Source organism: Pseudonaja textilis, chromosome 2 (assembly GCF_049901715.1).
Source record: "Pseudonaja textilis isolate UNSWEBS1 chromosome 2, rPseTex1.2, whole genome shotgun sequence".
NCBI classification, from domain to species: domain Eukaryota; kingdom Metazoa; phylum Chordata; class Lepidosauria; order Squamata; family Elapidae; genus Pseudonaja; species Pseudonaja textilis.
Window position 1 is genome coordinate 170,474,897 of NC_141991.1, and position 72,089 is coordinate 170,546,985.

Below are 72,089 nucleotides of genomic sequence, written 5' to 3' on the forward strand. Positions count from 1 at the left end.
TATAGGCAGACGATATAGCATCTGGTACACGGGGAACCAGACTGCTAGCTAAGTCCGATATTTTCTTATAGGCAGACGATATAGCATCTGGTACACGGGAACCAGACTGCCAGCGAAGTCAGATATTTTCTTATAGGCAGACGATATAGCATCTGGTACACGGGAACCAGACTGCCAGCGAAGTCAGATATTTTCTTATAGGCAGACGATATAGCATCTGGTACACGGGGAACCAGACTGCCAGCGAAGTCAGATATTTTCTTATAGGCAGACGATATAGCATCTGGTACACGGGGAACCAGACTGCCAGCGAAGTCAGATATTTTCTTATAGGCAGATGATATAGCATCTGGTATACGGGGAACCAGACTGCTTGCGAAGTCAGATATTTTGTTATAGATAGACGATATAATACCTGGTGCAGGGGGAGCCATGGGCGCTGGGGGAATGATGGGCGCTGGGGGAATGATGGGCGCTGGGGGAATGATGGGCGCTGGAGGAATGATGGGCGCTGGGGGAATGATGGGCACTGGGGGAATGATGGGTGCTGGGGGAATGATGGGAGCGGGGGGAACTATGAACACTGGGGGAACTATGGGTGCTGGGGGAACCATGGGCATAGTGGGAATGATGGGCACCAGGCCTCTTGAAGGAGCAATATGGGCTGATTTGACATTTGCTAAAGCCCTTATTAAAGAGCCAATTATATCCTTTTGATAGTAAGAAGGATTCACAGAGTCAAAATGTAAAGCTGGGTTTGGGGATGGATAATATCTGGATCCCCTTTGTTCACTGCTTCCACTTTCACTACTGCTGGTCTGAAAGAGAAGGAGAAGAATGAGAAAAACATAAAATGGGTAAATGTATTTAATGTACTTATAATTATTTTAAAATATTTCTCTCTTTTTTGATAAATGTTTTTGACCAAATCAGCAGTGCTATGTATGGAACTGATTCCTCAAGCCAAATGCAAGTAGCCATCAGCAAGCATTGGTGTCCATCACAAGAGTAATCAACCAAGCATTTTGGTTTGCTTGCAGCCAAATATCTAGAAGACCAAACAAAAAAACTAATTCTCAGTTTTCAGTTGCTTTAATAGGTCATGGGATGGTAGAAACTAATCTCCCTTAGGGTTAGGCTGTCACTTTATATAGCTTCAAATAACATCATCCCCAGATCCATTTTTTAACAGAAAATACTTACTTTGAAACCTCTACAATATGCCAGTGGCAAATTTAAGATTTGTGAACTTCAGCTCCCAGAATTCCCCAGCCAGCTATGCCATACATCTTAAAGTAGCCAAGGTTCAGGAAAAAACGACTCCAGGATAATGAGCCGGAGGATCTATTTCAAGTTTTTCTAACTGATGAACTTCCTGCATGGACTTAATTTTCCTTCTTTCTCCCTGTTAGGGCAGCCATCCTGCTACACTATGCATTGCCTGCTGTCAACCTGTCATAAGCAATGGGGGTGGGGGGTGGGGGAAGATAAGGATAAGGAGAGGGCTAGCCTGGGAAAAATGGAACCATGAAACATGCCGCCCCATGAGAGCCATGAGAAGACAGGGACAGTTTCTCTAACAATTTGTTAACACCTAATTGGACACTCTATGAGAGTGATGGTGAACCTATGGTACGCAGAGCCATCTCTCTGAGCACATGCAGCCATCTCCATTCCTCCTCTGGGTCCTTGCGCTCAGGCCAACTGGACTTCACTTGCTCATGCCCACCAGAACCAGAAAAGCAGCCACCTAGTGCGCATGTGTGTGCCAAGAGGATGGTTTTGTTTCCAGTTCGTGCCTGTGTGCTGTCCTCCATGCAGCCACCCCTCCCACCACTTTTGCCAAAGAGATGTGGTGTCCCCAGCATTCTTCCTACCCGGCTCAGCTCCTGTGCCTCCCCAGAAGAGAAGCCACAGCAGAGGGAAGGGCAGGAGTGACTGGCCCAGCCCCTGCAGCCTCTCCCATGCTACTGAGCTGGGCCCTTGGTGGCATCTCCATGCGAGCAGCTCACCTCCCCGCTGGCAGCTCCTCCTACAGCATCCCACCCAGAAGCATCCGCACAACAGCCACCGCCACTGGGGTTGAGGGTACAGCAGAGGCGTGGACGGGCAGGCCAGTCCTCCCTCTCCCTCCCAAGTACGCTTCTTGCATGGCCCCAGCCGTCCAGCCCATGGCACCGATCCCTGGTCCAGAGTGCCTGGCTGGATCAGGCGCACGGGGCAGTGTTTGCTGATTGGGTGGAATGCTGCCCCATGCTCGAGCTGGCCAGTGTACCAGAACCCAGAAGAGCAAGGGGGCAGAGTTGCTGGTCAGGATGGCCAAGGCTGTACAAGAAGGGAAGTCCCAGCCCTCCTGTCCTCACCCCCGCTATAGAGGGAAATTGCAATACTTAAGTCTTATGGAAAGATTTCCCTCCTTCGGACGTTGAATGGTCACTTCATCTCACCCACCAATTTTACAATAAATAACCTAACAAGCCTAAATAAGTCTGTTGTCTAACCTTAACTCTCTTTTTCTATTTCTTTTATGGCTAGCTCTTTTTCATGAGGGGCAGCATGTCAGAACTGCCATTGTGCTACATTATTCATTGCCTGCTGACAGCTTGTCATAAACAATGGGTGGAGGAGATGGTGCAATAAGATAAAAGGAAGGCTAATCTGGGGGAAACAAAACCATGAAATGTGCCATCGTGTGAGAGTCAATGGCTGTTCCAAGGTCGCATGAAGGAATGTGGAACTATCAAGCCTGCTAAGACAAGAACTGTAAACCAATTCTTTAACACCTAATTGGACACTCAGGTGGTCATGGTGGTGGTGGATGGGAACAAGGAAACACTAACCATATGCTTTGGGCATGAAAACTCCAGATCCACCTTTGCTTCTTCTGTAACAACTTGGCTTTAGTAAAGTGTACTTTTGGCTAACCATGGACCCAGGAGTTTTTCTTTTCTAACTGACCAAATTGGGACAGTTAACACACCCTGTTTCTATCTCTCTGATTCATCAGTCCCAGCTTCCTTTTGCAGTGTGGAATAATAATGCTGATTTCCTTCACTGAAACATCAAAAAAAAAAAAGAATGCTATGCCCAACCCATTTCATAAGCAACACATGAGCCCCCTGACTCAAAAATTTCACTGTTATGTTTTTTCTAACCATTAAATAAATCCTAGATATTTCCACCATGCAATCACAATCCTTAATGTGTACCTTAGAGGGAACAATGATGGCCAAAAGACAGACAAGAACAATTACAATCTTCATTTTGTTGGATAAATCTGTAACAACAAATAGTTATGAGTTATTAACAATCAGTTAACTGAATGCCAAGTTAATTCATGCCACTTCACAAAATGTTTTGGGTCTTAGTCACAAACTCTATTAGAACTTGCTCCTACCATTAGATGTGATTACACCCTTCCAAAGTTTTTGGGCAGAATCCTCTAAGTGGCTGCGTTCAGGGTATGGACCTTCTTTCTTCACAAGAAAACAACTGAATTTCTAATGGACAGAGAACAGCATAGATAACTCAGTGACTGATTTTCTGATTCCTTAATACCTGAGGTTTATCTGGCTGCAAGCATTGGAAATAAGCTATTAATAGAAAAAAAGGAATTACTATTTTATATAAGTACTTTCATTTTCCCCTTTATTCATTATGGTAAAAATTATTAAAATATCATTTTAAACATAAATATAAAGAAACATGACAGCTTTATAACCCTAAGGAAATGGATCTGAAAGGATTTATCCTTCCCATACGTTTAAGGTTTGCTTAAAAAGAAGATGAATTTGATCTTGATTTGCTGTTGCAAAGCAGGGGAAGGAAAAAGGGAAATAAAATAGGGAAGGGCAACCCTGCTCTCCTAAAAGGATTGCTGACTATATGGTCTCTTTAAAACAAATAACACCCTTCTTATAAGAGTTGACCATAATATTTGAAGAAACAGTGAAGGTAAAGAACTGGGGTCAAAGTAGCTATGAGTCCACTGATTCCAGTGATATAATTGAAGATATGTTGCTCCTTCTATAACTTCTACTAAACTTGAAGTATCTGAAAATGATCAAAATTCACCAGCTGATATTTATGCGGTGCTTCGTACTGATAATTCCTTTTTCCAAATAATTGCTGAGAAAGTGTCAAAATAAAAATATACTGACTTACCTTTTTCTTCGCAATGCAGCATTTCCTTTGCTGTTTCTGAATGATGTTCTGAGACGTAGTAGCAGTGGTTATGTACTCTCTGAAATTTCCTAGGATTAGGTAGATCATCTAACCACACATCTTCTGGGATTACAAGAGCTTTGCCCTAAACTCTTCCAAATATGCTTGCAATCTTCAAAAATCCTGTTCTGAAATGTTTTGCAGTTTTAAGAGAATTGTTTTGGGGTAATATTCAGCAGATCCCTTTGAAAGAGATGATGGTGCTGCTACCAATTTCTTTTTTGTAAAAGTAAAGTTATTCTCAAGTGAAACAGGACTCATCTTTTATAAACTGCCTCCTTTGGTCTCCTCTAATCCTCCTTCCTCCATTGATAGAGAATCTGGAACCAGATGTTCAAGATTCTGTGGACTGGATGGACCATCAGGCAGGCTGGGTTGAGTAATTAGGCAGGAAATTGTCCATCCCATAACTATTCTATAATAGATGCTTTGTAAAAAAAATTAGTAACAAGCCAGAGTACTAAATTGCATTTTTTTTTAAATTGGAGATCTGAACAAAGAACCCTTGCGATACAGAATTCACCTCTCAGTCTATGGATTGAAGTGGACTGTCTTTGTGAAGATAGATATTTTTTTCAATCAAAGTTTTTTTTATTTTTCAGTAGAAACATATATATTTTGTGGACAGTGTATTGACTTGGTCAAGTCTTTTTTAAACAACAGTAACAGTAATACAAATAATGTATGTACGTATGGACGTATGTAATGTATGTAATTCTGATCTTCCAACTACAACAATGCTAGTCTCTTTTCATTATCTATTTATCATTTTCCCATTAATTCATTTAAACATAAATGGCATTTAGGGCCTGTTAGGAATATAAGTCACCTAACAGCTATTTGGGTTAGAAATATATAAACCAGGATAAATATTTTCGTACTATGTCTTTAAGAGATTGCAAAAACTGCAATTGGGTGTGGTTTTTCAAAGGGCCATAAGATGGAGCCAGAAACCTGGATTGTTTTAGTCTTAGTCTCTGAAGTGAGTGTGTCTGAGTGAGTATCTCTGTTTCCTTCTGTTGGAAAGTATTGCCGTTGCTCCATTTTTCCTAATTGACTGATATTACTGGATTTAATGTAAGTCTGTTACTGAACTGTTTTTTGACACTGGACTTTGATATTTGGATTATCCCTGGATTGAAAACTGACTGATTTTATCTGTGAATGACTTTGGACTGCTTATTTTGGATTTTACTTAAACCTTTCTGGAAGTAAAAACCTACATTTACTGTACAGTGTATCTGTGTACTATGTGTGTATTATTCAAACACTTCTCTCAAATACGACTCCCTGTATGCACTCATTCTCCTATCGGGGAATTACCTCAACACTGGTTATTGGCCCAGGCCATACCAGGCTCAGATAACTGAGAATGTGAATACACAGTACTGTATACAGACAGCTGTTTACTGTTTAATTGTGGGTTACTATCTGATAACCCGGTTGGATGGAACAAACTATGTTTCCTGGTCTATGAAATGCAGTCTACTTCTGTGTAGAGAAGGTTTATGGAATGTAATTCAAGACCCACTGGATGTAAATGCTTGGGATCCAGCTTATGAGGATGATGCCAAGAAGCTTGCTGACTTTAACCAGAACAACGAACAAGCTCTTTGTATAATTGGACTAACACTGAGTGACCAGCAGCTAGTCCATATTTGTGGAGAAGAGTCTGCTGCTAGGTGTTGGGAGAGTTTGAAGAGGTTTTATGTTCGTGACAGTGTAGGTGCACACATACATCTTAACACGTAAACTGTTTAGAGCACGTCTTCTGAAAGGTGGAGATATGTTAGCTCATTGAAACTTCATGAAAAGAACTTTTCAAGAGCTACATGAAAAAGAACTAATATTTTCAGAGCTGCATCAAGTTTACATCATTCTTTCCTCATTGGATGAAAGTTATGATGATTATCTATCTTCACTGGAAGTCCTGCCCAGAGATAAACTGACATTAACTGACATAACTGGAAGGTTGTTAGAAGAAGCAAGAAGACGGCTGGATAGGGACCAACTGAGGAAGGAACAACCACAAGAAGAGGATTTATCTTCAACTGCCTATACTGTTAGGAAATGTTTTTCTTGTGGGGCTAGAGGATATATAGTTAAATTCTGTAGGAAGGGAAAACAACAGAATACTGGCAAACACCAGAAGGCCAAGAAAAATGTTAGTTTAGCTATGTCTAGCAATTCATCTGTAAACCATGATTTGTGGGTTGTTGATAGTGGAGCATCGCAATGCATAAAGATAGAAAAAGGTTTGTAAAGATGTCCATAAGTAAACAACATGTATCATTGGCAAATGGATGGAAGATTAAAGCATCAGGTGAAAGTACTGCATATTGTTCTTGTATAAACGAACATTTAATTATGTTATATGTATCTAAACTGAAATTTAATTTGTTATCAGTAAGGGCTTTAGTTAATATTGGTTATGTAGTAACCTTTAGGGGAGATAACTGTATAATAGAGAAAGAGAGTAAAAGGGTTACTGCTACTTTAAAGAATGATTTATATGTGATACATGATGACCAGTTGAAGATGGCTAACTCAGTTTATAACAATGTTAAGCCACGTGATGAATGTATATATTTACTACATAGACGTCTAGGGCACATTAATTTCAAAATGCTGAAACAAACTGTTGAATTGTCAGAGGGAGTAAAATTGAAACCCTGTAGCAAGTATTTACACTGTAATGCTTGTAGTCAAGAAAAGAGTAAGGTTACTCCAGCAAACAGACTAAATGGATTTAAGACCAAAGAACCTTTAGAGGTTGTGTTTGCTGACATAATTGGTCCTAAGAAACCAAGTTTAGGAGGTGCCTGTTATATTTTGAGTATTATGGACCATAACTCACGATATGGTTTCTGCTATCTTATGAAAAACAAAACAGAAACATTCCAACATTTCTTTAACTGGCTAAGGTTTGCTGAGAGAAAAATGAAAAGTAAAATAATTACTTTAGTTACTGATAATGGGACTGAGTTTGTTAACAAAAGATTCCAAACTATGTTAAAATTGGCTGGTGTTGAGCATAAATGTTCTGCACCTTACAGACCACAACATAACTCGTTTATAGAATGAAGAGGGAAAACATTACAAGCCATGGCTCACAGTATGTTATCTGATTCAGGTTTACCTGAAACACTGTGGGGTGAAGCCATAATGTGTAGTAACCATGTTTTAAACAATGTAGTTAATACAACAACTGGAGAATTGCCATTCACTCATTGGCATGGCAGAAAACCACATTTAAGTTATCTACACACATTTGGAGCTCCAGCACGGGTGCATATTCCCTCACAAGTAAGACTGAAAGGGCAACATAGACCTAAGAAGTTATTTTTGTGGGTTATGAGGCCAACCATAGATCATTTAGATTCTGAGATCAAGGCACAGCTCATGTTTATTGTAGTGCTAATGCAAAAAATTTTGAGCACGTTGGATGGGATAAACTGGAACAGGAATCCAGCAATAATATTATTATTGACACCCAAACAGTCCCTAAAGGTAAAATCAGTAAACCCCAAATAGCCTTTAAAGAGGAAGCACAGGAGGAAGTAGGAGAACAGGCACAGGAAGAAATAGAAGAACAGGAGCAGGTGGCACAGGAAAGTCCACCAGTAAGCCCTGTATTACCAAGACGTTCAACCCGAGTAACACGACCACCTGATAGATATCAGGCTGGTGTTGTATGCCAAGTGAATACAGTTCCAAGTAACTATAGTGAACTAAAGCTATATCCTGCTAAGGATCAGGCTGCTTGGCAGAAAGCAATGGATAAGGAACTAGAATCTTTAAAAAGACTGGAGGTATACGAAAATGTTAAGTTACCACCAGGTAAACATGTCATAGGATGTAAATGGATATATAAACTGAAGACAGGTGTGGATGGGACTGTTACCCATAAAGCCAGGTTAGTAGCACAAGGGTTCAATCAGACAGCAAATGACTATGATGAGGTGTTTGCTCCTAGTCTGAAGGCTACTACATTAAGGGCAGCATTAGCGTGGGCAGCTAAGGAGAAATACATTGTAAATCATTTGGATGTAGAGACAGCATATCTGCACGCACCGTTGCAACACACTATATATTTAAAGAAACCTTTAGGTCTCAAAAATGATAATACTGATAATAACAATTGCTGGAAATTGAAAAAGAGTCTTTATGGTTTGAAGCAATCAGGATATGAGTGGAACCAATGTATAGTCAAAGAATTAACTAAAATAGGGTTTGTAGCTGGCATGGCTGATCCGTGGTTGTTTAAAAGAGAAAGTAATGGTATGATTTCATTGTTGTTATTATTTACCGATGACATAGCATTAATCACCAAAACTGAACAAGAAGCTACTGAGATAATTTCACTATTGGAAAATAAATTTAAGATAAAACAGTTAGGAGAAATCAAACAATATCTTGGTTTAAAGATAGATAGAACTAGGGAAGGATACAAGATCTCACAAGCTGATAAAATTAACCAATTACTAAAAAGTTTTAAAATGGAACTTTGTAAGCTGGCTAAGAGACCAATGAACCAGGAGTTTAGCCTTAGTGATGTTCAAAGTCCTATTTTTGATAAGAACATTTATCAGTCCTTGATTGGTAGTTTATCTTATCTCAGTAATTGGTCAAGGCCAGATATCGCATACTGTGTTAATCAATTAGCGAGATTTTAATGCTGAGCTCACTGAAAGGCACTGGCAAGCTGCTAAACGTGTGTTAAGGTATCTGAAACAAACAATGCATTATGCATTGTATTTGGAGCCTAAAGATGAACTGAATTTGACTGCATATGCTGATGCAAGTTTTGCTACAGACATAAATACACGAAAATCTACATCGGGTACTGCTGTATTATTGGGAAAAGCATTGATTGGATGGAGATCTATTAGACAGAAACATCTAAGTTTGTCAACAATGGAGGCTGAATTCTCATGTTTGTCTTTATTATGTACAGATTTAGTTTTGTATAAACAATTACTAATTGATATGGGAATTAATATAAAAGATCCTATTGTTGCTTATGAAGATAACCAATCAGCAATACAGATGGCTTCAAAAATTGCTGTTAAAACTAGAATGAAACACACAGATTTAAGATATTTAAATGTAATAAGATGATTAATCTAGAATACTGGATGTCAGAAAACAATATAGCAGATCATTTTAAAAAGGCCCAAGGCTCTACAAAGCATAAGGCGTGCTGTGAAGATTATGGACTTAAATGTAAGGTTGTATATATTATCTTACCCAAAAGGGGAGAATGTTAGGAATATAAGTCACCTAACAGCTATTTGGGTTAGAAATATATAAACTAGGATAAACATTTTCGTACTATGTCTTTAAGAGATTGCAAAAACTGCAATTGGGTGTGGTTTTTCAAAGGGCCATAAGATGGAGCCAGAAACCTGGATTGTTTTAGTCTTAGTCTCAGAAGAGAGTGTGTCTGAGTGAGTATCTGTTTCCTTCTGTTGGAAAGTATTGCCATTGCTCCATTTTTCCTAATTGACTGATATTACTGGATTTAATGTAAGTCTGTTACTGAACTGTTTTTTGACACTGGACTTTGATATTTGGATTATTCCTGGATGAAAACTGACTGATTTTATCTGTGAATGATTTGGACTGCTTATTTTGGATTTTGCTTAAACCTTTCTGGAAGTAAAAACCTACATTTACTGTACAGTGTATCTGTGTACTGTGTGTGTATTATTCAAACACTTCTCTCAAATACGTCTCCCTGTATGCGCTCATTCTCCTAACGGGGAATTACCTCACCAGGGCCTACGCACATTTCTTTGTGTGTTATCCCTAAATACTATTGTTTGATATTTTTAAAGAATTACTCATTATTTCACCATAACTTCAATATTCCAGATGTGTAAGATTACTTATAATGCCAAATAATAGCAATGTTTAATCAATCCCGGGAGTGTATCTCAAAATCCACACAATTTCTAGTCCTTAATATTTTAAATTCACAATATACTTTAACACACTATTAATATTAATTATACAGTTTAATTACACAATCCTAAATTCCAATCTACTAATCTTGATTTGTTTGGATTATGGAAAATTATAATATCTATTAATGTATATAGTACTATTTTCCCCATATGTATTTTCCCATTTTATTAATATATTTTCTCATTATCCATCATCTCATAATCTTTTTAAAATTCCATTGATTATTAACGTTTTAGTCAGCCTTTTATCTCTCTCTCTCTTGGAATCTTGTATGTCTTTTTGATTTTTTGTGCCTACTGAACTTTTCCTTCTGAGTACCTTTTGTCTCTTTCTGCTGTATTATTTGAACACCCATGAACAAGACTTCCTTTTGGGTTTCTTTTAAGAGATTTTTTTTTCTTTTCTCTCTGTTCCGTTATAAGCTTTGGGGGGAGGGTTATAGAATTGTCTTCTACTTATTAATTCTTTCTCCTCTTTGTTTTTGACTTCTTGAATCTCATTTTGATTTTTTCCTTCCACTGCTTTTTCTGATTTCTCATTTATTTCTTGAGTATCGTGTTCTTCTTTTTCCCTCAATTGTTGAGTAACTTCTACATTCATTTCTGTATCTTTAAACAATCACCTTGTCACCTTATAGTCTTTTATAGATTCGTGCATATCTTTTAAAACAAACAATATTTCTTCATATAACTTTATTGCCCTTTGTAAATTCATTTTATAGTTGTTTAAAAAAAAATTTTAAAGTATATTTCTATAGTTCCAATGTCTCAGTATTTAAAAACTTCTGCTTAATAAAATTTCATCAATCCCATAATTATACCTCCAAAACCCCTCACTTTATGGTCTTTAAAATTCTTAATAATTTACAGCCTTTTAGTTTCCCAATTATATAACACCCAATTGTCCAAATTTTAAAGTCATATTTAGCTATCCTTTTCTCTTTTCTTCTGACACTTTTCTTCTTTTCCCTCGTAGAACATTCAAATTAATCCACTGAATTCCTCCAATTTTTCAGATCCATAATCCAATAGCCAATTTTAATAACGTTTCATTATTTGCAAATTAGTTCCTTTTATAAATCTTCAAAAGGGAAAAGAAAAACTCAATAAATATTCTCAGATTATCCAAGTTGACTTCTAACAATAGAGTCAAGGTCAGACTATCCTCTGGATATTATTGCTTCTATTCTGTGTATTAGACTTTGAGTGTATTAGAATAACTTTCATGAATAAGCTGTGGCTATAGTGCTGTAGTACTTCCCTTCCTCCAGTAGATGGCTCTCTTATTCCCAAATCCAACTTTAAGCAGTCGGTCAAAAACAGCTGATTATCCCATAAATCCAGGGGTTTAGAAATACAAATAAGGAGAATAATTTCTCCCGAAAACCACTTTTCAAATTAGTTAAGCTGTTTTCAAGCTTTCTGTATTTTATAGCTTCTCTTGGGCTATTTTGCCTCTTAGTTCTCTGGGGTGTTTTTCTCCATGTGTTAATTTGCCTCTATCTTAAACTTATGAGTTATCTTTTAATATTCTTGTAATTGCATCAGGTCTTTAGGGTAAAAGTTGGTAATTATCTGATCCAGTTTCAAAGCTCTGTCCATAAACTGCTCCAGCATAAATCTTGTGGTCCCGGTTATCCCAGCTTTGTGACTGTCAAAAAATAAACGTCGTCCCTGCTGCCATTCAGTAGAGATTGCTTTGGACCTAACAGGGAAATTGCGGCTTCCTCTTGGTCAGCAAAGCACCTCGCCTTCCTTCACTGCCCCTACAAGTCAGCTATGACCCCTTAGGGTCTTCCGATAGTGATTACTGGCTGGATTTTGCAGGGTTCAGTAGAGCCCGCTATTTTCCAGCCATTTTTGCCACGACATCAATGGAAATCCTGTGATTATTTGGTACCTTTAGCATTGGCTACGTAATCTTTGGTAAGCAATGACCAGATAGAAATCATCACTTCTTTGAAATAAGCCAGTATGGCTGCATGGACCATCTAGACAAGAAAGGTCAGCAGTGTTCTGTCTGATGACATGATACTATTAGGCAAGCTACACTAGGCCTACATAGCTTTTCTGTGGTGATAGCAGAAGTTTGCCAAAAGAAACATTAAAAAACATTAATTTAGAATAAAATTAAGATACTATGTAAATGAGATGTATTGATGTATTGTTGTGATGTATTGTTCAGCCACTGCAATTTTAAAATTTCAGAAGTGTATACAGAGGGTATTTCCACTGCCACTAAGTCGCTTTTGAGGTTGAAGTAATCAGTCATTCTGAATGATACCTATTTGAGTTAAACATGGAAGAAGATATAAATATAGTTCAAAACACAGGCATCCAGTACAAACTGAAAAGATATGAAAATAGTAAAAGGTGTGCCCTGACATCAGGATACACAAATCTGTTCTTTTATTATTGTGTGTCTCACAGAACGTATAATTTTTCACTTGTTCTGTGCATGATTAGGGTTCAAATTTCCTTTTTTTAAACTAAATTTGCCCTCAGAGAAATGCAGATAATGCTGTGTTAAAGGAGAAACAGGATCCAATGTGTGATACATTTAAAAATAATAATAATAATTCCATAGTGATTAAGCTTTAGGGGAACAGATGATACACAAACTCTTGGGCATCACGTGAAAGAAAATTTAAAAAATGTCAGTGCAAATATTTTTGGAAGAAGCATATTTAGAAATGTTCCTCTTACTCTAAGAAACTTTATTTCTAAACACCAAGGAAGCAGCAGAGAAAATTATAAATTTGACAGTCTGTATCATTTAACAATTTGTATGACTTAATTTATATAACCTGATATTAAAATACTAATTTGCCTTGCTGATTGAGATGTTAAAGAATTTAAGCATAGCTGGTAACCATATCAGAATGCAAGTAGTCTACTATAAAATATTCCTGAAGATGCTAAATATTATTTCAAAAGAGTCATTTACATGCTAAGGGGGCTTATAGTGGATACAGTGGTGTTATCTTTTCAATGATCATTACATACATGAGTACAGAAATATCTTGATTGTCCCAGTCTCCACGGTTATGTTGTTGATAAGGAATACCATTTTTGTTGCTGAAAGTAAAGAGATTCATATGAACTCAAGACAGTGAAAATGGACAATGAAAAATCTGGTTTAAGGTTATAAATTAGCCACCCCTGAGATGGATGGCTATATAAAATGAATGAATGGATGAATAAATGAAAGAATGAATGAATTAATGAATGAATGATTTAAAAACACAAAAGTAACTGTGAACACAGCTGATGGGTGGAAAAAAGAAAGTGACGGATTTTACTTTCTTGTCAGGATTTAACCCTTATAATTAGGATATGTAAGTAAAGGAAGGAAGAGATTAAACTAGAGGGGAAAGCAGTGACTGCCAAGAGTGCAGATATTTCTATGACAACAAAGATCAAAATAGTTAAATTGATGTTTTTTTCAGTGATCATGTATATGTCAGCTGGTCTTGAAGAAAAAGAAAGGGAAAGAAGATTGGGAATCAGTAAGTGTACCACAGTCCCTTGTGGGTCAAATAAAGAAAAATTGCTCTATTGGAGATAATTATCTATGAGCAGAAACTCACACCTTGAGATGATGATCCTAGATGACGGACTAGAAAAATAAAACAAAATGGGGGGGGGAGAGGGGGACAATTCTACTCAGCCTATCCATAGAGTTTCATATGTACTGCATGTCTAATTTATGTTTATCTGAATTTAAACTGTCTTACACAGTCAACACTGGAACTGGGTAATATCTATGCCCCTCTTTTGTAGACAACAACTGCAACTATGCTAGGCCTATACTCTATTATCTTCTCATGAATACATATACCCAACCAAAACTATTTTAAATGTTACTCATTTTTTATTTACCTATTAGCTAATATATATATTGTATATCCTTAATTCTTTGAATGACAGTCTTAACCTCCCAAACTGTAATTGCCCAAATGCTAAAGTGCTGAATCAATGCACAATAAAATGTTGTGGTTTTTACATTCAATTCTGCCAACTTTAATAGGCTTAGCTTTCACCACAAAGGTCGAGAAAATATTGCTTAAGACAAAGCCAAAGAGCTGCAAACTTTAATTAATCAGGAACTACTCAGATTTAAAGAAAGATGGGTGTTTCATCTTTTTTTTTCTTTCTCTTCCTCAGGATACAGGGTTGTTGTTGTTTTTTAAATGAAGTAATCCATTAGGGAAAAATATAGGGGATCCCATCTAAATAGTGGGTAAGAAATATTTTATGGAATATTATTACCTATAGTGAGGATGCGATGGCCTAGTGGTTAAGACACTCAGCTGGTTGACCAGAAGGTTGGCACTTCAAGACCCAAATATTGCATAATGGAGTGAGCTCACATTCCTGGCCCAGCTCCTGACAACCTAGCAGTTTGAAAGCAGGCAAATGCAGATAGATAAATAGGTAGTAGGAACTAGGAACTGGGCATAGGACTGGGGGCTAGTCTGGTGAAGAGAAGGACCAGGGGAGACAGGATAGCAGTGTACTGATGTTTGAGGGGCTGCCACAGAGAGGAAGAGGTCAAGATATTTTCCAAGGCACCTGAAGGCTGGACAAGGAAAAATGGATGGAAACTATCAAGGAGAGATTCAATCTGGAAATAAGGAGAAATTTTCTGACAGCGAGAACAATCAACTAATGGAACAGCTTGCCTTCGGAAGTTGTGGAAGCTTCATCACTGGAGGCTTTCAGCAAGAGATTGGACTGCCATTTGACAGAAATGGTGTAGGACTGTGATGGCGAACCTATGGCACGGGTGCCACAGGTGGCACGCAGAGCCATTTGTGTGGGCACGTGAGCCCCAGCCAAACTTACCTGCACTGCACATGCGTGCGCCTCCCAGCTAATTTTCAGCCCATTTGGGGCGGTGGTCACCCTCCCAGAGAATCGAGGAAAGCCCCTGCAGCGGCAGGAGGCTGAAAAACGGGCCTTCCAGAAATACCAGAAGTGCCAAAACAGACCCGTTTTCAGCCTCCCAAGGTTGCAGAGGCTTCCCTTGAGCCTCCAGGAGGACAAAAAACAGCCTCAAATGGGCCAAAAATCAGCTGGGAGGCACGTGCATACACAGTGCAGATAATGGGGTGGGGAGGGTGTTGCACATGCATGTGCAGGGGGATGAGGCGTATTGCATTGTGGGTGCTGGCACACGCGCATGCTTTCGGCACACCACAACAAAAAGATTCAGCATCACTGGTGTAGGGTCTCCTGTTTGGGCGCAGGGTTGGACTAGGTGACCTACAAGGTCACTTCTAATTCTATTAATCTAATCTAATCTACCACTTCAGTGGGAAGTTAACAGTGCTCCGTGCACCTTTGGCCGATAGCCATGCTGACAAATGGCTATGGAAAATATCCTCAAGCAAGAAAGGGAGATGAGCACTGCCTCTTAGAGTTTGCACGACTGGACAGGGGAAACCTTTACTTTTATTATTTATAGAATAGGTTTCCATATTACTTCCCATATAAATGAATCTCAAGATACAATAATAAACAATGAAAATATAGTAATTAAAAACAAAAACATCCATCAAAATCCTTAAAGGAAAAGACTGGGAGATGAGGTAGGCCAACCTGAACCTACCAGAGCGATGGTATTGCAGAAATTGCCTCAGTGGTTTCTTTCTACAAATAATTGCACTTCTGAAATAATTCTTCTTTCTACCAATTATTTGAGTAGTTTTCATAACATCTTTAGAACCTAACTGATTTATAAAGTGAATAGTTTTATTTCAATATTTCTTAAGCAGCTCTTTTTCAAAAAGTTGAAATGCATCCGTTCCCTCTCATAGTCAAAAAGTAGATTTATAATAAATCAGTTAATGCTTCCAGGCCAGTGAAAATTCATAAAAATCTGAACGTTTCAGCAAACTTTTTGTCCTTATGTTTTACCATCAAAGATACTCCACGCTTCCTTACTTTAAATTTGCCTTCGGCAATCCTCTTTCTTATTTTAAAGAAGGCTCAAAAGTGGCACAGATCTTATTTTTAAAAATAGCAGGTTGAAGCTAAAAAAGTCTTTTTAGTTAATACTAAACTAGTATTACTAAATATTAAACTAGTATTAACTTTTTTAGTTAATACAGATAACAATCTGTATGAAAGGCACAACTTATGGTCAGGGAAAAATAAATTCCCAAACAGCTGCTTTTCAACAAGGAAGGGGTTGCATCTATGCTTTCTCCTGGCTGGACAGCTCACCAGTTACTCCAAAGAACATTTCCTCAAGCTACTTGCAGATCACTGCTGAACAGAGGATCTTGTGGGGTGGTACTAGGACTCTCTCTTACCCAGTAAACCCAGTAAAGTCATAAAAAAGGGGAATACAGTTCCCTTGTGAGTAGTTGAAGCAGCTTTGGACCAGAGGAAAATCCCATAGATTGGTCAGTCACAGGGGTGGGATCCAACAGGGTTAATTACCAGTTCGGTCATTTACGAGTTTCGGTGATTTACGATGTGCTTCCCTGCACGCTGCTGGCACGCGCCTGTAAATCGTCCTCAGCATGCTGCGTGCAGAGAAGCAGCCTTTCAAAAAGCCCCCTTTTCCTGCTTTTTAAACTGAAACTATGCCTCGTACGGCAGCTGAAGTTGAAAAAAATCAGGAAATCAAGATCAGGTAAGAGCCCAGGTGGGCAAAAACATCAGGAGACATAGAACCGGTTCTATGTCTGCTGCTCTTCAGAGCTACCGGTTCTACAGAGGTGGGCAGAACCGGTAGAAACCCACCCCTGGTCAGTCAGCCATGTTCATTGGAAGCCTCAAAGTGAGAATGCATCAGATATTCCATATATATAAAAGCGAAATACCACTCATGCATCACGAACAGTAAAGCACATCCAGAACCGTAAAGCCTACAAACTTGAAATTTGGCAGGTATGTTCCTTTTGCCTTCTAGGTGCTTGCTAAGAAAGAATTTTTCAAAATGACCATCAGATCATTAGTATTTCTTATACAGCAATTAATTAACACGCTCGGGTGCTAAGTAGTTCTATTCCCCCTCCCCACCTGAAAAGAACTCTGTTCCAACTGCCAGTTGCCTCAAATTCCGTTACCTCAGTTCAAATTGACAGACATTCCACTCCTTCACTCAGGAGAGGTCTGGGGCTCCTTAAGGTGCTACCTCACCAAGATGGCTATGCCTTCCATCTATGAAACTGCTTCTGAACAGAAAATAGGACACAATAGAAAATAGAACTGCATAAAATAGAAAATAGAATAGGGAATAGAACAGAACATAAAAGGGAATAGAATAAAAAAGAGAATAGAACAAAATACAATAGAAGCATAGAGCTGGAACGGACCTCAGAGGTCATCCAGTCTAATCCCCTGCCCGTATTACCAACCACATCTGCTGGATTTAGGAGCAACCTCAGAAGATGCTAAGATCCTCCTAACCTAGGATAAATTCCTAGCCGATATCCTCAGAAATTTGCCAGGACTTCTCTCCAAGGAATCTCAGCAGAGTTAACAAACCAGGTTTCCACAATTTACTCTTTGCTCACTTAAAGAGGAAAAGATCCTTGTGATTTGCAAAGAGGAGGAAAAACCTGGAATAAATCCAGTGTTCTGAGGAATCTTGAATGGAGATTTGGGGTAAAGCAGAAGGAGGAATTGATGGGGGGGGGTGCTTTTTGAACCCAGCTTTCAGTTTGAATGAAGCTGGGTAAAAGGAGAAATAAAAGGGCTAGAAAAACAGGTTATATTCGGCCCACCCTCCTACGCAGCCGAAAGCTAATAGAGAAAGAGGTTGGGGGGCAGTGGTGGGATTCCAATATTTTTACTACCGGTTCGGGGGGGGGGGCTTGGTGGGTGTGTCTTTATTTATTTATTTAGAAAATTTACAATAAATGTAATGGGTTTGAATCATCCTGAAACCATCCTTCCTCCCCCAGTCCATGGAAAAATTGTCTTCTATGCAGCTGGTCCCTGGTGTCAAAAAGGTTGAGGGCCACTTGGTCATTTAGGAAAGAGTAAAAGAAAAAAAGAAAAGAAAAATGTAACCAATGCTCAATACCTGCTGCAAAATGTATATATGTATATATATATTTGATTATATGTTTGTTTCTTTTTAAGTGTTTTAAATATATGAAACTTAAATAAACTTTATTTTAAAACTTAAAAAAAGGAAAGAAATACCCTCGACTCCATGATTGAAGTGAAAGGTTAACTTTTACTAAGTTCAACAAATTACAGCATAAGCAAAGCTGTATTCCCGCGCAGTTTGCATTTTTCCCTCTTCCCTGGCCTTCTACCAGTCTGTCAGTGTCCAATATATTTCATTTTAGAAGTTTGGGGAACGGCTTTGAGGTATGGTGCATCTTGATGGAGTCTCACTTTCCATTCTCACAGCTCCGTCCTTGGTCAGCCAGTTCATTCTGAATTGATACCTCTGTTTCCCATCACCCTGTCATCCCCTTTCCTTCCTTCCCATTGGTACTCCCTACTTCCTCGACTCCCTTCCACCTTTTATAGCAGACTGCTAGCAAAATCAGATACTTTCTTAAAGATTGATGGTATAATACCTGGCTTTGGCATTAGTGCAGGGGGAACCATGGGTGCTGGGGGAACCATGGGCGCAAGGGGAATCATGGGCGCAGGGGGAAGCAGACTGCTAGGAAAGTCAGATACTTTCTTAAAGATAGATGATATAATACCTGGTACAGGAGCAACCACACTGCTAGCGAAGTCAGATATTTTCTTATAGGCAGATGATATAGCATCTGGTACACGGGGAACCAGACTGCTCACGAAGTCAGATATTTTCTTATAGGCAGATGATATAGCATCTGGTACACGGGGAACCAGACTGCTCGCAAAGTCAGATATTTTCTTATAGGCAGATGATATAGCATCTGGTACACGGGGAACCAGACTGCTCACGAAGTCAGATATTTTCTTATAGGCAGATGATATAGCATCTGGTACACGGGGAACCAGACTGCTAGCTAAGTCCGATATTTTCTTAAGGCTAGATGATATAATACCTGGTACAGGAGCAACCACACTGCTAGCGAAGTCAGATATTTTCTTATAAATAGACGATAAAATACCTGGTGCAGGGGGAGCCATGGGCGCTGGAGGAACAATGGGAGCAGGGGGAACTATGAACACTGGGGGAACTATGGGTGCTGGGGGAACCATGGGCGCAGGGGGAATGATGGGCACCAGGCCTCTTGAAGGAGCAATATGGGCTGATTTGACATTTGCTAAAGCCCTTATTAAAGAGCCAATTATATCCTTTTGATAGTAAGAAGGATTTACAGAGCCAAAATGTAAAGCTGGGTTTGGGGATGGATAATATCTGGATCCCCTTTGTTCACTGCTTCCACTTTCACTACTGCTGGTCTGAAAGAGAAGGAGAAGAATGAGGAAAACATAAAATGGGCAAATATATTTAATATTATTTTAAAATATTTCAATTTTTTAAATAAATGTTTTTGACTAAATAAGTTAATCAGCAGTGCTATGTAACTGATTCCCCAAGCCAAATGAAAGTCAAGATTGGTGTCCATCACAAGAGTAATCAACCAAGCATTTTGGTTTTTTTGCAGCCAAATATCTAGAAAACCATACAAAAAAACACTAATTCTCAGTTTTCAGTTGCCTTAATAGGTCATGGGATGGTAGAAACTGATCTCCCTTAGGGTTAGGCTGTCACTTTATAAAATTTCAAATAACATCATCCCCAGATCCATCTTTGGAAATTTTTTAACAGAAAATATTTACTTTGAAACCTCTACAGTATGCCAGTAGCAACTTTAAGATTTGTGAACTTCAGCTCCCAGAATTCCCCAGGTAGCTATGACATACATCTTAAAGTGGCCAAGGTTCAGGGAAAACTACTCCATGATAATGAGTAAGAGGATCTATTTCAAGTTTTTCTAACTGATGAACTTCCTGCATGGACTCAATATTATTTCTCTCTCCCTGTAAGGGCTGCCATTCTGCTATACTATGCATTGCCTATTGTCAGCCTGTCATAAGCAATGGGGGTGGGGGATGGGGGAAGATAAGGATAAGGGGAAGTCTAGCCTGGGAAAAACGAAACCATGAAATTGATTAATTAATTAATTAATGAAATTAATTAAAGTACGTGCATAAGTGCAGAATCGTGCCTACCATCCCTCTCCTATTGTTCCCATTTATTCGTACCTATTTCCTGTATTCTTACTCATGTTCATACTTATGCCTCTTATCTTGTAAGCGATTGACAAATCAAACAAATAAACAAAATAAATGCCACCCCATGAGACCCATGAGAAGACAGGGACTGTTACTCTAACAATTTTTTAATACCTAATTGGACCCTCTATGATAACCAGGGGGTGGATAGGAATAAGGGAAAATTAACTTTATTAAAGTATACTTTGGGCTAACCATCGGCCCAGGAGCCTTGGCATGGCTCACTGGCATGGGAGTGGCTGTGGTGGCCGGCTGATCACTCCTGCCCTTCCCCCCACCCCCTGCAGCTGTTGCTGCTGCTCTTCTGGGGAGGCGGAGCTGCACAGAAGCTGAGCCAGGTGGGAGGAATGCCAGGGACAGCATGTTGGCCGGGAAGCGGTAAGAGGCGTGCCGGCCGGGAAGTTGTTGCTCTCCCTTGGAAGAAGTGGCAAGAGAGCGGAGTAGCTTCACTGGCTTGTTCCGAGACTGGGAAGGGGCTCCAGCTTTCCAGCGGAAGGAGGCCACAGTGTGTATGATCTGGTTTTCGACATGCGCATGCACACACCCAATTTGGCGCTCAGGATTGAAAAGATTTGCACGTGCTCCTGTTTTGGCACTTGGTGCTGAAAAGGTTTACCAACATTGCTCTATGATAACTAGAGGATGGGTAGGAACAAGGGAAAATTAACAATATGCTTTGGGCACAAAAACTCCAGATCCAGCTTTGCTCCTTCTGTAACCAATTGGCTTTATTAAAGTATACTTTGGGCTAACCACGGGCCCAGGAGTCTTTCTTTTATAACTGACAAAGTGGGGACGGTTAATATTAAACTAGATCTGAAACAGCAATCTACTGGGACAGCTCACCCACTGTAGAGATTATGCAAACATGTCCATCCCTGGGAAAGAGCAGTGGGAGAGGAAAGAGAACAGACCAAAATGAGATCCCAAAACCTTGGGAGCCCAGCAAGAAACCCAGACAGTGGGTCACAAAAGAACCAAGAGCAAGAGAGGGTATTGCAGCCCTGTGCCTACACCTCCCAAAGACTCTCCAATTGAAGATCCTATGGAAATTATTCCCTTAGTCAGGTGGGCACTATATTTCAACCGCTTTAATTCCTCTATTTCTAATTCCTACCTAATGCTCTGCCCAGGATGCCCCAGTACAATAGCACCCAGGAAGAAGTCATAAATTCCATCATTCCATCCAGTCAGATAGCATCCCTGCCCTTACAACAATGCAGAAAAAAGCTAAGGGAGAAGTGGTGGATGAATTAACCCAGCTATCAAAAGTGCTTTAAAGGATGATGAGTGGTTTAAGCTGCATAAGGGAGAACCCTCATTGAGAGATGACTTAGCATGGATGGGGGGGGAATCTTAAACGCATCCACCCAGTTTTAAAGATTGCGACTACTTCATCTGTGTATCCCACAATGAAACCACCTCTCCCATATTAATTGAAGAATAATAACATTTTGAAGTCAAGGAGACCTTTGACCCCTGCCTTTATAGAAGCAAATTGCAATATTTAAGTCTTATGGAATGATTTCCCTCCTTCAGACATTGAATGCTCACTTCATCTCACACACCAATTTCACAATAAATACCCCGAGAAGCCTAAATAAGTCTGTTGTCTAACCTTAACTCTCTTTTTCTATTTCTTTTTTGGCTAGCTCTTTTCCATGAGGGGCAGCAGTCAGGACTGCCATCCTGCTACACTATTCATTGCCTGCTGACAGGTGGTCATAAACAATGAGTTGGGGAGATCGTGCGGTGAGATAAAAAGGAGGCTAGTCTGAGGAAAACAAAGCCATGAAATGTGCCATGCTGTGAGAGTCAATCGCTGTTCCAAGGTCACATGAAGGAATGTGGAACTATCAAGCCTGCTAAGACAAGGACTGTAACTCCATTTTTAACACCTAATTGGACACTCAGTGATAACCAGGTGGTCATGGTGGTGGTGGATGGGAACAAGGGAAAGTTAACCATATGCTTTGGGTATGAAAACTCCAGATCCAGCTTTGCTTCTTCTGTAACAACTTGGCTTTAGTAAAGTGTACTTTTGGCTAACTATGGACCCAGGAGTCTTTCTTTTTTAACTGACCAAATTAATACTCCCTGTTTCTATCTCTCTGATTCATCAGTCCCAGCTTCCTTTTGCAGTGTGGAATAAAAATGCTGATTTCCTTCACTGAAACATCAAAGGAGAATCTTGAGAAAAATGAATGCTCTGCCCCACCCCATTTCATAAGCAACACATGACTCAAAAATTTAACTGTTGTTTTTTCTAACCATTACATAAATCCTAGATATTTCCACCATGCAATCACAATCCTTAATGTGTACCTTAGAGGGAACAATGATGGCCAAAAGACAGACAAGAACAATTACAATCTTCATTTTGTTGGATAAATCTGTAACAACAAATAGTTATGAGTTATTAATGATTAGTTAACTGAATGCGAAGTTAATTCATGCTACTTCAGAAAATGTTTTTTGGGTCTTAGTTACAAACTCTATTAGAACTTGTTCCTACCATTAGATGGATATCTAGTATTTTGTTTCCCAGGTCTCATGGCTTTAATTATACCTGTAAATGGTATACAATTGTGTTTAAGAAAGTGATATAATCATCTGTTGATTTCTAACAAATATCAATGATAAAAAAAATCTTCCAGCATTCTCTTGAATATTTCCTCATTCGTTTAAAAACAAATCTAAACCTTTGTCCCTCCCATTGGCTGTATTGTATTGTCTGAACTGAATCTTCTGATTTATATTTTAAAGAGACATTATTGATCTTGAGCAATGTGGGTCAATTACACTTTTGAGATTACACCCTTCCAAACCTTTTGGGCAGAATCCTTTGAGTGGCTGCATTCAGGGTATGGACCTTCTTTCTTCACAAGAGAACAACTGAATTTAATGGACAGAGAACAGCATAGATAGCTCAGTGACTGATTTTCTGATTCCTTAATACCTGAGCTTTATCTGACTACAAGCATTGGTAATAAGCTATTAATAGAAAAAAAGGAATTACTATTTTATATAAATACTTTCATTTTCCCCTTTATTCATCATAGAAAAAAATTGTTAAAATATCATTTTAAACATAAATATAAAGAAACATGACAGCCTTATAACCCTAAGGAAATGGATCTGAAAGGATTTATCCTTCCCATACGTTCAAGATTTGCTTTAGTAGAAGGTGAATTTGATCTTGATTTGCTCTTGCAGAGCAGGGGAAAAAAAAGGGAAATAAACTAGGGAAAAGCAACCCTGCTCTCCTAAAAGCATTGTTGACAATATGATCTGTTAAAACAAATAACGACCTTCTTATAGTTGACCATAATATTAGAAGAAACAGTGAATGTAAAGAACTGGGGTCAAAGTAGCTATGAGTCCATTGATTTCAGTGATATAATTGAAGATATGTTGCTTCTTTTATATCCTCTACTAAACTTGAAGTATCTCAAAGTGATCAAAATTCACCAGCTGATATTTATGTGGTGCTTCATACTGATAATTCTTTTTTCCAAATAATTGCTGAAGAAATGTCAAAATAAAAATATACTGACTTACCTTTTTTATCTCAATGCAGCATTTGCTTTGCTTTCTCTGAATGATGTTCTGCGACATAGTAGCAGTGGTTATGTACTCTCTGAAATTTCCTGAGATTAGGTAGATCATCTAACCACACATCTTCTGGGATTGCAAGAGATTTGCTCTAAACTCTTACAAATATGCTTGCAATCTTCAAAAACCCTGTTCTGAAATGTTTTGGAGTTTTAAGGGAATTGTTTTGGAGCATTATTCAGCAGATCCCTTTAAAAGAAGTGATGCTGATGCTACCAACTTCTTTTTAGTAAACATAAAATTATCTTCAAGTGAAACAAGATTCATAATGAGACACATTAGATACACATTCTTTGCTGGTATTGTGATAGAACATAGAAGGGCTTTGCTATTTATTTGTTCTGGAATATTTTTTTTTGACAATATCCTAATTTAGTCCACAACCTTGGAATAACAGAATAGTATCTGTGGGGCCCTTTTCCATGTCAAAGTAGTACTTGTCTGTCTGTGTATAATTAAACTTTTCTTTTTGTTAATCTAAAATGGAAATAAAGACATTGGGAAGGAAAGGAAATAGACAGAATAAAGTTGGGGCTGGGAGAAACAAAAAGCAGAGACTTCCACCTTTTTGGTGCATAAAGATAACAAAATAACAGAGTTGGAAGAGACCTCAGAGGTCTTCTAGTCCAACCCCATCCTCAGACACGAACCCTATACCATTTCAGACAAATGGTTGTCCAATCTCTTCTTAAAAACCTCCAGTGTTGGACATCCACAATTTCTGTAGGCAAGTCATTCCACTGATTAACTTTAAGGAAATTTCCCCTTAGTTCTTGGTTGCTTCTCTCCTTGATTAGTTCCCACCCATTGCTTCTTGTCCTGCCCTCAGGTGCTTTGGAGAATGGCTTGACTCCCTCTTCTTTGTGGCAGGCCCTGACATATTGGAACACTGCTATCATGTCACCCCTAGTCCTTTTTTTCATTAAACTAGAAATACCCAATTTCCAGCAACTGTTCTTTTTAGGTTTTAGGAAATAAAATAGGGAAAGGCAACCCTGCTCTCCTAAAAGCATTGCTGACTATATGATCTGTTAAAACGAATAACGCCCTTCTTATAGTTGACCATAATATTAGAAGAAATAGTGAATGTAAAGAACTGGGGTCAAAGTAGCTATGAGTCCATTGATTTCAGTGATATAATTGAAGATATGTTGCTCCTTCTATATCTTCTACTAAATTAGAAGTATCTCAAAGTGATCAAAATTCACCAGCTGATATTTATGCGGTGCTTCATACTGATAATTCTTTTTTCCAAATAATTGCTGAGGAAGTGTCAAAATAAAAATATACTGACTTACCTTTTTCTTTGCAATGCAGCATTTGCTCTGCTGTGTCTGAATGATGTTCTGCAGCATAGTGACAGTGGTTATGTACTCTCTGAAATTTCCTGGGATTAGGTAGATCATCTAACCACATATCTTCTGGGGTTGCAAGAGCTTTGTCCTAAACTCTTCCAAATATGCTTGCAATCTTCAAAAATCCTGTTCTGAAATGTTTTGGAGTTTTAAGAGAATTGTTTTGGAGCATTATTCAGCAGATCCCTTTAAAAGCAGTGATGGTGCTGCTACCACTTTCTTTTTAGTAAAAGTAAAATTATTGTCAAGTGAAACAGGATTAATAATGAGATACATTAGATACACATTCTTTGCTTTGGTATTGAGATAGGACATAGAAGGCAAGTCATTCCACTGATTAACTGTAAGGAAATTTCCCCTTAGTTCTTGGTTGCTTCTCTCCTTGATTAGTTCCCACCCATTGCTTCTTGTCCTGCCCTCAGGTGCTTTGGAGAATAGCTTGACTCCCTCTTCTTTGTGGCAGCCCCTAAGATATTGGAACACTGCTATCATGTCTCCCCTAGTCCTTCTTTTCATTAAACTAGACATACCCAATTTTCCAGCAACCGTCCTTTTTAGGTTTTAGCCTCCAGTCCCCTAATAATCTTTGTTGTTCTTCTCTGTACTCTTTCTAGAGTCTCAACATTTTTTTTAATGTGGCGACCAAAATTGGATGCAGTATTGACCAAGGCATTATGAAGGTTTGACCAAGGCATTATGAGGCAGTATTAAGACTTCATATGATCTTGATTCTATCCCTCTTTTAATGTAGCCTAGAACTGTGTTGGCTTTTTTGGCAGCTGTAGCCCACCGCTGGGTCACATTGAAGTGATTGTCCACTAGGACTCCAAGATCTTTCTTGCAGTTAGTACTATTGAGTCAGGTACCACATATTGTAATACATAGTAAATTTATAATATCAACTTTTTAGTTATGCTAAGTAATAGCCACTAGCCATTTCACTTAACACACTTATTTGCCAAATCCAAAGTTTCATTTTTTCCCTCTTTCATGCAGAAAGCCAAGAAGTGATTTTCAAATACTATTTTCAAATACTACAATACTTTCCATTTGCCATTTCTACCAGTTCCGTCATCTTTTGAATCCATACCTCCATTGTTGGGATTAAACAATTTCTGAGCATGTAGAATACTTGCAGCCATCAGCATGTAGCAACAGAGTTCCAATTCCCACCCACCCCCAATTCTTTATCTAACAGTTCTAAAAGAAAACTTTCTGGTTTCCATTGTAACTCCATTTAAAATTTTCTGAATTAAACCATGGATCTATACCCAGTGGTGGGATTCAACCAGTGTAACAACCAGTTCGCTGACTGAGTGCTGCACATACACACAATATGTTTGAAAACAGCTCTAAAACTTAACTTCTATTGCAGTCTCAGTGAGTAAAACAGCTGATGCACGGCAATCTACTCTGCCGCCCCTATAAGCTGGGCTTCAAACAAAGGAAATATAGGACAGACTATCACAGGGGCAGGTGGGCGATCTGATCGCCAGAACTAATCATTGGCCTGAACCAATCTGTGCAGGCTGAATCCCACCCCTGTCTGTACCCTTTTTTGCCTTGTCACATATCCACAACAAAGTACCTTCCTTTACACTTGCATTTCCAACAAATATTTGAAACACCCTTATATGTCTTTGATAGTTTATCTGACGTCAAATAACCATCAGTCCATCATTTTAGAGAACATCTCTTTAAAATTATAACTCAAAGTGAATTTCAATCCTTTAGTCAACATGTTTTCCCATTGCTCTAACATTATATTATAATCAAAATTTCTTGCCCATTGAATCATATGTTTAACATACTCACTCTCTAACTTTAACTATTGCAGCATTTTATGTTCTGATATCATTTCAAATTCATTTTAGAAGCTTCAAAACCACATTTTGCTTTAGCTGAACCTTTCTTTCAACTATAAATAAGTAAACCAATAACATGTATGACCTCCTAACTCCACATCTTTTTTTTATTTAAAAGAAGGTTCACCTTTAATGAAAGATACTATTTCAAGTATTTTAGAAAAAAACTTTTTTTATTTATTTATTCCAAACTCTATAAATAGCACGCTTCACAAAATGATTGTGGAAATCTGCATTCATTTTAACTTTATAATTCTAATTTATCATATGTAGAGAGGTATGCCATCCAAACCTCAGTTCATGACCTTCCAATTCCAATAACTTTTTATTCTTTAGGGTTACCCTTTCCTTTATCCAGATCAGAGGTTGGCAACCTGCAGCTCTGGAGCCACATGTGGCTCTTTCATCCTTCTGCTGCAGTTTCCTGTAGCTGCTCAGTGCCACAATTTTGAGAGGAGTTTCTGGTCAGGGAGAGAAAAGCACAGTGCACCAGGAAGAAACTCTATGGCAAGGGGTAGGTTTTCCGGTCAGCTCCACAATTGATAGGGCTTTCAGTTAGGACAGGTAGAGGAAAAAGGACGCTCCGCTAGGAGGATTCTGACTTCCAGGACGATATGGGAGAGGAATTGGACTTCCAGTTGGCTCCAGAATTGAATGAGGGGCTTCAAGTTAGGACCTTTGTGGCTCTTTGAGTGTTTAAGATTGCTGATCCCTGAACCAGACCAAACAATATCCCTCAAAATACTGTATAATTTTAAATCTGGAAGACCAACTCTTCCTTTGGCATTTGCAACAATTTATACATAATTCTTGTTTTTTTTTCTCTTGCCAAAGAAATTTAGAAATATCTCTTCGCTATTGCTTAAATGAAGCCTTGGTCATCAATATTGGCAGGGTCTGAAGTAGGAATAACATCTTTGATAAGACATTTATCTTAATCACAGAGAGTCTGCCCTATCTCTATAGTTGCAGCTTACCCCTACTGAATAAATAATATCATTCCAGAAAGACTCATAATTATTTTGAAACAATTTAGAATTTGTGTTGATATCACTCCAAGATATTTAAGATATTCTTTTCCATCTTAAAACCTGATTTTTTTTGTTAAAATTTCATGTTCATATGCAGCCATATTCTTGACTAACATCTTTGTTTTCCATTTATTTTATAACCGTCCAAAGCTCCAAAGTCATTCAACTTCTTCATCAAATGTTCCAAACTGTTTTAGGAATCTTGCAAAAATACAACTAAGTCATTTGTGAAGGGTTTTTTGTTGGTTGGTTGGTTTGGTCATCTTATCTGATATCTAAAGAACTACTTGTTTTGCAAAAAATATTAAAATTTATTTTTGTTGTTGTGTCCTGTTTCCATTATTTGGCCTATAACTATTCAGCATATAATAGGGTATATGTGTTGGTCAAGGGTTACCTAAAATGTTTGTGTCAATGGGCATATGTGTGTGTGTGGTTTTCTCTTTCTCTTGGAGAAACCAAAACTGAGGATATGTTGTGTGGGAAAAGATTTACCATACTGTATCATTTTTTTGTGTCTTCAGCCAACTTTGACCAGAAACAAATCAATGCTTGAGATATTTAGCAGAAGTTTAGGGAGAAGGTTAGGGAGAAGTACTGGAATTGACCACTATTTTTAGGGGCTCAGAATCTGTTCCTCTTGTCTAGGAGCTGCAATATACACATTTTTCCTCTCCTAGCTTCCACTGAAGTCTCTGGTCAATTTTATTATCCAAACATCAGGGGTGGGATGCAACCGGTTCAGCCCAGTTCCATAGAACTGGTACCTCTGAAGAGCAGCTGCCACCAAACCAGTTCACTTCAACAAAATTCTGGCCTGCTGTTTGGCCCACCTGCCCATCTGGGCTCCCATACTCACCTTTATCCTCTGTTTTGGAAGCACAGCTGCTTTGTGCGGCACAGTAGAGTGCTGCACGGCAGCTGCTGAAACTACCGGGAGAGTGCAGGCTTGCAGAAGGTGAGGTGGAATGCCTCTGCACCTGCACAAATACCTCTGCACCTGCAGCACCTCTGCATCTGCACAAAATGTGTGCACATGTACAAGGTGCGCCCACCAAGCACGCCCACCGAACCGGTGGCAAAATGGTTTGAATCCCACCACTGCCAAACATTCATGTGAATTGGTTAGGTTAAGAAAAAAAAAGTCACTCACTGTCTTCATTAATGAGAAGAAATTTTGATGTGAGTCTTCTCAGCCCAAGCCCAACTTTCTCTTCACTATCCTTCACTCGCAGAAATATCTAAATATTACTTCTGTCTACCACTGTCGGAGTACTTTTCTTCCATAATTAGCTGGAATAATTAGCTGATATTAGTAAGAGGTTTCATTTGAATAAATCTAGAGCAATGTCCTTCTGCACTATTAAGATCCTTTTTATATAGCCCTTTAAGCTGAGGTCACCTTCAGCAAAAACAAAATATTATTTCTTGTTGATCCAAGCTTGGAATTATTGATGAAGAGTATTAATGTCCCATTAATTAGCTTTTCCTGAATTGCTTGAATATATATTTCGGTTTTAGTGGAGAATGTAATTACTGTTTTCTTCTCATTGTTCTTTTGCATTCACAGTTAGCTATTTGATTAAAAATAGTGAAGGGAAAGACTTAAATATACACTTGCAGGAACCAAAACAGAACTTAGGACAAATTAGAGGATCACTTTATGGGCAATTAATAGGCAACCTGTCATTTTTCTCCCTATTGTAAAGGGAGGAAGGTGCTAAAAAGGCTTATTTAATTTAAAAGCAGATAAACCTTCAAAGCTTAAACAGATGTCTATTCACAATGGACAAGCTGGTAATGAAACCTCGCTTTATTATTTCCAAATAATGGAATAGTTGACTGTCTGTTAGATGGGTGGGGGAATAGACATTCTGGAACAATAGAGCAGGCAGGTATTATAAGGGCATTATAGAGAGGGCAGCAGTGGCTGTGGTTTTTTGTGTCTGGTTGTACATTTAATTTTTTAAAGGGCCTAATAAGGGAACTATCATTTTTAGCTGGTTCGGAAAGCAAGTCCAACAAGGCAGAGAGGCATAATGTTGACATTGTACAGCATTGTACAGCTATATTTTATTTTTCAGAATAAAGCTGGGATCAAGACAGCATCTTTCTTTGCCTAAGAACTTTGGTACAGATATGAAGGAAAACAAGTAGATGCTTAATTTGGATGACAGGGAAATGCTCCTGCTAAAAGTAAATTACTGCTTTGAGGGCCAGTTTGGAATAAAAAGCAAGACAGAAAACTAAGATATACATCCCTTCTTTCTTCAGTATGGAAGGAATGACATTACATTGGGTCCACAAACAGCACAGCAATAGCAATACCATTTAGACTTCTATACCTCTTCACAGTGCTTTAGAGCCCTCTCTAAGCAGTTTACAGGGTCAGCATATTGTCCCCAACAATCTGGATCCTCATTTTACCCACCTCGGAAGGATGGAAGGCTAAGTCAGCCTTGAGCCTGGTGAGATTCGATCTGCCAAATTGCAGGCAGCCGGAAGTCAGCAGAAGTAGCCTGCAGTACTGCTTTCTAACCACTGTGCCAATGTGGATCAGTAACATAATAAATAAAATAAAATACATAATATAAGAACATATGATTATGAACTTCATAAAATAACCCTCAATAAACCCAAGAAAGGGTCTATCACATTTCCAGGTGCAAAGGCCAATTTTTTAGGTCCTTACAAAAGGCTAACAGGGTCAAACTATTTTGATCTCAGGTGGAATGAAGTTCCATATATGGGTACTACAACAGAAGAAGTCCTTTCCTGGGCCCCACTTGCTGACACTCTTTAGCCAAAGGTACCAAGACCATGCCACTTCTTTTGGACCAGGTGGGATGTGGAGAAACAATTGGGGGAAAACTGTCCCATATATTCCTTGCTTAGAAGCCATGAAGGGCTTTTAAGGTAACCTTGACTTTCATCTGGAAGAGACTAGAAGCCAATGGGCAATACTGATGTCACATAAGCCAAAGTCCTGACATCATTAGCTGCCCATGACACCATACTTTGCATCAGCTGAAGCAGGTATTGTTACAGTCAAAACTGATTCTTCACAATACTTGATGTATTGCAAACCAAGGTCTGCTGTAAGAAAGAGCAAATGGAAAAAGAGCATAGAAAAAGCATAGAAAGCTTGGAGACCTTCTTCAAGCTATGTATCCATACAACACACATTTCTATTCCTTAAATTTTAATAATTTTCAGTATGCTTCCTTTAAAACACATTACAGATGACTGGAGAACAATACTGGAATACTTTACAAGGTTGTCATTGAACACATTACTTCCCTTCCCAACTGGGCATGTTTGCTTTTGGGACTGCTGTAATTCACAGTCGTTCAGCCATTGTTTCCCTCTTGAAATTGTTATATATGAATAATAAACTTATTTACATTGATTTGCATAATGGAAATATTAGAGCTTCCTGGCCCAGCCATTGTTCAATCACAACTCTGTATTTCTGAATTATTTTTGCTTCCCCTTTTAAAGCAGAGAGATGTTTATATCAAATAACCATCCTCAAAATCCAAAAGGCTGCTGCAACAATGCTCTTCCCATGGAAGTTTTGGAGGGCCAATAAACAAAAAAGTACCATATGATCTGAGTATGTTTTTGTAGACAAGAGGCCATTGAAACTATAGCTCAAGTGCTTTACTGCACTTAAGGACTCACAGATTCAATATGTAAAACCTTACTTCATAAAATATTTGGGATATACTGATCTTTTTTATGTGCAACTACTGTTATCAGATCATTATGAAGCAGTTTCTCTGAATGTGGTCAAATTCTGCTATGGTGTATGTAAAATTAAGCAAACTTTAACTGCCCATTGATTGTCCACACCAATTACAACATGTTCTTCTGTCTGTCTTTATTTTTATTTTTTAGTACTATTATTGCTTTTAATGCTTTTATTTGTAATCTGGTCCATGACTGTAATAAACGATTGATTGACTTATTTTTCAAAAAAGCAGCGATCACTTTGCAATTTCTTTCCCTAGATAATGTGTTTGTCAATCCTTGCTGGAACTCTTCATTGTGCCAGAGTGGGGTAATGTATTCATTTTGATGAAGCAATTAGGTGGTGAAGGTGACTTGATTTGCATCCCTTAAGCAAAATAGCCGTTCAGTTCCTCTTGGCCTTCTTTCCCAACTGAAAGTCTCTTAAACTGGGTGCTGTGTGCATGTTCATTGCTCAGCAAAAGCTACTCAAAATTCTGTAGTGCTTGTTGAAGCCCTTCACTCTAGATGGCATTAGGGAGAAATTAGCTCTGAAGGGTAGTCTTCGTGCTGAGCGAAAGCTAATGGCTTCAGGAGTATTTATGTAAGCAGTCCAGTCTAGAAGACTGGCCATGTCAAGGGGGTTCTGAGAATGGCACCTGCAAAGAGCTAGAAGTGATTGAATAATTGAATAACCTTTGCAGCTTTTTCTATTTATCAGCTCACTTCTACAAGACAAATGCAGTGCTCGAAGGGGAATTAAACGAAGAGCTTTAGAAAATATTGTTTTGAATTTTAGTCGGTATGAGGGATAACAAACATCTCAAGTGTTGTCCCAGTGGGTCAGGTAATATAATAGGATGGGGCAACAGGTCATGAATCATCTTTCATAAGATGCCTCCTTTGGTCTCCTCTAATCCTCCTCCCTCCATTGATAGAGAATCCGGAACCAGATGTTCAAAATTCTATGGACTGGATGAACCACCCAGCAGACTGGGTTGAGTAATTATGATCTATGAGCAGAAACTCACGCCTTGAGATGATGGTCCTAGATGGACTGGTAAAAAAATCAAAATAGGGGTGGAGATGGGGACAGTTCTACTCAGCCTATCCATAGATTTTCATAAGTACTGCATGTCTAGGATTTTATCTGAATTTAAATTGTCTTACACAGTCAACACAGAAATCAGGTAACATCTATGCCCCTCTTTTGTAAACAACTACAACTATGCTAGGCCTGTATAGTATTATTTTTTCATGAATACATATAACCAACCAAAACTATTTTAAATGTTACTCATTTTGGGTTTACATGTTAGCTAATATATATGTGTATATATGTATGTATGTATGGCATTCAGCTTTGTTCGGGTATTTTCCCACGTCATTGTAGTTGTGCTTTTAAAGTTGTAGCAACGTTTCAGCAGAATCTCATCTGCCATCATCAGGCTTCTGTATTGTGTTCGTCTGTGAGTCCGACTTTTACAGTGGTTTCAGATTTAAATTTGGGGCAGCCTATTGCTGTGCCAGAATGGTTTTTTCTTCACCCTGATTGGTTGGGAGTCTTGGTCTGTGTTATTGGTCTTGGAGTTTGCTGTGTTCTGCTTGATTGGTGTTTCTAATATCTTCTGTCTGTTTTTTGGCTCTTTTTGTATCTTGATTGGCTGGCAACATTGTGTTACTTTATTGGAGGCCTTTAGTGCAGCTTGGCTCCAGGTAAATGGACGGCTATCATTAGTTAGGAAGCTAGGTTTCATCTGGGTGCCTGGTTGGGGTGTGTTTGAGCTGGAGGTATCAGGGGGGATCTGTCTGTGCCCAGGTGTTTGCCTGGCTTGTGGTGTGGAGATTTTTTTGTTTGTGAGTGCAGGCTTCCAAATGATTGACAGTCTGGTGGAATCATCTCTTCTATTCATGCTTTCTGGTCTTTTTTCAATCTCTATGGCTTCTCTGATGATTCTGTGGCTGGGGTTTTCTATAGTGGCCAGGGTTTTGGTGCCATTGAAGTTGATGCTATGACCTGTGGCTTCCATGTGTTGGACTAGTGAGGATGGCAGTAGTGATGGCAGATGAGATTCTGCCGAAACGTTGCTACAACTTTACAAGCACAACTATAATGACGTGGGAAAATACCCAAACAAAGCTGAATGCCATACATGTAAGTACCCGCGAAAACTTAAGATAGATAGATAGATAGATAGATAGATAGATAGATAGATATATCTCCTTAATTCTGACAGTCTTAACTTCCAAAACTGAAATTGACCAAATGCTGAAGTGCTGAATCAATGCACAATAGAATGTTGTGGTTTTTGCATTCTATTCTGCCAACTTTAATAGGTTTAGCTCAAACCACAAGGGTTGAGAATATATTGCTTAAGACAAAGCCAAATAGCCAAAAACTTTAATTGATCAGGAACAACTCAGGTTTACAGAAAGATGAGGGTTTCTTCTTTTTTTTTTTTCCTTTTCCTTTTCCTTTTCCTTTTCTTTCTCTCTCTTCCTCGGGATACAATTTTTTTTTTAAAGGAGGTAATTTATTTGGGAAAAAATACAGGGGATTTCTTCTAAATAGTGGATAGGAAATATTTTATGGACTATCATTACCTATAGTGTGGGGATGTGATAGCCTAGCAGTTACCAGAAGGTCGGCAGTTCAAGACCCAAATATTGCATAATGGGCTAAGCTCCCATTCCTGACACAGCTCCTGACAACCGAGCAGTTCGAAAGCATGCAAGTGCAAATAGATAAATAGGTACCACTTCAGTGGGAAGTTAACAGTGCTCCGTGCACCTTTGGCATATAGCCATGCTGACAAATGACTATGGAAAATGTCCTCAAGCAAGAAACGGAGATGAGCACTGCCTCTTAGAGTTTACATGACTGGACAGGGAAAACCTTTACTTTTATTACTTATAGAATAGGTTTCTATATCCCATATAAATGAATCTCAAGATGCAATAATAAACAATGAAAATATAGTAATTAAAAACAAAAACATCCATTAAAATCCTTAAAGGAAAATACTGGGAGATGAGGTAGGCCAACATATACCTACTACAGCCATGGTGGCGCAGTGGCTAGAATCAGTAGTGCGGGCTACTTCTGCTGTCTGCCAGCTACCAGCAGTTCAACTCTCACCAGCTCAAGGTTGACTGAGCCTTCCATCCTTCCAAGATTGGTAAAATGAGAACCCCAATTGTTGGGGGCAATATGCTGGCTCTAAATCACTTACAGAGGGCTGTAAAATACTGTGAAGTGCTATATAAGACTAAGTGCTATTGCTATTGCTACAAGAAGTGACCATTTGCTAGTGATACTGTGTATTGCTATTGACCTATGCAATAAGATCCCCTCTTATGTAGCTTATGATTGACTGGGATACTAAAAACACAGTCCTGATCCAAAGTTATTTAGAGTCTTATGGGTCAAAAACAAATTTTGGAACCTGGCTTGGTATGTACTGGTTACCAAAGCAAATGCTTTAGCAACAATGTGTCCCAGTCTATGTCTATCTGACAACTGCAATCCAAGCACAAAAGGCTATCCCCTCGCAAAGAGCATATTATGGCAGCCATAGTGTGGAATAACCATTACATGAACAATTACATCCTAAGGGATTAGCTGCTAAATTGAACAAATTTGGCATTAGGCACTTCTAGCCATACAATTCACTTGGACCTCCAATAACCATAATCATTCTTGCAGTACCCACAAAATCTGTACTTCTTTGTAGACCAGAGAAACTCTGCAGTTTCCATAGTCAAGAACCACCCATCACAGGGTCTTCATCTTGTCAGGATTCAGCTTCAGTTTATTGGCTCTCATGAACACCCCTCCTGTTTTCAGAATATGCACAGCCTCTCCCGATTCAGAGGTTGAAGAGAACTTTAACTGAGTTTTGTCAGCATATTGTATCAACATACAATATGGGTATGGGTCTCCAAAATGTCTCCAGCAGCTTCCTAGATATGATAAAAAGCATTTAGAGTATCTAGTGGGGCACTATGGCTTTCATGCTTCAGAGGCAGAGTCATCAAATGTGTCATTCTGATCTTGTCCCTGCACAAAAAAGAAAAAACTACAATGCAGCATTGTTTGGACTCATCTGGGTGATTTAGTCATTTGCTATTTTTATAGCCCCTGTTTTCTCAAGGAAACTCATCTGATGGTGACCTTATCTCTTCAATTCATGGATTGCTTAGGACCTGCAAAGTGTCCTGCTGAAGGGAATAAAGATGACTTAATTTTTCAAGGTCATCCAAATTTATGGTTCTTTGTATTCTTAAGATGGCTGTGCATAGACAGAAGGATTCTATGTTGGGTGAAGTTGACAGATTGAAGTGAATTTATGATAATATAAGAAATAATGTGACTTGGCTCATAGCTTATAAATTACAATCATGGTATTGAAACTCATGCAGATTCTAGTCTAACTGCTCTACTTTTTCAGAAATAAGGGGACTTGGTTCAGAATAGAAGCCTTGTGTTGGAAAATAGATGGGTTAACTATATAATGTGTCTGTGTGTGTATGTACAATTTACAGATAGTGCTCAACTTACAACCACAATTGGGATTGGAATACCATCAAACAGCAACATCTACCTACCCTAGATCCTTGGGAACCACTCAATAGTTAGATAAAAATGCTAGATCCAATCTAAACATCTGGCTGACTGTGCAATCAACAATGATGATAATAATACATTTACATTTTTTCCTACTCATACAACAGCCCTCCAGTTAAAATCCACAGTATAAGAACCCATAAAATATATGAACCATAAAACTCAAGGCCCAAAGCAAAAGGCCTGAAAAGCATAATGCTGCACCCAAATACCTCATCCCCACACCAGTATCTAAACAGTGCTCTAAATATGGCCCTTTTGCAGCAGCTCCCAAAAGGACCAGAAGGGTGAAGGCCAGTTGCACTTAGCGGGGAAACTATTCCAGTGTTGAGTTTCACACTGAGGAAATCCGTCCCTGGGCTCCCATTCCTCTTCTCATGGGGAGAGGGAGCGCTAAGCATCTCTTCCAGGATGGCTGCACAGAATGGACAAATTCTACCAGAAGTGCAGACTGTCCCAACAGTAATACGGAAGATTATGTTGGACCCAGTGGTGGGATTCAATTTTTTTTATTACCGGTTCTGTGGGTGTGGCTTCATGGGTGTGGCAGGGGAAGGAAATACTGCAAAATCCCCCTTTCCTCCCCACCCCAGTAACCTGCTTTCCAGCTCCATTCTCCTGTGCGGGGCAACCAAAGAAGACCCAGCCGATCAGCTGGGACTCAATGGGAGGCAAAGAATATATGGGGATGGGGCCAGTCAGAGGCGGGATGGGCCGGTTCTCTGAACTACTCCAAATTTCCGCTACTGGTTCTCCAGAACTGGTCCAAACCGACTGAATACCATCTCTGGTTGGACCCTCAAGAAAGAGCTGAGACCAATTCTGTACTTTGTTTGCTTATTATTTGTTCTTTTTTTCCCTCCTGCTTTTCCTCCCAAAAGTTGCCATCTGAAGGGAAGAAGAAGGGAGTTATGCCAAGATGTAATCTGCTGACAATATTCTGACATCTTGGCTTCTGGAATCTATTTCGTTTTGGAAGGAGCAGTGAAGTTGGGAAGCTACAAGAAAGAAGAACAATTTTCTAGAGGTTCACCTTCTTACTGTTGATGGGTTTCCTTCCTCCATTAGTCAGATTAAAAGTAGCTTCTCCCTGATAGGTTAAAATGTTCTCTGAGTGCTAAGTGATTACTCACCCAACTTGTGAAACCACCTGTTATTCAGATCAGTTCACAGCCTTAGTGGGAAGTGACAGGTCAAGTTGGAAGTAGTTCTACTTGAAAGAGATTAACTGGTTAAAGTATTACAGAAGACCTCTTTCTCTCTTTTTTTCTTTTTGTATTTAACTTTCTCTCGTGGTGTGGCTTTTGTTAGGTCTGGTGTAAACCACTGGAATGGGCTGACACGTTCTTAGATGTCCCTATTTCTACTTTGTATATAAGATGCCAACAGTTTTTTCATTGTGTTATCACAGAAATATGCTAAATAAACATTTATTTATTATTTATTAAATATTTATGCTGCCCATCTTACTCTACAGAAGTGGGGGGCTGCTACAGGTTCACTCGGGTTCGGGTTACGTTAGGCTAATGTTATGGCTGGTTCAGTGAACCACCAAATCCCACCCCTGGCCCACACCACCTCACCTGCAATACTGCATTCTAATCATTGCACCACCAGGTCTCTTGATGCAATACAATGTTGCAACTATCATTTTGCCTGTGTTGACTTCTCCACACTACAGATCCCAGTGAATATTACCTTAATTACATAAATCTGAACATCTATGCCAAGGGTCCCCAACCACCACCACCCCAGGCTGAGGCCTATTATGGGGCTGTGACCTGTTTGTAACCAGGTCACATGAGCGGCTGGCCAGTGCATGTGCACACACATGCACAGCTTGACTTGTGCAAGTGGTGGGCTGATGCGCACATGCGCAACTTGACTTGCACTAGTGGCGGGCTGGTTCACCTCTTCCTCTCTTCCCCCCACCGGCCAGGCCACTGAGCCATAAAGATTGGGAACAGCTGTTCTGTGCGGCATTCACAACATGTCCCAAGGTGCTTCTCCAAGAGGCAACTGGACTTTCTGATTTTCTTTGAAGACATTTCGCTTCTCATCCAAGAAGCTTCTTCAACTCCACAACATACTTATTCTGCTTGTGTTCTGCAAGGATTGCTAAATGGCGCAGCCCTACCATTTGACAGAAATGGGCAGGGGACTCAGATGACAAATGTTGATGATGGCAGGTATCGGGGGGCACAACATTCCCACCCCCCAATTTAAAATCAGCTAATAGCACTTTCAGCTTTGTTCTTGTTTCTTTCAGTGACTGGATATTTTGGGGGCTGTTGTTTGGGCAGACATTAAATTGCATAACTCTGGAACACACCTTTAACCTAAAAGCTTAGTCTTATTGACTTCCTTATCTATCTGGATATAATATGCGATATTGCACCTTTGCAAGCACTTTTTCTCCTCAGAATAGGTCAATGACTCACTAGAAGGACTACAGTTCAGGTGCTACTTTTACCACCTATATGCCTGACGGACAGCAAATTAAAGGTTGGAAAATGAATCATCCCAACATTAAGCAAAATCGTCTTGACCACATAAGAGTTTGCAGAAATATTTTGGTTTGGTTTTGTTTTTCAGTGTTTTGACTGGTTAGTCAGAAATAAATGTTCAAAATTTCAACATAACTTACTCCTGAGCAAGCATGTGAATTTTATTTAGGGATGACCTCAGAGGGACCTTGGACTCTCCTTTAAATATTTCCTATTTCCTTTTTGTTTCCTTCATTTATCTGGTTGGGATTTACTGCAGAGTATCAGGCAATAGGCCTTATAGCGTAAATTAACCATATTTTGCTGGTCTTAGCAGTATTTTTTTAACAAATATAAACCAAGATTTTCAAAGAGTTTGGTTTGATATCCCACACTGACATTCATATTGTCTTATATATGGGTAGCTGGTACAAAATTACTTTTCATTGATAGCAAAAGAAATAAATGCATGCAGTTAATGACTTTGATGGGAAACAGCCCCATTAAAGGGACTTAATAGGATTGCTCTGAGATTCAGGTAGTTTGGTGTTTTCGCACTTGGCAACTTTAAAATATATGAAATTCAACTAAAGAATTCTCCAGCCCGCAGGAACTCCTTGAAGTCCACTTAACATTTTTGTATTTGAATAACACTGAAGTAGATTGTTACAATTTAAAATACTATCTTTTTCCTGTATTCTTTTCCTCACTAAAAAAATCAGCTTTTTAATGGATGAGCTCTCCAATGCGGTATAAGTGAAGGAATAGAGTAGAATAGAGTAGGGTAGGGTAGAATAGAATAGAATAGAATAGAATAGAATAGAATAGAATAGAATAGAATACAATACAATACAATACAATACAATACAATACAATACAATACAATACAATACAATACACAATACAACACAATATACAATACAATACAATAGGTCTCCGGTGCAGAAGCATATATATGAGTAATAATAACTATATCATCATATAGTATAAATATAACAGAGTAATAATAACTGTAATAATTATTCCAATACGAGGGGGTAGTAGATGAGAAGGATTATAATAGTACATTATACTATTAATAATAGTAATATTATTATCCTGAGAAGGATAATAATAATGCTACAGCCATACAACTTGGGTAAATATACATAGATATAAAACAATATTGTGAGGATTAGGTGTTCAGAAGACTGGTGGCATGAGGGGAAAAATCTGTCCCTGTGTCTAGTTGTTTTGATTGTGGACTATAGCTGAAATGGTTGTTTGACTATAAACCACAAACCATATCCACCAAAATAATTCACAATTCACTCACCCCTTGGCAGAATCCATTCAAAGGTATAAAAACCCAAGGAAGAAATACTTTCTGAATATAAGCAAAACTTGTTTCCTTTCCAGCAAAATCCATCCCAAGAAGAGTTATACACAGAAATTCTAAGTAAGCAATTTTACTGCTGGGCTTTGTGGGGGGGAAGTTGGGAAACAAAGCACACATTCTCCTTATCTCTACTTCCTTTTCAAGGAAGAATGTTTAATAACTTTGAAAGTTTGCAACAAGTACACAATATTGAACTGATCTAATGAAAGTATTGTAACAGTGGATAGTTTTTACTTTCGTGTTTCATATTGTATTTTCATATTTCTTTTTGTGGAGGCTTGTAAAAGCTCTTTAAACTTTGAAGAAGTAAGGCAAAGGGAGGGAAATGGGTGAGAGAAAAAGGTTTTGTGGGCTGCTTTTATGTCTGTTTCCCTCTTGCCCTCGTTGTTGTCAGCCATTCGATTGTGGCTGACAATTGTGGCCACTCTATGGATCAGCCCTCTCCAGGCCTGTCTGTCTCACACAACTTCTTCCAAGCTGTCATGGTCAGATGTTCATTATTAAGAAGTTAAATCAGGAGGAGGGGGAGGAGGAGGAAGAGGAGGAGGAGGAAGCATAGTGTACATTACACTGAGTTCCTGGAGGAATATGACTGGAAATGTAATTCATCAGTTGTCTTACTGTATGGCAAAGTGAAATTGGACTGTTTTATAACTACAATATTGCAGAAATATTCAGTGCTATGTTAGAAATGCTTGCTCAAAAATAATCTAAAAGCATTTGGAGGAAAGAAAATCTTTTCTCAGAGAAAATACTTTGAAAAGCATACTGCGCCCCGATTTTAACATAAAATAAAATAATGGCCAGTAGATGGCAGAATAGTGAAAGCTCATGACCACTGCTAGTCTGGCTGTATTATTCCTTAGGACGGAAGGCACATCATGTACAAACAGCGGCGTCAAAAATCTACTCCTGTCAAAGGACACGGTGTAAATACTGAAGGAGATCATGGCAACCTCAAAGACAGAATCACCTCTTGAATTGGAACTGCAGTGCCATGGCAAAGTTATCCTAATTGCTATGCAGCTTGCCACGCCACATTCTGCAAGTTTTACACTCGAGATAATGAGAGATAATGTCAAGTGTTTCAGGTTGGAGTGTTCCTAGCCGGCCAGCCGGCCCTGACCTTTATCAAGTTATTCTAAGCAATTTATCCTCCTTTTACCATTTCTAAAAAGTAATTTTGAAAAGTCCCAAAGGTGTTTTTTTTTTTTTTCCAAGAAGCAACTGGACTTTCTGTTTTTTCTTTAAAGACATTTTGCTTCTCATCCAAGAAGCTTTTTCCTCTCTGACTGGATGGTAGGGGAATGGAAAGATTTATACTCCTTGTAGACAACTGGTCATTTGCATTCTTTTAGTGAATAGTTAAGGTCACTTGGAGGTTTATCTGTGTCATTCCATACATTTAAGGCATATCGGAAGAGGTCAGGAAGATCTTCAGCCAACATAACGTATGTGTACACTTCAAACCTAAGAATGCACTAAGGCAGAAGAAGCTTGTGCACCCCAAGGATTAAAACACCCAGACAGAAACTGAGCAATGTGATATGTGTAGTACAATGTAATGAGCCATCTGCAGATCTATAATAGAATAACAGAGTTGGAGGGGACCTTGGAGATCTTCTAGTCCAACCCCCTGCTTAGGCAGAAACCCTACACCACTTCTGACAAATGCTCCAACACTGGAAGTTATCCAATCTTTTCTTAAAAACTTCCAGTGTTGGAGCATTTACAACTTCTGGAGGCAAGTTGTTTCACTGATTAATTGTTCTGTCAGGAAATTTCTTCTTAGTTCAAAGTTGCTTCTCTCCTTGATTAATTTCCATCCATTGCTTCTTGTCCTACACCCAGGTGCTTTGGAGAATAGCTTGACTCCTTCTTCCTTGTGGCAGCCCCTGAAATATTGGAACACTGCTTTCATGTCACCCATAGTCCTTCTTTTCATCAAACTAGACATACCCAGTATTTGTACACTGGGGAAATGAAACAACCACTTCATAAATGCATGGCACAACGTAGGAGATCAAACCCATCAGGATTAGATTCAATAGTCCATCTGCATTTAAAAGACACAGGCCACTCCTTTGAAGACAATAAAGTACATTTTTTGACAAATCACTGGTTTGAAAGAGGGATTAAAGAAGCCATCTATGTCAAAACTGAACAGCCCTCTCTCAACAGAGGGGAAATAATACAACATCATCTATCTCCAGTCTACAACACAGTCCTTTCAGCAGTTCCAAGAAGGCTCCACACCCATTTGCACCACTCAGGTGACCCTGATGACATAGATAAACCTCCAGGTGACTTCACCACCCACTTAAAGAATGCAAATGTCCAGCTGTCTGCAAGCAGTAAAAATCCTTCCATTCCCCCACCATCCAGTCAGAGTTGAAAAAGCTTCTTGGATAAGAAGCGAAATGTCTTGAAAGAAAAACCAGAAAGTCCAGTTGCCTCTTGAAAAAGCACCTTTGGGATAACCATGACCTGGATGACGGAGAAGCTCCATAGATAAATATGAAAAGGCCTAAAGAAAAAATAAGAAATAAAAAAGATAAAAGAAAAAGTGTAGGAAACAAGGCAGATAGAACAAAAAAGAAAAAGGCTATATATAAACGACTTCCAGCCTTCTTTAGAGCAGTTACAAACTTATTTTCCCTTCTCCCTCTTTAAGATTATATTATGTGGTTCCCTTCATTGCTTATTCAACCACTTAAATAAGCAAATCCATTAAAACACCAATTGATTTTTCCCCATTTGCAGCAAACAACGCCCCCCCCAAAACCATAAGAGATACTTATTGTTTTATCCCTAATCAGATAGGCCAATTTAGCCATTCCTGCAAATTCCAACATCTTCACAATCCATTCCTCCACTGTAGGCATTTCAATGATCTTCCATCTTTGTGCATATAATAGTCTTGTTGTAGGTACCATATAAAAATCCCATGTATTCCTTTTTTGCAAGTCCTCCATGCATGGAAAATGTTCCTTCATGTTTTTCACCTTTCCAGCATTGATTAGAACATCTTAGATAATTTCTTTGGTGTCCTACATCAAAGTTACGTCATTTTATAAAAGATGTAACACAATGTAAATTTCAAGCCATATTCTTTCTCATTGATCCAGCTGTATGTTACAAGCAAAATTATTAACCCAATTTATTATACACTCTGGCAACTTACCCTCCTCCTGTGCTTTGGTGTGCCTCCCTCCCGGTCTCATATCTCACATTTTCTAACAATCAACCTGTGTGGTTTTTATTGGACTACGGTGGGATGTTGTTCTGTAAAATATAGCATCTCGCTTATTACCCACAGAAGACAATATTTGCCCTCCAAAACTTCTTAAATAAACCAAATGACTGAGCAGCCTCAGGAGAAAAAAACACGAGTCATTTACAACATAAGGACTGCATCAGTCATTGGGTGGGACAAACAGGTGCAATCATTAGCAAAGCACATCCATGCATGCCAACTCGCAATCAGATGACATGTTGAAAACTTCTTAATTTCACAACATGTGGACAGACTTAACCATAATTTCAAATGGGAAATTCTGAGCATCCTAGCCAAACCCAATCCAAACATGCTACAGAATTCCCGGAAGCCTGTCTGTCAGACAAAAAGGCATCAACAGAGAGATAATCAACATATACATGCCATTCAAAAGAGACAAAGAACCGAAAAGTCTGCAAGAAAAGAACTAAGCTCAGAGAGTCCAAGGACCCCACACAATCCCCTTCATGTAAAAATTGATTTTAAAAAAAACCTACACACATACACATTCAAATTCAGAGAATAAGCTTGATATTAGTGTTTGTTTGTTTACAAACAAACAAACAAACACTCATGCATGAGTCCTAATGAATAAGAGAAGCATTGTTGTTGTTTTTAAATAAAAAAAGTGGCCATGAGAAAAACCTTGTTGGCAGAAGCACCTAATGGTGTCAGTAATGAACAACACACAGCCACCAGAACCTTGTGTACTCCCTTTCCTCCAATTAATTTGATCTCTCTTTTTTTGCAGCACAGGACAGCACTCAGTCAAGAGAGTATTATACTTACGTTTAAAAAAACAGGTTTAAAGCTTTTTCAAAAGATCACTAAGCCTCTGTGTTTATAAGCAGCTTATAAAGATCTTACAAGTGCTATGGTGAGGCATTCATGGACAGATAGCTTTGCGAAAAGCAGGCTCCCTTTTATCCCAAAGCCAAATAAGTATGGAAGGCAGTCATCAGAGCGAAAAGCAGAACAGATCATACCCACAACAAAAACAAATATTTATTTATTATTTATCTATTCGTTTCTTCGTTTGTTCAATTTCTGCAGCTACTGATTTCAAGCTAGTGACTTGGGGTGATGAAAACTGTTTCAGGAGAAAGGACTGTGTTAAAACAGGAATAGCTAAGGATTACATCAAACGTCAAGAGGCTCAGCCGGGAAATAAGAGAGAGGCGGTGTCACAAGGACATGACAGAAAAACAGGGTTCTCCAGGTGCATGTGTGTCATGGCTAGAGGCAAGTGAGGATGGGCCCACAATCAAGAAATGAGAATAGAAGGCATTCTAAAACATGGGAGCAAGATATGGCAGACATCTAGAAATGCCAAATACTCCAGAGATGTGCACTTTTTAAACAAGTTGGCATTGGGTAAATGGCAGCCTGCAGAAACCATTATCCTCTGAATTGGTTTTGACTGTTTCTCTGTGGCTGTGGTCCATTTCAATTTGACATTTAAAATGACTTACTTCCAATGATTGTTCCATTTTGCTGGCTGCTGTACTTCTATCATTTCAAAGTGCTTGATCATCTGAGATCATCGATGTCTATCCGTATTTGTGTAAGCCTGCCTTAGATTGGAGTCTACAGGGAACAGGGCAACATGAAGCAATTCACTGACCTAGTATGATACTCAGCTGTACAGAGATGTCACCTTAGGACCCCTTTCTTCCGTAGCTTTTCTTATCCATTAAGAAAAGAAAGACAGGGCAAGATCTGAAGCCTTTTTACTGCAGCATTAGCTTTGGCGAGGCTATCACACAAGTGGGAGATTCCCAGGAGTGTGAAGGAAACTTCAAACTTTTTAAGGATTAAAAGATAAAAGGTAAAGATCTATGGAGACTCTCGGTCAGCCAGGTCATAGTTGTCCCAAAAGTGCTTTTTCGAGAGGCAACTGGATTTTCTGGTTTTCCTTTGAAATCATTTCGCTTCTCATCCAAGAAGGTTTTTCAGCTGAGAGCTGAAGAAGCTTCTTGGATAAGAAGCAAAACATCTTCAAAGGAAAACCCGAAAGTCCAGTTGCCTCCTAAAAAAGCACCTTTGGGGTAAAAGGTAAAGATTTTCCCTGCCAGTTGTATCTGGCAAGGGGTGGTACTCATCTCTGTTTTTTAGCTGAGGGAACCAGCATTGTCTGAAGACATTTCTGGGATCATGTGGCCAACATGACTATATACCAAAAGCCCACGGAATGATGTTACTTTCCCACAGGAGTGGTACCTATTTATCTACTTGCATTCACATGCACTCAAACTGCTAGGTTGGCAAGAGCTGGGGCAAATAATGGAAGTTCACTCCATCGTGCAGTACTTAGCTCTTGAATTACCGAACTTCTGGTCAACAAGCTCAGCTACTCATCCACTGCACCTGTTTTAAGGATCACAAATGCTTTTAGATGCTAAATCCCTTAGGAACCCTCAAAAACGGTAGGCCATGTCCACAAAATATATCTTACCTGCTATGGAATCAGACAGACCAACTGAGCAGCTGAAAAGAATTGGGAGTGAATGGAATATGGTAGTAGAAGCAGAGGTGGGATTCAGCCAGTTCTCATTGTTTCAGATGAACTGATTGTTAAATCACACCACCACCACCCACCATCAAAGTGGATTCTGGGTGCTGTGCTGTGCAATGAGAAATGGGCAACAGAGTGGCTAGCACGAGGGAAGGAGGACACCACTTTCCCTCTTTTTCTCCCTGCTCCTCCTCCTTCCCTTGTGCCAGTTGCTCCATTTCCTGTTACTCCATTTCAGCACAGTGCCAGGATCCACTCTGGTGGTAATTTAACAACCAGTTCACCAAGGGTCAGGTTGGCCATTGTGGGAGGATTATCCCACATGTGTGGCATACCTGGAGGAATATGATGGCCCACACCTCCCACTGACTCTGGGTGAACCAGTTGTTAAATTATTTGCATCCCATCACAAAGTAGAAGGCATGGCTGGTTTTGGAATGTGAACAGGAACAGTCCACATTGCAATACATTCTACTAAAGGACTGATAAATTGAACAACAAATCATCACAGTAAAGAAGATGATCACAACAAATTCCAAGTTCTGATGCCAGTTTGGCTTCACTAGAGATTAGTTGGCCACCCACAGATGTGGTTTGGTTTGGAGTAGTAAATTGTGGTTTGGCATAGTAAATTAATATATACAACTTGGGTGGTTTGATTTTTCTTTTCTTTTATGTTCAAGGAACCTTAACTTAGAACTTCAGCATCAAGATTCAAGTCTTGCCTTTCTTTTTCTTTGGGAAAAAGTTTGAATTATTTTGTGCAATATTCTCAGGGTAGCATTTAGCTGGTTTTCTTTATTATTTCTCTTCAGATCAACTCACATCTCAATACAGATATGTCAGAATATTCTCTTGCAATTTTCCTAGAACTCAGCAGGCAAACGATTCCAGATGTCCATCCCTTTTTAGAAAATACACAGTCTCTATTAGGTTACAGGAATCTCTAGTGTGAGTGATAAATTCAAATTTTCTTTTCTTGCAAGAGGCATTTGTAAAACTCAGGAATACATGAGGGAAATTTCATCAGCCCAGAAAGCTGTTAGAGAGACATGTGCCAGCTGGCCTCAGTCCATATTAAACTAGACACTTCAGTGGAAGTAATGGGGGGCACAGAGGAGGAAAGAAACAAAGAGTTTAAAGTTATCTGCCACTCATGCTAATGTCAGCACAATTATCTTGTTTTTTTGCTTGTGGAAACATAAGACTAAAATAGATGTGATGTTATTCATCCATTATTAATTGCAAGTGTGATCTCTAATTTTGTAAATTGTCCACAGAGGGTAAATGTCCAAGCTCTGCAAACTCTGGCTATTATGTTCTTGCATATGATGTCACCCTGCAAATGTGGGGAGACATAATATTGGGGTGTCATGGCCATGTTTCTGTATTTTGGTGTGGAAATGAGTACCTAGGACAAAGTGTCCCCATTTAGGTAGAAACTGTGACATGGAGGACAAAAGATTTAAATAGTTGCTTCTCTTGCCATCCTAATCTGTGTCTTCCATTACCAGTCTGCAGGTAGCAACCAAAGTATTGTTTTGTTAAAAACAAGGCTAATAGTTTGCTGTTTTTAGCGGATATTTTAAAAATAAAATTGTAGCCTAGTTTCAGTGGTCCCTGGGAGATTGTCCAACCACAAGTTAACTAGGTCTGGCTTTGGGTACTTGGATTCTAATTTTAATTCTATATGATGAGAGGAAAGCTTAATGATCCCATCTATTAATGCCATCATCCAAATTAGATTCTTATACCCTCTATCATATGGCAAAACAGGAGTTGCTACATCATAACGCAAACTGTCCCTTACAGATTTAGACTCTATGGTCATTAGGCAGATTTTCCATTGCCTCCTTTCCTAGGGCTGAGAAAGAATGATAGACCCAAGGTCACCCAGATGATTTTGTGCCTAAGGCAGGACTAAAACTCACTGTCTCCTGATTTCTAGCCTGATGCCTTCACTACTGCTCCAAACTGGCTTTCTTTTCTACACATGGACCGTCTTACACATGGGGCCAGCAGGTGGCAGCACCTTCCCTAGTTTATTGTGGAAACAAAGGAGGGGTAGCCCTGAAGGCGGCCCTGTGTGTGTGTGTGTGTGTGTGTGTGTGTGTGTGTGTACAACACTTGAGAAGTCTATTGGTATTCTTGAGGAAACTGATTAGTGGGGCGGAGGGGGGGGGGGAGAGAGCATCCAGCAGGGAATGCTAAACAATTCACCTCCACTGCAATTCTCAAAAGCTGATCTTGCATTGTCTTGCCTTTATTTACACACAGAGAGATGGATCCTATTACATAAACTGGACAATCAATAGAAATCTACTGTCTTAATGTATAGATAGAGTGGAAATTATTGCTCTATTGCATATGTCATTCCTGGGTTTCTGCAACCAATCAGCAATTAAAACTGATCATGTAAGATTGAACATGTTGAGGCAATTGTCCAATTCTGCTCTAAATATGGAGCTGCTGTTTTGCTGAATCAGGTTGAACCCTCTGGGTGTCCTTTAAAGGTCATGTCCTCTAAGGAATATGTCACATTTACTTCTTACGGTGATTGTGCAAGTGTTTCTTTTGTTATCCTTAATATTACATTAGACTTGCATAAAAATAGAGATAATTGCTTGATGATTGAGATGTCCTATTTATTATCTATTGTGTTCAGCTCAGCAATGGGAAATTGCAATGCCTTTGGTCACATTGCTGTGTAGCTGGTGAACTGCTACTTCAAAACAACTGCTACAATGAACCTAGCTCATCAACCTACCACCAATTAATTAATAAAATAATAGTCTTCACATTTCTTGATCATTGTAAATTTCCTATTTACTTACTATATTCTTTTATCCACCATGTGTTTATTTTTATTCCTGTCCGTAGTTATTGATTCTGTTTTTTTAATGCCTAAATGCCTTACAATAGAAGTTAAATGTGAACAAAGACACAAATACAAAGACAAACATACATGGACCTCTGCATTTCATTCTCATTCAAATTGAGGGAGTCAATATTTCCAACCCTTCCAGTGAAATGTGTAATTTGACTGTGACACCCACATCGTCAGTGTTTTGAAACTGCCCTGTGGGCACACTGGGGTTCTTGCACTTTTATTTTCAGAGGTCATGTGGTGTGTCCTGTCTTTCACTGCTCAGCCAATCTCTGTAGTCAGACATCAATTCAACCCTAGGAGAAAACATCAGTGGGCAATCTTTCTCCAGGGCCTTTTTTCAGAATGAGAAGTAGAAGAACCACCGAAGCAGTGCTAAGGGATAGAGAAACATGTAGCATGAAAACAACCATTCCCTCACAACCATCTAACAATAATAAGAAATGCTCAAGATCTTCCACAATATTCTAAGTGGAGAATGAGTTGGCTAGACAGCCTCATGAGTAAAAGTACGACTTTTTAAGAACAAGGAAGATTTTGACACAATTATTAATGTATATCCCGAGGCTGCACATAGCATCAAAGCTGCTTTATGAAGTCACATTCTCTCTTCTTCAACCTACTCCAAGCTTTGAAACTGAAGCAGGGTTGTTTGTTGTGTCACTTGGCTTTGTTCCCTATCACCACAAGGCTTTCATGTGACAGTAGCTGAAAAAGACTTCTGCACATCATTGGAAACATTTTCAAACTCTTTCCATCTGTTGAAAAGGTGGTGCTGACTCTTCAGGATCTCTTGGGGTAGCAGGGTGTAGACATATAGGAAAGGACTTACTTTTGTCTATTGTCCCATTGGTCTATCACTCTGACTGCTCTTGGTCCAAGAAACTGTACTCAAGGTCATACCCTTCTGCCTTTCTTTCAGCGTAAGTGCAAAGAACTTGTGCTACCTTAGTCTCCTTTTGGTAGACTGTGATTGGTTAGGTGCTAGGCTTGCCCTCCATCCATATGTATTTCATTAAATAAACCTGCTTTCCCTTGTAGAAACCTGCTTCACTCAACATCACCCTAGTGAGATTTCTTAGAGTAGGAATGTTCAACATCAAATGTTTTCATCTCCATCGCTCCAAGAACTGGAAGCCGCAGATGAGGGCTCAAGGTGATATGAATACCTTTTTGACAAGATCTGTGTCAGCTTCAAGTGCAAAGTAGAGGGCCTCATCAAGGTGCAGCCTCACACAGGCCTCATACAGTACTGTAATTCATATTTTATTCATAGTACAGTACATGGAAACATTACAAAGCTTGTTTTTTTCCCATAATGCCAAAAAAAAGATTCAAAAGCTGAATTGACTGCAGCATGGAAAGAAGATTTTAATTATAACTTGCTTTCTAAAAACATGTTTCACCTAATTTGGTGAATTTGAGTGCTGGGGTCTACCCTTGAAAATGGATGAAATGAACCTCCATTTTGCAGCTCTTGTATGAAGTACCATTCCAGCACCATTTCACTCAACCCTATTTTAAAAATCTGGAAGCTCTTTCTGTTTTTGATGTTTGCAATCTAGAATGGGCAATTGTTGTAAAACCTCTTGCTACCAGCTCCTGCCCTCCTATTACTGACCACCCATAATCCAGAGCCAAAATACTTGCATCATTTCCCTTATTTGAAATAAGCAGCAAAGGCTTAAAACGAGTTTTAAAAGCAGAAAGCAGAACTCTATATTGTGTAAGACAAAGTTCCTAGAATAAATTCCCTCAGGCCTTATCTGTATTGGGAAATTAGCTGGAGTACAGATGGTATGGTTGTGCAATCTTTTGGAGTGCTGGAACTCCATATGTAATCTGGGGTAATAGCAGGAATCAAAAATTAGAGAAAAAAATGAAAAAACTCATTTACAAAGAGGCCCCAAACTTACACAATTACCAAGTCTCATGAGAACTTGATAATCTCAGTTGAAATCTCAGAATACTTTGGTGTTCTGAGCCAATCCCGCCAACACTTCAGCTCTTTCTTAAAAACAATGTTGTATAATCAATTGGTCCAAAGGTGCTTTTTCAGGAGGCAACTAGACTTGTTTTTTCTTAGAAGACATTTTGCTTCTCATCCAAGAAGCTTCCTCAGCTCTCTAAAAGAATGCAAATGACCAGCAAGGAATATAAATCCTTCGATTCCGCACCATCCAGTCAGAACTGAAGAAGGTGCTTGGATGAGAAATGAAAAGTCTTCTAAAAAAAAACAAGAAAGTCAAGTTGCCTCCTGAAAAAGCATCTCCATAGACTTTAATAATCAATTGAGGCACCCTGGGAGTACTGCAGATGATATGGTCCCCACAGGAACTGTATCACCAAACCTGCAATAAATAAACAAAGGCACATATAATGTTGCTATCTCTAACAGCAAAGATAGAGGTGGAATCCGTTGCAGGTATGTGGAGATAGAGAGTCAAGCCATTCACTTATTTTTCTTCTTGCATTCCACAGACACCTCAAAAAGCAAAAAATAGACATACCGCTTTTTGTGGATGTCTTGATAAACCTCCACTATGCCTTGACTTTCTTTCTTGAATTTACCATCAAGGACAGAAATTTCTGGTGGAAGACTGATGGCGTCTGCACAATTGATGGGAAGGGGCACCCATCTTATTTCCTGTGCTTGAAGGAGAGATTCATTATATTGTATATCAAGTGGTGGGATTCAGCTGGTTTGTAGCAGTTCAGGTGAACTGATTGTTAAATTACGCACCCACCCCACTATGAAATTGGATCCTGGGCATGGTGCTGCAATGGAGAAACGGGCAACGGACCGATTAGTGTGAGGGAAAGAGAAGGCCGCTTTCCCTCTTTCTTCTCCCTGCTTCAGCTCCTTTTCTTGTGCCAGCTGCTCCATTGCAGCACAGCCCATGAAGGAACATCTCCGAGGAGATTTTGCCCTTTTATAGAGAATCATTCCTTCAGCCTAAGTGATAGAGAAGGCAGCATACGATGAGAAAAAACCCTTTTCCTCATGCTATGCTGAAATCTTAAGAATTAATCAGAGGAGACAATCCTGGTTAGACGGATAAGTTATTTCCATTTTTCAGATTTCAAAATAATAGAGAGAGCCGCTTTGTATTGTTTAACCACAAATCCTTCTTTGACCTTACAATACGTTTTCTCAAATTTACCTGGAGATGCCAAGAACTAGGAGGCAACGCATGTGATCTGCCAGAGCCTGCAGTCTTTTACAAAAATGATGGTGGGCAATCAGGAATCAAGCAAAGCATAATAAATGGTGCCTAAATCTAGAAAGTTACTAGAATTAGGAATGGAGAGTACAGCCTCCGTGAATGGCAACAGCTTTATAGTTGGCACAAAGACCTCCTGTAGAGAAACATCTTGCTTTTGACCCATTCTGGAGAAGACACTATCTCCTTTTTTATGATACCTAAACATGTCCTTAAATATAGAAAAGAGAGGGAAGAGAGAGAGAAGATCCTTTTCTTGAGTCGACATCATGAAATCACTTATATATAAAGTCCTGCACCACGAATCCATGGCACAGTTCTATTCCTGTCAAAAATCTTCAGCCTCTTTTTGTGTTGAAGTTCAACCTAGCCCAGTAAATATATATTTGTCAGTAAAATAGTGATTACTGGGATTTATTAGTCGTTCTTTTATTTTGGGTAAGCCATAGGCATCTGCAATGGGCATAGATACTACATCATGTGCTTATCATTCCTGTATGTTTTTATCAAACATCAAAAGAGAGATAATTCAGAACAAACGAGAGATAATTCAGAATTAAGGCTAGAAATGGCCCAGAAGAAATGGCAACAAGCTGTAGTTTGCTTATCTGACATGCGCTGAACAATCTTCTTGGAAAATTACTGATAAATTAAAAAACCTTGCCTTTTCTAATGTGAGAAGTGTTATGTCTACCTAAGGGAGTCATTTGCCTAATTAGTTATCATAACTCATGATCGGTGTATGAGGCTTGCAATCATTGTACTGCTGTCATCTTCTGAATGCCATAAGCATTAAAAGAAACTGTTTAGATGCATGTAAAAGAGCTGGAACTCTGCAAATACCTTTTATTAGAACAACGCAAGGACAACTTGACTTGCTATGAAGTTGGATTATTTAGCTACAAAGTTAGGAAAGTAGTGCAGCCTCAGGAGTAAGTTATTCTGACTCATCCAAATTTCAGAGTGCAAACTAGAAAAAAGACAGGGCTACCAATATTTAGCACCGGAAAATCATAAAATGGCACTTTATGTGTGTATATATACCCACAGAGAGAGACACATTTGAGTTTGAACAGAACAGGGTGAAATTTGTAGAAAATTTAGAAATGTAGGCCTTAGGTTTATCTTTCTTTAAAATACTTTTTTAAAATACCTATACATCATTTGTTGAGACAGGGGACACCCAGTTGGGGGGCTCATTTCATGTTGGGGGGCTCATTTCATGTCCCTGGCAGGGGTGGAGCACAGAATGGGAACTCACCCCACCCCACAGCAGCACATGACTTGCTAATCTCCAGTCAGAATTCTAACCACATTAGTCACCATGCTCTGTAGAATGGAAGTAATGAAATTAGTTTCACTACTATTCCTAAGAAGTTGGGCTTGAAACACTAGAACGTAGCTAATCAAATCATACTTTGATTACAACGTTTGAAGGAGACTGATCTATCTTGTCTTGTCTTGTCTTGCAAACACAGCAATTTAAAATGTTAGGAAATGCAGAAAGAATTCATGAGTTTTAGTGCTCAGCCCCTTTATTTTCATTCTACAAACTTTGCTCCAAAACTACATATCCAAGGTAAAACTTTCCGGGTGGCTTGGAATCAGGAACAGGGAAAGTTACGCCAATCTGTCCCAAATTAGCTTTAAAGATAAGCCAACTAGCTGTAAACTTTATCAATATCCTCCCTCAAATGCATGTATTTGAACACTTACCTCAAAAACCAATTTCTCAAAATATGCAACCATCTCCCCACCAATTCATGTTCAGCATACATACTTTATTACAATATTTATCATTGCTGTTTACCAATTATTGATTCCAACCATAGAGTTCCCACCACTACTCTCATCCACCCACACAAAATGACTTATGCTTGGATTGTTCTCTGTGATATTTGGCTCTGTTTTCTGTGTAATACTAGGAAGGAACATGAGAAATGGATAAGGAAGATATGGGAATACTGTATAGAAATGGCTCAGAAATTAAATCAATCTCAACTGTAGGTGCCAGGATAGAATTTGATTAATATACAAGAACAATTTGTAAAATACTTTTTTAAAACATGCAACCATTCTATATGAAGTCTAAATGTAAGTCTTTATTATAAACGTACATTTTACCCACAGATCTTTAACTGTATAGAAAACTCTTGCATTTAATAATGTTTATTTGGGGAAGTGGTCAGAGTAAATAGGAGGCAGTCTAATTAAGGGATCATTCTTTTCTGATGGATAACACCTTTTGCAGGACAGGAGGAAGGGAGGGGGGGGGGGGGGGGAGGGAGGGAGGGAGGGAGGAAGGAAGGAAGGAAGGAAGGAAGGAAGGAAGGAAGGAAGAAAGGAAGGACACAAGGGAATCCATCTGTGGACAGAGGACACTACATGCAAATCAGTTGTACTATCCATGTAACTACATATGAGATTCAGTTGCAAATACTTAGTCAGTCCTAGAGACAGGGCTGCCCTACCATTAAATATATTGCTCAGAAAGCAGGTGTTGGAAAACTGGCAAGGTCACCAATAGCAATCACATGACTCTGGGACACTGCATCCATCAGAATACATACCAGTTGCCAAATTCCCAAATTTCAATTTATGTGACCGCAGAGATGCTGTGATGAATGTGAGGACAGTTCATAAATTACTTTTTTCCCCAGCACAATTGCAATTTTGAACATATTACCCATATTCTTCTGCAAACCCACTTTGTGGAAGGGATAGGGTTTAATCTTTGCCTCAAGCAACAGTTTTGTGGAGGCCACCATTTAAAAAAAATCTCGTTCGAAGTATAGTAGAATAGCACAGCTCTATTATGTGCCTAGCTACTTGCCGTTTCCATATGATTTGTACGTCCTTGTCAGAGTTACTATTCAGCTATTCAGATCAGACAGGGTAGGCACACTTTTGATCCCTTCCTTGAAATCTGACCGTCTAGCGTGGGGTGCTGGTCTGTGAGGCTGATCTGGAAATAGCGAACGACCGGCCCACAGTGCATCTGCCAGAGAAAATTGGAGCTCAGCAGAGCTGTGCACAGCCCTCCTGAACTCTGTTTTCGCTGGCAGAGCACTCAGGTCACCACAGGCGCCCCAACACAAGTGATGCCATACTGGCCACACCCACCCTGGCGACATCCGCCCCAGCCTCCCAAGGTCAAACACAACCCTGATACTGCCTTCAATAAAATTGAGTTTGACTCCCCCTAGTCTAGTGGGACCTCCAAAGTGTGCTTTTTCCAGGCTGCCTCCTACCAATGACTTTTATGCCATCAAGACATGGTTTTTTATACCAGGCACTGAAGTAGGAGGAAGTTGTCTGGAATTGGTTGCGGGATATCTCAAGATGATAATTGAAGTGTTGGGTTTTGTCTTGTTTTTGTGTTTTACATGGTTTTTTTAAATAGTTCTGGGCTTTATTGTTTTTTCAGCTGCCCAGATTTGTGTTTTAAGATGAACAGCCTTACAATTTTTTTAAGCAAACCTATTTATTTACAGTATGTGGATTCTACCCTAATTAGATTTTAAGCAATGCACAACAAGGATGTAAAAACAATAAGTGTCTCCTATATCACAAACCTCATTACAGCTCCAAGAAATTGATTGTCTCTCATACTCACAGTGGGTCAGAAAGTGCTGACCTTCACAGTACTGAGGAATTCAAAGAGGTTTGGAGCCAAATGTACCTCTGATGAGCATCTTCCAATGTTGGAGGGGGTCTATCACTGAAAAGACTTGCTATCTGTCCCCCACCCTATATACTTCCTATTTGTGAGACAGGAGTAAGCCCTCCCTAGACTGAACATCATCTTATTTGATAAGAAAGTTTCCAATAGGTCCCTATATTAAGCCCCATATGGGATTTAATGCAACTCTTATATAGAAAGTGCAGCTGAATGTTTCTCTTCCCTTCACTCTGAAATAGAGCAAGAGATCTTACAGAACAATCCCATAGATGTCTACTCCAGAACAAACTATTTGACTTCAGTGAAAGACTTCTTCTGTCATATATTTTAGCTTTACAGGTCAGTTCTAAGCACGTCCGTTCAGAAGCATGTCTCAATGATGGAGATCACACTACTGGAAAAGTGGAGCATGTATCACCCTTCTTTCCGGCATGCGTTCATTGCCACATCAGTATGGGATCCAGCAGATAAATGGGACTGAGTAGTTGAGGTATATTAAAGGGACTACAAGTTCAAAAGTCTCAATCACTCTCAGGACAGCAGTTACTTATAAAGAATTGAAAGGTGTAGTATAAAACTAATGTCACTATGAAATACAGCATCACAGATAACATGCCTTTAACCTGCATAACAACCTCTGTGAATATTCACAAATCAGCAAGTTGTAGGACAACTGGGAACTTTATTAGCATGTATGTGGGGTATGAATCTGTGTGTGTGTGTGTGTGTGTGTGTGTGTGTGTGTGTGTGTGTGATATCATTCACCTTCTAATATGCACGTGAGCATATTGATTAAAAACTCAAAATGTAGTGCCAATAAAACTACAGAACATACTCTTGCTTGGATTTAGAAAATAAAAATCATGTGGGAAAAGGAAAGTGTGTTCTGGAAGGAGAAATAATTTCTTTAGAAAAAAAAAATCCTTTTGGCTTTTCTTTCCCATTCTTTTAGAAGGTTTTTTTTTTTTTAATCCACCACAGATCATGTTGGGAACAACTTTAGAAGTTTTGTTGCAGAGAATTTACAACAGCTTTGTAGCCAGAATCAAAATCAAATCATATTCATTCTTTCCTGGAGGGACTCTGTGGTAGAGGAAGTCATTTTGTAGATGATAGAGAATCACTTAAAAAAAAAAACAGTTTTAATAAAAGAAAAATTAGGAGCAGAATAGAAAAGGTTTCTTTTTGTTTCTTCTAGGATGTCATTAAACAACTTTTCATGGTCAAGGCCCAAGGAAATGGTCTCAAAGGGACGAACGTAGAAGGAGAGAGAGAGGAGAGAGAGAGAGAGATTGATTTTGAGCAATCTTGTTAAATTAATAATTCAACAACACCTACTGATCCCCAGGCTCAATCTCAGAAGTTTTCATAAGGATTTTCAATTGAAAAATGGGAACATTAATTTATCTGAACAGAAATCTGATTCGCCAGAGCAATCAGTTTTTGCTGTGTATTATTGAGATCAAGTAAAGCTGAGAAAGAAAGGCATTTTAACGCACTGCCAAAAATGAATTATAAAAGGACTGTTTTTCAGAACTGTCAAGCATATTCTTAGGCAACAATAAATAATTTTTCCTTAGTCCTAATTTTGGACCATATAGAAATGTACGCACTTTTCAAGGACTAAGGCAAAGTTATTTTCTGTTGCCTAAGAATCAGTTTTCTGATTGAGTAATTGAGATGCATGTGGATGAGAAGCTCTTCCAAAGGTTCCACCGCTGTTCACTTAGCAAAGGGAGCGGAAGGAGCCAAGAAGAATCTGTGTGCTCTACTCACATGGCAGTGAATAGGTGAATTTGCAGGCAAAGCCCCTGTAACCTCAGCTCAATCTGACCTATTGACCATCTGTTTCCTGATTCTTTCTTCTCCAAAGTTACGTTTTGGGTAAGCCAAGGAATCCTACACAAATATCAGCCAAGCTATTTTTGGAGCTGAATGCATGAGAGGCTCCCCCACATTGGCTTTCTCTTCCTTTAGCTCAAAAATGACATGTTTACCTGTTTTCAAGCCAGATCCACTGTTAGGGGAGTCTCTGTGACTGCATTTTTACAGCTGATTGCTGTTTGCTTTGGCACTGATGTACAATCTCAGCTTGGTCTCTCGTGTAAGTGTGGAAGTCATTCATAACCTGACTTCCCACTTCCCAACATTTTGTAGCTGGACTCTCACAGTCAGAAGTCTCCACCAGCCTGAAGAATTTTGCCCAAGTGTGAATATCAAATAGTCTCAGAGGGAAAAACCAATGGTGAGAAATTTATTTTCTTATCAATAAGAGGAAACTATAAAATGCCTTCATTCTTTGTAACTTTACAGGCTCTGTGATTTATTAGTTCTTTCAGCAAAATTATAGAATTATAATTTTGATTCTATATAATATAGAATCAAATATAATTATATATATATAATTTTGGTTCCATTATAATTAGAATTCTATAAAATTATAGAATTCCACCAGTAATAAACAGGATAAGATTCCTGACAACAGATATATTTCCATTCAAGGGCTGACAACCCTATTCCCCTTAAAAATTCCTGCCTCAACTGATTAGATTATACTCTAATTTGCAAATATAATGTGTCGCCAAGAGATTCTCCTGCAAATGTTTTGTTATGACATATTCGGATAGAATGTTAACCAGTTCCTAATATCATCAATAAAAATACCACAATGCTTTCTCTGACCATAGGTCTAGAAACTAAGTGGTTTGGACATAAATAGAAAATAAGATGCGTAGTGAAGAGGAAAGGGGGAAAAAAACACCTAAAATTCTTATTAATCAGTTGGATGAGCCTGAAATATATGCACCTTTGTTACAAGGCTGTGATGGGTTACATTTGTGTCACACTGCAAATAAAAGCTGTTCCAGTGGAATGAAGGTTAACTGGTTACAATCCAGTTTATTTAGGAATGGAACTTTCCTCATTTTCTTTATTCTAGAAGGATGAGCAAAGAGCAATATTGTGCAATAGCATTTATCTGTGATATAGTCTCTCCCCCTTCTCTCCCACCTCGCCATCCTGTTGGGTAGATTATATATTAATTTTGCACCCAATGTTGACACCCATCCCCAATTCCTATTACTGTACAGGTGAGGGGGTGTTTGACTTCATGCAAATATTGAGAAGCTTTGAGATTGCTGGGAGAGTTTTAGACTAAATTTTACAAGAATAAACTGGGGGACTTAAAAAACCTTCAGCAAGGCCTATTAGGATGAATTCAGGATGTTCAGCAGCAATGGAGAGACTGCAGAAATATCCGTATGCATTTTTGCTGCATGTTCTTCTGATATAAACACAAGTGTCCTAATTCAGGCATGGGCAGTTTATACTCCTCAAGATCCCACTTGACAGCCCTAAAATTTCAAATGGATATTTGGAGATGGAACACATAAAACACCCAGGGTGTTACAAAAAACAAACAAAAAGAAAAATGTGCCAGCACTATCATCCTCACTCTCCATAGGGCAACAATACAGTCATTCCCTCCACCCTCTTCTGAGTCCTCGGGTCTCATAAAAATGTAAAGTCCTAATAGCTCAACCCTGTCCAAATTATATGCATGTTTGTCAGTTTTCCTCAGTGTACTTTATGCACAAACCTCTTCCAATTTTATGATTTGACATCTTCCTCTACTATACATATTTCTATGCCTGTTAATGTGATTGCTTTTGTTTATATTTCCCTTAAGATATGTTTCTATGTAGACTTTTTTTTTTTACTGTGCGCTGCATAAGAGAATCCCAAACCATACAGAGTGTATTGTTTGCATGTATTCCACCTGGGGTGAACATTTTTTGCATGCAGTTGTAGCTCCTAAATTTTTTATCTTGATGCAACCACACCTAGCCCAGCATGTGAGGTAGGGGGGAATTCCACTAAGGTTTGCCTAAGGAAGATAAATTCCTTGGATACTTTTTAGGCAAGTAGCTTAACTTAAAGATGCAGACAACATATTGCAAAGAGCAACAGGGAACTGGGGAAAAAAGCTGAAGAATTCAAAACAAAGATAGTGGAGAACGGCTGGCTGATTGCAAATCAAACCACTTTGTCCAGACATCGCCAGATTAGCTTCCCTGAAGCCAATGCAAATGTCAGTTTTCAAAATGCGAAATCCAATAAAGGAAAACAGGGTTGACTCACTACCTATCTTGTCCCAAAAAATTGAGACAGACAATAATACGATATCATTGTAAATTAGGATTATAGAAGCAGTAAGGTCTCAAAAGTCTCTCAGGATGCATTCTAATTTTTTATTTTTTTTGTTGTTGTTAGATCTAGCAAAGCACTGCTGTCAACCTCAATTAGTCAAGTGGGTCTGAATGAAGGGAAAATAGCTTGAGGTAGTATAAATAATGTACTAAACACACTTATCATTATCTGCACGTATTAAAGAAGCTAGTCTACATGCAAGTTAGGCAGCAAAAGGATTAGTCTGCCATTTTGAGATGGCACAGAAGACACAGGAAGCTCTGTTGTTCTTTGCAAGAATATGCTTCTATGAATGGCTAATAGAAGAAGCAATATTAGTTATGACTCAATGCTATGTCAAGTCTGTATTTATAAATAAATTCAATAGTTATTGTATCAAGTCTACATGTTTTGAATAACATTGGAGATCTTCTACCCTGGAGAATTTGGGAATGTGTAAAAATCTGCTGAGGGTAAAATCCAGACATATCTCCTAAATAATGTTGAGTATTAATTCATCTGATAACTAGTTTCTTATTGCCCATCCTGAATGCACCTGCATTGTCTTCACTTCCATTTCCTAATGCAATCTTCATGAGTCCAGCCACAAAAAATGTGGATGTAATCCCACCTGTTCATTATTTTATTACCTGAGCCTTATAGCTGATCTTTCTCATGGAATTAATAGGCTGTAATAAAAATCACAGGACCATGGTGGCTCAGTGGCTGAGTTTGTCGATCAGAAAGGTCGGCAATTCAGCAGTTCAAATCCCTAGAGCCACATAATGGAGTGAGTTCCCGTTACTTGTCCCAGCTTCTGCCAACCTAGCAGTTCAAAAGGACATAAAAATGCAGGTAGAAAAATAGGGATCACTTTGGTGGGAAGGTAACAGCACTCTGTGAGCCTTCAGCATTTAGTCATGCTGGCCACATGACCACAGAGATGTCTTCAGATATCGCTGGCTCTTCGGCTTAGAAACAGAGATGAGCACTGCCCCCTAGAGCCAGAAATGACTAGCACGCATGTCTTTACCTTTAATAAAAATCACAGCATCACTTTATCTTTACCTTTAATAAAAATCACAGCATATAAAAGTACAGCTAAAGGCATGTCTTGTTTTATCCCCAAAACAACTGGTAAAACAGGTTACCGTTTTCTCCCTTTAAAGTATTACCAACATCTGCACCTTTTTCAGAGATTGGGAGTTTGCTTTTCCTTTCAGGAGACGAGGAAAGTTAACTACAAGGGATGTATTCTAAGCCAAAACAGGGCAATTTGCCACGGCCAACTCACTATAGTCAACTTGCTATCGACCAACTCATCATGGCCAACTTGCTGTGGCCAATTCACTGTAGGACAACTCGCTGTGGGACATCTCAACAATTCAATTTAAGTATTTAAAATAATTAAAACCTTTTAAAATGTTTGTCATTCACATTTCATTTTGTCCCTCCTTTTGCATCCTTTCTTTAATGATTCTATTCCAACATTTATTTGATATTAATGTAACTCTTGTCCTGCAGTGAGTTGTCCCATGGCAAGTTGGATGTGCCAAGTTGACCCTGGCGAGTTAGCAATGAATTTTCATAGACCTGTTGTAAGCCAACCCCTGACGATCTACCAAGTTGTTTTGATCATAGACCTTCAAAATTAACTTCAGAGCCCGCTGAAGGTGGGCCGCCAATAAATTTAAATGAACAAACAAATAATTTAGAGCCACTATTCGCACTATAAGCTCCTGTTGGAGCTTACAGTATAAGTTATAAGTTCCACTACAAGCTCCATTGATCAACCTAGGAATTCTTGGAGAAAGAAACCCTGAGAGATACTTGAATCAGATGCAAATCAATAACCTAGTCAGTGCTGCTGTTTTGGCATCTCATGCTTGAGATAACTTATCACTATCAAATGGCCATATTCAAAAAAAACCAAAAACCTGTGGTTATTCCTGATGCAATTGCTTGAAAAAACATGTTCCAGCCTGAAATGTTTGCTTGACAAAAAATATACTCGATGCACTTGAGTTACATTATTCATCCTTCCTTTTTATTTTACTATATTGATGCCTGAACATCTTGGAAATCAAAGTATAGTTGTAGTTGTATATTCAGTAAAAACTGAGAAAAAAATCAACAGCTTGCTCTTTTTCAATATTCTTGCCCCAGAATATGTTGCTTTAAACTTTGAAGACTAACAATGATTCCTCCCTAGATTTCTCCCAGCTCAAAAAAAAAAAGTCTTGAAACATTGGATTAATAAATTATTACATGATAAGATGTGGTAAATCCCAACTTCATCAAATGATGAAGCTTAACCTTAAGTGAGAAATATATATTTTCATGATTTGGCTGAGATGAATATAATAAATAATAAGACTGGAAGAAATTAAATGCAGTGGTGATGGTGATAGAAATACGTAAGAAGTGGCAATTTAAAAAAATTTAGTATGACACTAACATCTTTACAGTAATAGCAATGGCGGTAGCACTTAGACTTATATATAGCTTTATAGTGCTTTACAGCCCTCCCTAAGCAGTTTACAGAGTCAGCATATTGCCACCAACAATCTGGGCCCTCATTTTACTGTCCTTGGAAGGATGGAAGGCTGAGTCAGCCTTGAGCTGGTGTAACTCGAACTGCCAAACTGTTGGCAGCCAGCAGTCAGCAGAATTAGCCTGCAGTACTGCATTCTAACCACTGCGCCACTGCAGCTCTTTAATAAACTGATTAACACATGTACTGGAAGAACTCTGGCTCCCTGTTCAACCTATGAGGAAACAGAGTGAATTGCTTACAGATTTTTAAGTAAATTGTTTCTCAGTTTTAGCTTCTAGTTATTAAAGAACATTAGTGAGAACCTAATCTGACCTCGATATTTTAGCTGACACATAAATTAACAAATTGATTAGAGTTACTGGGACTGAGCAGCAAACATCTGGATATCCATTAGATACTAAGAAATAATGTTTTGTATATCTAAACTCATATAGTGAATTTGATCAGTGGTGGTCAAAATAGTATGCTGCTTATTAAGAAAAAATAGTCCCATCTTGATTTGTTTTTACCACACCTTGTTCACATTCCAGCCTCACCACAAGTATTACAAGATATCAACAGCTTCTTGTGAACCTCTTCAAGTACTAATGCTCCTAAGACCTATGAAAATAGAGGTTTGTGCACAGCGTATACTTTATATGTACACACAGACTGTACACAAAGAAGGAAGTATTGTTAAGTTTGAGCAATGAGAGGCTGAACCAGAGCATGAGTGCAACAGTACTTTATTTTACAAATAAAGGGCTGACCGTGCTTGCCAAGCCTGGAACTGGCTCGCAGCAATCAGCAACCAGTTGGACCCCGCAGCCTGCTTTTATAGCAGGCTGCTGGGGAGAACCAACCAATGGGAATGGGGGAATATCGCCCACACAAAGTGAGTGGACCAGAGTGAGAACTCCTTGAGTCCTCAGGACATAACACCCCTTCCCCCCAGATGCGAACACGCATAGTCCTTGAGGTAGATGGGGGGTTTGTGTTGGCGCCCGGAGCGGCGCAACTCGGGAACATTGTCTGTCTGTTCGGTATCAGTCTGTGACGGTTGAGCTGGCATAGTGTCGCCAATACTCTCTCTGGAATGGGCATCCTCGGAAACCACCGGGTTGGTTTCTGGGGTCGAGCTCTCGTGGGTTGGATCAGGTAGGTCAACTCTCTGGGCACTGTTGTCCGAGTTTGGGCTGACCATAACGACCGCTGGCGCAGACTGGTCGCTGGGTGCGATGTGGCTGGGCGGTGGATGAGACGGTTCCCCTTCGACTGGAGACTCTGGATTCTTGTTTGCGAGGTTGCTGAGGCGCCTTCTGAGTTGGTCTATGTGTCTCCTCCAGACGCGACCATCCTCCAGCCTGACTCTATACGATCTCGGCCCGGTGACGGCGATGACCTCGCCTGGAATCCAAAGTGGGTCCCCAGCGAAATTCCTTGCAAATATCGGCTCCTGCAACATAAAATGTCTAACCCCCCAAGTGGAAGCGAGGGGAGAGTCAGGGCAGTATTGTGGGTGCAGTCTATCCAATACAGTCCTCAGGCGCGGCCCATCAGAAGTTCCGCTGGGGACTTATTGGTGACTGCACAGGGGTTGAGTGCTGGCTCATCAGGAAACGAGAGAGTTTGTGGTGCCAGTCATCTCTGCCAAACCTAGCGAGGGCCTCTTTGGTGGTCCTGACGGCCCTTTCAGCCAACCCATTACTCGCAGGGTGAAATGGGGCTGTGAAAATGTGGCGAATGCCTAGGTTGGCTGCAAAACGGCTGAATTCTACTGATGCGAACTGTGGGCCATTATCGGAGACCAAGGAGTCGGGTAGTCCATGTAACAACAGGCGCGTTAACACGTTGGTGATTGCTAGTGTGGTGGTCGTGGATAGCTGTGCCACGTCTATCCATTTGGAATAGGCGTCCATGACCACTAGGAACATCTTTCCATGCACGGGCCGGCCAGATCGATATGGATTCTAGACCAAGGGGCGCTGGCGCTCTCCCATCTGGTAGGGGTGGCGATGGGGGGAGCAGGACGGGATTCCTGGCAAATGCTGCAGGAACTTACCCAATTGACAATGTCCTCGTCTAGACCCGGCCACCACACGTAGCTGCGTGCCAACGCCTTCATTCTCACAATGCCGGGTGTCCCTCGTGCAACACCTCCAGGACTCGGGTACGTAGTGAGGTCGGAATGACCACTCGAGTGCCCCACAGTAGACAACCCTGCAAACTGGACAGCTCCTGCATGCGAGTCTTAAAGGGTGCGAATTTGTTATCAACGTTGCCTCCCGGCCACCCCTCCTCACCCAGTCGAGCACCTGGGCGAGCGTTTGGTCTGCTTTGGTTTTGGCGGCGATGTCAAGGGCGGTGATGGGCAGGTCCAACTGGGTGATTTCAAAAATGGCATTGACAGGAGCTGGGTCTTCAGCCGGAGCGGTAAGGGCAGCGACTGAGCGCGTCAGCGTGGGATAGAGTTTTGCCCGGGCGGTGGATAAGTTTGTATGAGTAGGCCGCTAGGAAAAGTGTCCACCTTGTCATCCGAGGGAGAGGACTTGAGGTGTCTGTTTGTCGCCGGCCAGTAGGCCCAGGAGGGGCTTATGGTCGGTGACCAGTTCAAGAAGTGGCCAAAAGGAATTCGTGAAACTTTTTCACGGCTGCAACAGCTGCTAGGGCTTCCTTGTCTATTTGGCTGTAATTTCGCTCCGTGGCCGAGAGCGTCCTGGAGAAAAAGGCGATGGGGGCCTCGGCGCCATTGGGGAGTCGGTGACTAAGGACCGCCCCAATTCCAAAAGGGGATGCGTCTGCTGCCAGTACTAAAGGAAGGTTGGGGTCGAATTGGATGAGCACTGCCTCTGACGTAAGTAGTGATTTGACGGCGTTGAACGCCTGGTCTTCTTTGTGCCCCCAGTGCCACGGTGACTTTTTGTCTAGTAATCTGTGTAGGGGTTCGGCTACTGAGGCTTTATGGGGCAAGAAGGATGCATAAAAGTTTAGGAGCCCCAAGAAAGCTTGTAGCTCCGTTTTGGAGGTCGGTGTGGGAGCTTCGTGGATCGCCCTGACCTTGGACTCCAGGGGTGAATGCCAGAGGCGTCAATTTTATAACCCAGAAAGTCCACCTGTCTAGTGGCAATGGCGCATTTTTCTTTTTTTTAACTTGAGGCCATGCTGTCTGAACCTCTCTAACACTGCTCGCACTCTCTGGAAGAGTTGGGGTCTGTCCCTGGCCGAGACCAAGATGTCGTCAAGTAGGGTACTACACCAGGGAGGCCCTGTAAAATCCGCTCCATGAGGGACTGAAAAATACCCGGGCAACACTTACACCAAATTGGAGACGCTTGCATCGGAAGGCACCCCTGTGAGTGACGATGGTCTGAAGTTCGCTGTTTGGTTATCAACAGGGAACTGTTGATATGCTTGAGACATGTCCAATTTAGCAAAAATACTGCCCGGTTCGAATGTGTGCAATAAGTGCTGAATGACGGGCACAGGGTAGGCGCTAACTTGTAAATATTTATTGATTGTTGTCTTGTAGTCCGAGCAAATTCTCAGGCTACCATCTTTTTGAGGGTGTGACAATGGGCGCTCCCACTTGGCGAAATCTGTTGGCTCAATGACCCCTTGTTTTAGTAGTTTATCCAATTCAGCGTCTAATTTTGGTCGAATAGCAAATGGAACTCTACGTGGTTTTAATCTGATTGGGACTGCCTGGGGTCAACGGTGAACGAGATGGGGGTTCCATTATAACACCCCAGCTCCTCGCTGAACACATCTGCGTAGTCAGCGAATAAGGAGTCAGTGTCTGAGGTTGAGACAGCATGGACTCCTGTTAACCCTAGGCCGAGGTGGGGAAACCAATCGAGCCCCAATAAGGTGGGTAGATTGCCGTTAACTACCACTAGAGGTAGGTGGCCTTAAAAGCTCTAAAACTGACAAAGAACTTGCCTCTGCCGATCACGGAATGGCCTTCCCTGGTAGTCCTTCAGACCGAACTGGCATCTCTGAAGCCGGGTAGTAGATATGCTGGGGTGGAGTCTCTTGAGGGTGTTCCACGAGATTATTGAGAGCGCTGACCCTGTGTCCACCTCCATGTGGCACGGTTTACCTTCTAGGGAAACGGAGAGAGAAATTTTACTAACAGTGTGGCAAGTATGCCTGGCAAGGCGGTGCGTGCGACAGTTTAATACTTGCCTCTGTGGTCCCGAGTGCGAGGACGGGGTCTGTGTGCAGCGTTTTGGGGGCTTGGCAGACTCTCACGATGTGCCCCTCTTATGGCAGTTGTTGCAAACGGCTCCTTTAAACTTGCAGGTGGCCCTTTGATGTGATCCCCCACAGGCTAGGCACAGCGTGATGTGCTTGGGTGGACCGGTGTATTCTTGTTTGGCCCCTACCTGTGACCGTCTGTCATTGGTGAGGCGATGGACATCGTTCTCATCATTGTGGGCTTCCTCCGCTTCCACCTCTTCGGAATGGACTGGGAACGATGCTAGCTTGGCACTTGGGCCCTGAATTTCGGTGGCTGAGTTCGTTGCTAGCTCGGCTGCTAGGGCCTCCTCTACGCTTGCGCAAGGTTGAGGTCTTTTTAGCTAGCAGTCGCCTCTGTAGGTTGAGATCCTTGACCCCACAAACTAATTGATCAAGGAGCATGTCCTCCAGGTATGTTCCAAACCCGCAGTGCAGGGCTGCTGTTCTGAGGGCGGCCATATATTGATTGACGGTCTCCTTACTTGATTGCTTCCTCATACGGAACGTGAACCTCCTGGAGATTTGTGAGGGCCTGGGAGCGTAGTGGTTAGTGAGGATCTCAAGCAACTCGGACCACGGAACATTTTTCAATTCTCTCGGCGCTACAAGTGCTGCGGCGGTATCGTAAACGGTGGCTCCGCAGTAGATTAGGAAATAGGATTTTTTCCGATGCTCTCCCGCATCCGCCAGGCCGACCGCATCGATGTAATGATTGAAACGGTTCTTATACGATTCCCACTTCTCTTCGTCTGGTTTAAACGCTGGGAATACTGGATTGGAACTCATGGTGCTGGAACGGCTGGGCTACCTGCGGAAAAAATCTCTCTGGGACTACGAGCGCCGTGAGTTACTAGTGATATCAGCTCTGGAGAGGTTTTTGCTAACCTCTCTCTCTCTCTCTGGGTTACCACGTTGGCTGCTAGCCGTTGGAGGTGTCTAGATTCGCGCCAAAAAAAGTGGGCGTTAGTGACTCTCTACAGCGCTGTGCTGTGATTCCTACTGGTTCGAAATTCAAATGACACCCATTTGAATTTCGCGCCAAATGCAGAGCGGCTGCGGCTCGCAGCGCTTCACTTTCCCGTGGCGGGGCTAACAAGCGGCTACAGACGCTTCTAACTTTTGACTCAGACCGCTTTCTCTGGCTGCGGATCTGCGTTTGCTCTTTTTGATCGCTGTTTTGTTAGCTGACCGCTCTCTCTGGCTGCGGATCAGCGTTTCTTATCGCCAGCCGATCGCTCTCTCTGGGCTGCGGATCGGTGGCTAGTGACTCAGCGGTTGCAAGGTGCATCTGGTAGCCATCCCATCCTCGTCGCCAGTGTTAAGTTTGAGCAATGAGAGGCTGAACCAGAGCATGAGTGCAACAGTACTTTATTTTACAAATAAAAGGGCTGACCGTGCTTGCCAAGCCTGGAACTGGCTCGCAGCAATCAGCAACCAGTTGGACCCCGCAGCCTGCTTTTATAGCAGGCTGCTGGGGAGAACCAACCAATGGGAATGGGGGAATATCGCCCACACAAAGTGAGTGGACCAGAGTGAGAACTCCTTGAGTCCTCAGGACATAACAAGTATATTTTTGGAAAGCATTTGTGAACAATTTAAACATAATAGAAGCTAGGTTCAGGCCCCAGCTAGAAACATAATCAACTTCTGCATTTCCAAAATTATGCTTTCTGCCTGTGTAGATGATAATGAACTACATGAAATAACAGATTCTGGAGGATAAAAAAAAATTACTTCCTATGTACTTATTTAAGCCAAACAACTATCAATTAAAGAAAGATATGTCTCCTGTGAGTAGATTAATCCAGGCATATGCTACAACTTGCATTGAATACAGCTTTATTTTTCCAATTTAAATATATTTTTACCTTTATCCTATCTTGCAATGTCATTTCTATAATCTAGAACGATTGGTCACTATCAGTTATGGATAAGGCAGCATAATTGGCTAGATTCATAACTAGTTGGGTATTTTGTGATTTGGTCATGCTGATAGCAATAGCAATAGACTTAGACTTATGCTTAGACTTCACGGTGCTTTGCAGCACTCTTTGAATGGTTTACAGCATCAGCATAATGCCCCCAACAATCTGGGTCCTCATTTTACTGACATCAGAAGGATGGAAGACTGAGTCAATCTTGAACTGGTCAGGATCAAAGTAATCGAACTCCTGGCAATGTGAGCAGAGTTAGCTTGCAATAATACATCCTATCTACTGTGCAACCATGGGTCTTAGAAGAGCCATGGGTTCCAAAATGGAACCCAACTATGCTCTTTGCATGCTGCATAGTCTAAGCCTTTAGGTTACACATAATATAAATTGTTTATTTGGCCCAATATATTATATAAACACAGTCTTTGCTAACTCAGCTTTTTGATTCAGTCATTTGGTCCAAAGTTTTCCTTCGATATGGTAGAAAATTTCATTCAAAATTTGAATGAAACAGTAAAATCACAATTCTTTTTCTTGCCATTTAGTTGTAATCTGGGATTTTGCTACTCAGATGCATTAGCTGTAGGTACAGACTGTTGTGGATCCATATGGATTTTAAATGATCTGAGAATTATTATTTGGTCACAATAAATATCATAAGACACTCCCAAGTTCGTACATTTTGAATGTGAAAGAATCACGTCACCTAGAAGCCTTTCCATTACCTAGAAATACAGTACTGGGAGTTGGAGTCCTCATATTACTAGAGCTGATTTTGACCAGTGTTATTTTATTCCTCTTGTAAAGCTGGCATCTCAGAGGCCCTGCAATAATTTTATTCATAGGTAAAATGCAATTCAAGATGCAACAATAAAGGAGCAATTATTAGCCTTTTCCCAGGGCTAGATAGGGTATTAATTATTTAAACATTTTTTTTCAATTATTAGTAAAACATCAAGCTCAAGAAATTCATGGGGCTAGATTTTGCCTCAAGCAAAGAGATTAATGAGAAAGATCCTGTCTAGGGAAAAAAGGAGAGATTTAGAAGGTAGCTGAATAACCTTGGATTAACTTTAGTTATATCATGATTTTTCATGGCCTGGTCGTGTCCCTACCCCCAGCTGCCAATATTTGCAGACTTGAATCATTCTCATAAGGACACTCTAATATGGAGAGTCAAAGAACAAAACATGGAAAGATGTGAAAAGGATGGAAAGCTTGTGGGTTAATAATCATAACTGAAATACACAACTGAGATGACAGTTGCATTATTTGGCATGACGCAACTTAATTATGTATGATTTTATCAAGGGCATTGCTGTACACCGAGGACAAAGTTTTCAGATGAAGAAATAGATTTTTAGACCGTTCAGGCCATCCCTCAAGGGAGAAATGTTGGAATGAAAAATGATGTGGACGTTTAAGGGAACATTGTTTCAAATTCTAAAACCAACCTCCTGATTGATATTCCTGGGTTTGGAAAAAGGAGGGGAAAGATGCTAAGGGCATGGTCATGCAAGTATTCCATAAAGGCATTTGAGATATTGAAGATGAACAAATCCAAACTCTGTCAAGGATCTTGAAGTACTCACCTCTAATGATCTAAGTGCTAGAGCCCACTGTAACTACCTAGGCAAAAAGGCGTTAAGAGTTGTTAACCTAATCCTACATAGCTTTTTCTCCAGTAATATCACACTACTAACTAGAGTATACAAAACATTTGCTAGACCAATACTTAAATACAGCTCATCAGTCTGAAACCCACATTACGTATCTGATATTAACACAGTTGAGAAAGTCCAGAAATATTTCACAAGAAGAGTTCTCCACTCCTCTACTCATTGCAGAATACTTTATGCCAGACTCAAAATTCTAGACCTAGAAAACTTAGAACTACGCCGCCTTCGGTCCGATCTAAGTATAGTATATAAAATCATACATTGCAATGTCCTACCTGTCAATGAATACTTCAGCTTCAACAATAACAACACAAGAGCAAACAACAGATACAAACTCAAGGTAAACCGCACCAAATTTGATTGCAGGAAATACGACTTCAGCAACAGAGTGGTCAATGTCTGGAATACTCTACCAGACTCTGTGAGTTTTTTTCCCCAAACCCCCAAAACTTTAACCAAAGATTGTCTACTATTGACCTCAACCCTTTCCTAAGAGGTCTGTAGGGGGCATGCATAAGCACACCAATGTGCCTACCATCCCTGTCCTATTGTTTCATATAGATAGATAGATAGATAGATAGATAGATAGATAGATAGATAGATAGATAGATAGATATAGATATAGATATAGATATAGATATAGATATAGATATAGATATAGATATAGATATATAATATATCCATGTATTCATAACTATGTTTTTACTTATACCTATTATCTTGTAAGCAATTGACAAAACAAATAAATAAATAAAAATAAATAAAAGCCAATGGTCTCTCATCTGGGATCTACGTGACATTTGAATGAGGCAAAATATATTGTCCCACAGGAGCTAAAGTGTGGTTTTGTGTTCCTGAGGTTTCATCACTAGCCAATAAATAAATAAATAATCAAACAAACAACCAGAAGGATTTCTGCAATAAAGGGCACAAGCATCAGGCTTTGCGAGGCTTCTTCTTGCAAATGAACATTGCATTCTATCTTTCAAAATGGATTCTTCAGTTTTTCTTGTTTCCTCTTGTCCTGCTGGATCCTGTTTAGGGCAGTTTAAAAATGCATTGTCTATTGAAGTGAGTAGGAAAGTGAAGTGAGCTCTAGATGGACTTATTGGTCCATCTAAGACCTCATCCATCATGTGCAGCAACTTTTCTCTTCGGACAAGCCCCTGGTGAGCAGCTGCATGGAATTTACATGCAACGTGGTTGGGCATTAGTTGTGCTAGCCCTTCTCTCAATTTATCACTGTCACCTGGCACTCTTTTAAATGGAGTGTTTCCAACATGCTTCTTTGCAGACAAGGTGGACCACTGCACCCATATTTTCCCCAGAATATCCCCCTACAGATTTGTGTAGCCTGTGCTGCATTTTAAGTACATCTGCTAAAAGTATGTGTGTGTATGAGTCACTTAGAGAAAAAAAATCATTAGTTGTCAT

General features: G+C 39.8%; 2 protein-coding genes across 2 annotated transcripts in view; both read right to left on the bottom strand.

Moving 5' to 3' along the window:
• LOC148127244 (uncharacterized) overlaps positions 1–4,301 on the bottom strand; it is a 6,472-nt gene extending 2,171 nt beyond the window's left edge. The window contains exons 1-4 of the mRNA XM_087923201.1: positions 4,165–4,301; positions 3,398–3,500; positions 3,210–3,277; positions 108–818 (exon numbers count right to left, since the gene is read on the bottom strand). Coding sequence (XP_087779327.1) covers positions 108–818; positions 3,210–3,277; positions 3,398–3,500; positions 4,165–4,272 — 990 coding nt within the window. The 5' untranslated portion in view covers positions 4,273–4,301. The remainder of the gene's footprint in view (positions 1–107; positions 819–3,209; positions 3,278–3,397; positions 3,501–4,164) is intronic.
• A 14,388-nt stretch (positions 4,302–18,689) lies between these two features.
• LOC148127245 (uncharacterized) lies at positions 18,690–25,345 on the bottom strand. Its single transcript, XM_087923202.1, has 3 exons — positions 25,319–25,345; positions 22,731–22,798; positions 18,690–19,568 (listed from the first exon to the last, which is right to left on the bottom strand). Exons 1-3 carry the CDS (start codon positions 25,338–25,340, stop codon positions 18,690–18,692), a joined length of 969 nt encoding a protein of 322 aa, XP_087779328.1. The 5' UTR covers positions 25,341–25,345.
• Between the last annotated feature and the right edge of the window lie 46,744 nt (positions 25,346–72,089).

Bases quoted from the DNA above. Each gene is read 5' to 3' on its own strand.
- LOC148127245 (XM_087923202.1), bottom strand. From the start codon at position 25,340: ATGCTGCATTGCAAAGAAAAAG. The intron at 22,799-25,318 runs GTAAGTCAGTAT...TTGTTGTTACAG, and splicing joins GCTGCATTGCAAAGAAAAAG to ATTTATCCAACAAAATGAAG. The intron at 19,569-22,730 runs GTACACATTAAG...CTTCTCTTTCAG, and splicing joins CCATCATTGTTCCCTCTAAG to ACCAGCAGTAGTGAAAGTGG.